The sequence below is a fragment of the Eleutherodactylus coqui genome, chromosome 2, assembly GCF_035609145.1.
Source record: "Eleutherodactylus coqui strain aEleCoq1 chromosome 2, aEleCoq1.hap1, whole genome shotgun sequence".
NCBI classification, from domain to species: domain Eukaryota; kingdom Metazoa; phylum Chordata; class Amphibia; order Anura; family Eleutherodactylidae; genus Eleutherodactylus; species Eleutherodactylus coqui.
In genome coordinates, this window is record NC_089838.1 from 8,032,573 (window position 1) to 8,091,297 (window position 58,725).

At 46.3% G+C, this 58,725-nt stretch overlaps 3 protein-coding genes across 8 annotated transcripts; 2 read left to right on the plus strand and 1 right to left on the minus strand.

Moving 5' to 3' along the window:
* Positions 1-530: 530 nt before the first annotated feature.
* Positions 531-3,972, plus strand: LOC136611025 (E3 ubiquitin/ISG15 ligase TRIM25-like). Its single transcript, XM_066590269.1, has one exon. It carries the CDS (start codon positions 683-685, stop codon positions 2,285-2,287), a length of 1,605 nt encoding a protein of 534 aa, XP_066446366.1. The 5' UTR covers positions 531-682; the 3' UTR covers positions 2,288-3,972.
* Positions 3,973-13,123: 9,151 nt separating this feature from the next.
* On the minus strand, positions 13,124-39,805 carry LOC136611024 (uncharacterized). 6 transcript variants are annotated; one of them, XM_066590266.1, is made up of 13 exons: positions 39,765-39,794; positions 36,420-36,507; positions 36,076-36,274; positions 35,516-35,842; positions 30,307-30,404; positions 28,825-28,990; positions 28,487-28,715; positions 25,276-25,742; positions 23,036-23,120; positions 19,181-19,344; positions 17,365-17,525; positions 14,389-14,638; positions 13,124-13,765 (listed from the first exon to the last, which is right to left on the minus strand). In XM_066590266.1, exons 3-13 carry the CDS (start codon positions 36,256-36,258, stop codon positions 13,541-13,543), a joined length of 2,355 nt encoding a protein of 784 aa, XP_066446363.1. In that variant the 5' UTR covers positions 36,259-36,274; positions 36,420-36,507; positions 39,765-39,794; the 3' UTR covers positions 13,124-13,540. The 6 variants fall into 6 exon arrangements, with proteins under 6 accessions (XP_066446363.1, XP_066446361.1, XP_066446365.1 ...); XM_066590264.1 differs by having other exon boundaries at positions 36,076-36,510; positions 39,765-39,805; XM_066590268.1 differs by having other exon boundaries at positions 23,036-23,117; positions 36,076-36,507.
* Positions 39,806-40,186: 381 nt separating this feature from the next.
* Positions 40,187-48,072, plus strand: NDUFB2 (NADH:ubiquinone oxidoreductase subunit B2). The gene is made up of 4 exons (XM_066590271.1): positions 40,187-40,340; positions 41,241-41,385; positions 46,491-46,578; positions 48,012-48,072. Exons 1-3 carry the CDS (start codon positions 40,252-40,254, stop codon positions 46,563-46,565), a joined length of 309 nt encoding a protein of 102 aa, XP_066446368.1. The 5' UTR covers positions 40,187-40,251; the 3' UTR covers positions 46,566-46,578; positions 48,012-48,072.
* Positions 48,073-58,725: the final 10,653 nt, after the last annotated feature.

The following is a 58,725-nucleotide window of genomic DNA, read 5'->3' on the forward strand; positions in this document are numbered from 1 at the left end:
TGTAAGCTGCTCCGGTGAAGTTCGACCGGATCAGGTCGGGACGGCCTGATAACTGGACTATTATCTATTTGCCTGAAAGCTAAGGTTGGACTGTCTATGTTTTGCCTGAAGCAAAGGTTGGACTTTGTTTTGCTGTCATAAGAATAAACGCAGGTGAAGCCTTCTTTTGGACTGTATCCATTGGTTTCCGCCTTTGACTGCCGCCGACCCGCACGCTACCGACCTATTTCCCCACAAGGGTTAGATGAGATTTCCAAATCACTGCATTCTTTCTTTTCTTTACATTTATTTACATTTTAGACAGCGTCCCAACTTTTTTGGAATTGGGATTGTAGATGCGTTGAACAAACTCCGAGGGCATGTGGTCGGAAAGTGTAGATTGGGTGGATATAAGTATGCCCGGACGAGCATCTAAGGACCAGATGGACCGTGTGCTCTTGGTCTACCATCAAACTTTCATATGTGCTATTAAAAACCTGTTACAGCTTGTCCTACAAAAGCCAAGCTGCCATGAGCTACATTGATTAAAGAAGTCAATACGCTATGGCTATTGGAATGTGGGGATGTGACGACAAAGAACTTGCTGCGTCCATAAAGGGTTATAAATGAATGGGTGTGACTATAACGTTGCAGTTTATCCAGCGTCTTACACAATCCATTTTATTTCCTCCTTCTGTCAGCCATGGCGTCTGCTGATCTGAGAGACGAGCTGCTCTGCTCCATCTGTTTATGTATTTTAAAGGATCCGATAATGCTGAGATGTGGACACAACTTCTGCCGGGTCTGTATTGATCGTATGCTGGATACACAGGAGGAGTCTGGAGTTTATTCCTGCCCTGAGTGCAGAGAAAAGTTTCAGGAGCGGCCGGCACTGATGAGGAACATAAGGCTTCATAATGTAGCAGAACGTTTCCTGTTTATGCAGCCAGATTCTGAAGAGGTCACCGGGATCTTCTGCACTTACTGTGTGGACTCTCCTGTACCGGCTGCTAAATCCTGTCTGCTGTGTGAAGCTTCTCTGTGTAGTAATCATCTGAGAGTTCATAGTAAGTCAGCAGAACACGTCTTATGTGAGCCCAGAGCCAACCTGGAGAACAGGAAATGTTCTGTCCATAAGAAGATCCTAGAATATTTCTGCACTGAGGACTCCGCGGGTATCTGTGTGACCTGCAGTTTGGTCGGAGAACATCGGGGTCATCAGGTGGAGATGCTGGATGAGGCCTCTGAGAAGAAAAAGAAGAAACTGAGAAATGTTCTTCAAAAATTGACCACAAGGAGCAGAGAAACTCAGAAAATAGTCCAGAATCTGGAAGCACGTAAGAAAAAAGCTCAAGAAAATGCAGTTGAAAAATCTGAGAGAGTCACTGCCCTGTGTAGAGACATCAGGAGACGGCTGGACGACCTGGAGAAGAGGGTCCTGAGCGAGATCTCCAGGCAGGAGAAGGAAGAGTCACTCTTAACCTCTACTCTGATCCAGAAGCTGGAAATACAGAAGGACGAGCTGTCCAGGAAGATGAGACACATGGAGGAGCTGTGTAACATGACTGATTCACTGACTGTCTTACAGGAACCAGACACCGGGGACTTGTGTGATCCCGAGGAGGAGGAAGGTGATGGGGACACGGGGGGACACGATGAACTGCTCCAAGATGTAGATGGTCTGGATGTGGCTGTGATCTCAGACACGTTACACACATTATGGGATATCATAAGAGGTATAAGGAGGGGGATCTATGTGGAGGGTCCTGCAGACATATTATTGGATGTAAGCACGGCTGCTAATAATATCTATATAGTAAATGACCTGAAAACTGCAGCTTATTCACAACAGAATCAGAATCGTCCAGAAACAGAAGAGAGATTCCAGGAGTATCAGGTGATGAGCAGTAGCAGATTCTCCGCAGGACGACATTACTGGGATGTGGAGATCAGTAGGTCTGGGAATTGGATGGTGGGGATGTGTTACCCCAGTATAGACAGGAGGGGGATCCAGTCATACATTGGATATAATAACAAGTCCTGGAGTTACTTTAGGTATAATAATCAGTACTCAGTGATACATGACAGTAAAGAGATCCGGTTACCGGACAATATCACGAGTGATAGAGTCAGGATCTGTCTGGATTATGAGGCCGGGCGGCTGTCCTTTTTTGAGCTGTGTCACCCCATCAGACACTTACACACCTTCACGGCCACCTTCACCGAGCCTCTTCATGCTGCTTTATGTATATTTAGGAGAAAGGTTGAAGGATGCCATGTAGGTAACTGGTTGAGGATTAAAAGTTAATTAATAACACCTTATAAGGATGGCTCAATTGACCTTCGAGAGGGTAAAAAAAACCCCATTTCCTAACCCAATCAGACCACCTTAATATTTACCAAAATCTTTTATACATTTATGTATCTCTTCATGTTCTTTTCCTTCAAGAATGTATCTAGGCTGATTGCTGCTTTCTGCCTCTGTGATCCTAGCAGTTGATTGTGAAGCCTCCTGCTACCACAACTTTGGTTATGGCATGTCTGTCTGACTTCCCTCAACATTAAAAACCTGCGTTACTACATTCTCGTAGCATTTAGTACCTTGCTCAGGGGTTCCGTCCCAAGACTCCGTCTGGATAGCTGTAAGCAACATCCAAGCAGAACCCTGAACGTCTCTATAGGCTGTTATTAGTAAGTAAGCTGTAAGCTTTGGGCACCGCGTTAACATTTTGGCCAGGAATAATAGTGTGGTTGACCTGACTATTCTGTCGAGCCAAAATGCTTCAACCGGGCAAAGACTCTAATTTAGTAGTAGCAGTCTATGGAGCCATTCAGGCTTTTGTATAGATGCCATTTTTAGCCATCTGGATGGAACCCTGAGATGAAACCCCCACATAGGGGCGAAGACACCATGTGAATGTGACCTTAGAGAAGCCAGACTCACGGTGATCAGCTGTTTGCTTCAGTGACTTTGACTCTGAAAGCTTGAAAATGTGTTTTTTCGAGACTGGCAACTAGCTTGAAGGACGGTTTACATGAATCGATTATTGTCATCAGTGTGAGGGTGGTTTCACATCTGCACCCAGGGTTCTGATTTCCTGCTCTATTCAAGGAGCAGGAAAGGTGAATTCCTTGGCCGATTGGATTTGTCTTATGACGGAACGAACTGCGCAGAATGGACCTCAGCTGCCTGGCCTTCTGCCAGAGGAAAAAGCTCTACATCCAGCACATTTTCTTCTGGTATTTTGTGCCGAATCGGCGACGGAATCTTCGACCGGAGGTTCCAACGCAGATGGGAAACCACCCTTAGGGCTTATTCAGACGTCTGTATATCGGCCTGGTTTTCACGCCCGGCTGACATATGCTGTCCCTCTCTGCAGGGGGAGGAGGTGGGACAGACCGGGAGCAGTGCAACGAGCTACCGCCATCTCTCTGCCCCTCGCCATTGTTTACAATGAGAAGGGCGCCCCCCTCCCACCTTGCTCCCTGCCATTGCAAATAGTGGCGAGGGGCAGAGAGGGACAGCGTACATAGGCCGGGCGTGAAAACCCGGCCGATATACGGACGTCTGAATAAGCCTTTACTATAACATTCATAGACGTTTGTATTATTATTTGCTATTATGCTATTATACTTAATACTGCTGACAGACCTCACTATTTTTGCTGTATGTAGTTACTACTTTGACTCTGCATGTTATTGACTCCCTACTCCAGGATGTTTACGCATCAGTATCTGAATAACAGGTGGCAGACACTAAACTACTTTTCGAAATTTCATATAAGTTTCATTGAAGCCTCTTTCAATAAACACTCAATGCCTGCAGATTTATGCAGCTCTCATTGAGTTCTTTATGCATTTAGCGCCCATAGTGATTACTAAGACTGAAAAGCTATAAACTCCTATACAGATATATTGTGAAATTAATGCAAACAGAATTTGGGGCCTAATAATTGAATAATGGTGAATTTTAATAAAGGTATGATACATTTGGTGGAGCTCTGTGTGTGTGCAGGTGGGGGTGGGGAGACTTATTATATCTTTGATACCCTTTGTGATAAAAACAGAGGTGTAGTAGTGGGGGGAGGTATACTTCCCCTATGTATCTGCTCCATGTAGAGCAACAGGCTGATTAGGTATTAGTGTATCTTGACGCCACCGGAAGCTAGGGGTTTGCCAGGAGGAGCGCCCCTGTCACACCCCTAGCTCCCAATTGGCGGAATTCTCAAGGGTGGTAGCAGCAGAGTCGGCATGAATATCTGCCGGGCGGTTTAGCATGAGGGTTACTTGTCCTGTTAGGTTTACATGTTATGTAAGCCTAATAGGAAAATAATCCCTCACCCTTACCCTCAAGGCCTATCCAAATTAAATGCAACATTATATGTAGACGCTGCAGCTAATGCCTCTCCAGCTGCGTGCTGCTGATGCCACTTGCTGCAGCTCCCTCCCTTTCCCACCGCGGCTGCCTGTCCTAGTGGTGCTGCCGCTCCTTCCAGTTCCCTCCGTGTCCTCACACCACCGCTGCTGGCTGTCGTACTTCCTCTGGCGCTCCCTCCAGCACCTGCTGGCAGCAGCTGTGGTCCTGCCGGTTGCGCTCCGGGTCCCGGTGCCACTCCCTGTCCGGTGCTGCCATTGTTGCTCCGTGTGCTGCTGCTGGCGCCGCTCCCTGTCCGGTGCTGCCAGCGGCGCTCAGTGTGCTGGTGTCTCCCTGTCCTTGTGGCGCCGGCACTGCATGTCTTTTTGCCTAGGCCACTCTTCTTGGCCCGCCAACGCTCCCTCTGCTGCGGACCCAGCCTGTTCTGATGCCGCTGACGCTGGCTCTGCTCAGCCCACACACGCCCCCAGCCAATCACAAGCTGGGGGCATTACTCAATGTCAAACTCCTCTATTATGTTGCCACCCCTAACTTCCGGTGGCAACATAATACAAGAATACTGGCTGATTAATCATGTAAGCGAGTAGATAGATATTCAATGACATAGCCCATTTTTTCCCCCATTTTCAGTTTTTCCTCCCCCTTTTTAAAAAATCGTAACTCCTTCATTTATCTATCGACATAAATAACTGTATGAGGGTTGTATTTTACCAGGCGAGTTGTATTTTTCAATGGTACCATTTATTGTACCATAAAATGTACTGAAAAACTTTGTAAAAGTTCTAAGTGGAGTAAAATGAAAAATAAAACAACGAAATTTTGCCATCTTTCAGTGCGTCTTGTTACTACGGCGCACAAACTGCAACAAAAATGACCAGATAACTTTATTCTATGGGTCGGTGCGATTACTACAATAACAAACTTCTTTAGTGTCTTTTTGCTGCACTACTTTTTTTTTTCAAAGATATTTAATTTTTTACAATTATTTTCTGGGCTCCACTTACAATTTTGTAGACCGTGTGAAACCACCCTGAGGCTTCATTCACACGGGGCACATTCGCACGATTTTCTCATGTTGCGACAATACTACAAATCACATATATGTGAAGCCCATACTTTCCTAAGGGTTCCTTCACATTTGCAATGTTTTGTAGCATTCGACATTGCGAGACAAAAACCTCGTGGGTTTCGCGATATGCACTCGACTTGTTTCCTTATGGAGCCTTCCTCTCTGTTGCATCGCATAAAAACACGGTTTTCGTGCAGTGCGATGCAACTTTTACAGTAAAAAATCCTTCTGCCAAAGCCCTAAAATAAGCCCTGGCTGCAGAATAAAAAACAAAAAAACCCACATACATTACCTAAGAAGCGCTGTCAGCTCTGCCGTATCTTCTCCCCGATCCTAGCACCAGTCTTCAGCATCTCTTCTGGTGAGGCATTTGAAAATCCCTGTCTCCAGGGAACGCTGCCTGTGATTGGGTAAGTGCCGGGGCTCAGCCAATCAGAGCCAGTGTTCGATGAACCAATCACAGCCATTCATTTTCCAATCCCCAGCCTGAAGACCAGTGCCGGAGATGGGGAGAAGAAGCAGCGGAGCCGGACAGCACTTCTGAGGTGATGTATTATTATTTTTTGTTATTTTCCTGCAGCTAGGGCTTATTTTCAGGGTAGGGCTTATATTTCAAGCAACCCTCACCACCGAAAAACCTTGCAAGTGGTGCTACAAAGTTGCGCAACTTAGCAGCACCACTTGTGACTTTGTAGCGCCACGGCATTGCGGTATTGCCGGGAGAAAACGCAGCAATACCGCATGTATCACCGATGCGACTGTCCAGGAAGATGAGACACATGGAGGATCTGTGTAACATGACTGATCCACTGACTGTCTTACAGGAACCAGGCTAGTAAAAGCCGTTCAGGATGGCAATGTATATATCTATCCTCAGGACTGCTGACATCTCCGGCTAGTTTCACATTTGCCGTGAGAAAATCACAGCAAAGTCTCGTCTTTGTCCCCGTGTTTTTTATGCGTTACTGATGGTTTTTTTGGAATAATCTCACATTGCGTCGCTGCCGCCCGTGAGAAAAGCGTGATTTTTTTAATTGTGAAAATCAATTGGACTTTCTCATGATAAAACTGCTTCGCATTGCAGCTCATGCTTGTTGCGTTGCGATAAAACGCTCCATAGGGATACATGGGAGATAAAAGAATTCACACGGCAGAAAGATAGAGCGTGCTACGATAATGTATCCCCTCAACAGCGCAGCTTTCATGTTACCTCAACATTATAATATATAACAACCAATCACAGCGCAGCTTTCATGTTACCTCAGCAGTATAATATATAACAACCAATCACAGTGCAGCTTTCATGTTACCTCAACATTATATTATATAACAACCAATCACAGCGCAGCTTTCATGTTACCTCAGCAGTATAATATATAACAACCAATCACAGCGCAGCTTTCATGTTACCTCAGCGGTATAATATATAACAACCAATCACAGCACAGCTTTCATGTTACCTCAGCGGTATAATATATAACAACCAATCACAGCGCAGCTTTCATGTTACCTCAGCAGTATAATATATAACAACCAATCACAGCGCAGCTTTCATGTTACCTCAGCAGTATAATATATAACAACCAATCACAGCGCAGCTTTCATGTTACCTCCGTATAATATATAACAACCAATCACAGCGCAGCTTTCATGTTACCTCAGCAGTATAATATATAACAACCAATCACAGCGCAGCTTTCATGTTACCTCAGCAGTATAATATATATCAACCAATCACAGCGCAGCTTTCATGTTACCTCAGCAGTATAATATATAACAACCAATCACAGCCCAGCTTTCATGTTATGTCAGTAATATTAGTGACCCTACAAACCCCCAGTAGTAATAGTGACCCTCAATAGTAATAGCGTCCCCCCCAGTAGTCCTCAGTAGTTATTGTGACCCCCAGTAGTAAAAGTGACCCTCAGTAGTAATAGTGTCCCCCTCAGTCGCCTTCAGTAATAATAGTGACCCAAAACTAGCCCCCAGTAGTAATAGTGGCCCTCAGTAGTAATAGTGAACCCCCAGTAGCCCTCAGTAATAATAGTGTCCCAACTGTCACCCCCAGAAGTAATAGTGACACCCATAGTGACCCTCAATAGTAATAGTGTCCCCCACAGTAGCCCTCAGTAGTAATAGTGGCACCCACAATGGGCCTCAGTAATAATAGTGACCCAACAGTAGCCCCCAGTAGTAATAGTGGCCCTCAGTAGTAATAGTGAACCCCCAGTAGCCCTCAGTAGTAATAGTGACCCCACAGTGGCCTTCAGTAATAACAGTGTCCCAACTGTCACCCCCAGTAGTAATAGTGATACCCACAGTGACCCTCAGTAGTAACAGTGACCCCCACAGTACTAGCAAAGCCCCCATGAAACTGATCTACTTACCCTCTTCCTGGTCTTCAGAAAGCCTCTACTACTCCTCCTCTCTGCACTGCTGCGGTAGGAAGTGTGTGTGCCCAGCGGAAGCTCTTTCTCCCTTCTCCTCTCCTCTTGTGGAACTAGAGGAGAGGTCAGGGAAGGGGGAGGAAGATCCCGGATGCACACACTGCCATCAGCGCAGGGGACCAGTCGCCATTGTGAACCCTGAGGTCCACCAGTGGGTGAATGTTCAGATGGATCCTTGAGTCTAGGCTAGGATTTTCCAACCTGTGGTAACACCACCACTTAGGTCGCAGGATGTCAGTGCTGTATTTTTGAAGAGCCATATTTTGCAGACCACTGATAGAGGTCATATTTGGTTGGAGAGCACTTCTATAGATATTACTAATGTCATAAGCTGGGAGTTGTATTTGTTTTACAGGGAAGATCAGTGTCCCACCTAGGGTAATTATGTCCAGTGATTGGATAAATGGCTGTGGAACTACTGTATAATGTCTTTAATCAATGCCTAATCTCTAGATGGTTGCATGGGTTCCAAGGATACATTTTAGATGACCAGGTTGCAAGAAGGGAATCAGCATAGTATATGTACAGTGTCCCGGAACCAGAGTCCCTGTTACACCCCAGTGCAAAGTTGTCGTGACTTTGCATAAGGCATATTTTTCACATGCATAATAATATATTGTTTGTACCTTCGATTGCCCTGTTTTATATTTGCAAAACTTTGCATAAACTCAGACTATGCAGAATATAAGAGTTAAGTTGTACAGATGAGATGTAATGTTGGTTATAAGACACGTCCTTCAGCAAATTTTGCAGAGTTGCATCAGTGTTTGACAAAAACAAATAGTATCAGTTTTGCAGGGCAATCCCCGGGAATGTGAGAGGAGCCAGACAGTCAGAGTTCAGTTTTTGGGATGTAGAGTGAGAGAGGAGTGCAGCCTGTCAACTCAATGAAAAACCATTAGAAAGAGTCCCTGGAGTCTTCACCCACCCTGCCATTTGTGTAATGCTGATTTTTGTGCCAGTCCATACTGTCAAGGGAATTACTGTGTCATGAGCTCTGAGGAAAAGGGACAGAGCTGAAGCTATAGACAGAGAGGATAAGTTGTACAAGGACCCTCTGCGTACGATGTGTTTGCTAACCTCCAGTGGAAACCATGCTAGTCAGCTACCACACTGATGAATCGTCCCCGCATGCATCCTTCCAGGTACTGCGTGACGGAACTGAATTGTAACAAGTAGATATTGCGATGCAAATTTGAGTGGAGCCCCACAGCAGAGGGTAATCTAAATTGGACTGTGCATGTTGAGAACTGAATCAATAACTCTATTGATATAGCTAGCCTGCTATATTAACCCCCAGTGCCTTACAAATATAAGATACTGGGCTGTGACAGAAAGTCCCAAGGATAGGCTATCACCTGGCCAGCAATGTTATATATATATATATATATATATATATATATATATATATATATATATATATATATATATATATATATATATATATGCACACACATACATACACACTAGGTATTAGTATTATTTATAGCACCAGGGTTTCTGGTGGCGCAATGCACCACTTATATTATAGTATAGTGAATGACATCATCACATATAACTCACTGAAGGACCAGTGCTGACAGTTGGAGTTGGTCACAATATTTAAGGACCTGTGATGACATTACCGTCATGCGATCAGGGGATTCAGCCGCTTGCTAAGGTGAAATTGTGGCTTTATTTTATTTGGCCGTTGTGGAATTGGATCCAGAGCCAGGATCCTTTACATGGGCATGTGTTTACCAATTCAGTGCATTGCAGTGCTAGGCTAGTGCTGCTAACTACATACAAAATTTGTAGACCTAGAATAGGTCATGTCACTAAGTGGTTAACTCCTTAGTGACCACCCCATTGCCTTTTTACGTACTAGCTTGCTGGGCTTTAATCCCCAGGGACGTAAAAACATGCTCCCTGCGGGGATTAAAACCCTGCAAGCTCTGGACATGACAGCTACATGCTGCTGGTTACCAGACGTCGCAGGCAACCTGGAGCTGTCATCCCCCCCCTCCCTCCAGGGACATGATCGCTGGCATTTACCGAATGCCAGCGATCATATGAAAGTCAATTAAAAGTTAAAAGATTCAGCTGCCCTGATGGATCGGATCTATCAGGGCAGCTGAAAGTACTCACCCCGTCTTCCGCGATGTCCTGCGGCGTTCTTGCCTCCCAGTCCCGACAGCGCTTTCTGCGTATGCATAGAAGAATGCGCGGCCCGGGAAGTTCAAAAATCTCTCTGGCTCTTGGTTAACATGTGTAGCCCAGAGCAAAAAGACGTCACCGGAAGCCGCTGTATGTGGTTCCAGGTCATATGATCGCTGCTATCCAATGGTAAAGAAAGAGTTTGGATCATATCCGTTAGAGGAGATTAAATTACGTACCTAAGGCCACCGCATTTATCCGCAGACCTCACCACGGCTTTTGTGCACATGCTTGCTGCCAGAATAGCAGACGCATGTGCAAAAGCCGCAGATTGCCAAGGTAATTTAAAGTCTCCCTGCTCCTAGCTACCAAACGTAGCCAGCCAAGAGCCTGGAGATTTGACCAGGGGGGTCTGTGGTATGCGGTCCCTGGTCACGTGATCACCGTTTTCTAATAAAAAGCGGCCATCATGTAAAAGTAAAATAAAGTTAAAGGGGTTGTCCCGCAGCCAAAATGAAAATTTTTTCACAGCTCAGTCCCCCATGTTCAGCAAACATCACAAACTAACCATGTAAATCGTTTGTATAGAGCGTTTCTGCTCACCAGAAGCAGTTTTATGAAGTTATAAAATTCTTCTTCCAAGATGGCTGCCGTCATTTCCCAAGGTGCACCGCTGGTCTTCTCCCATGGTGCACCATGGATGTTCTTCTCCAGTCTGAGCTCCACTGCCGATTACAGCCACCTCATTGGCTGATCGGCACCACGTGACGGGGGCGGAGCTACGCGATGCCGCTGAGAAGGGGGAGGAGCCAGGACGCAGCTCGTGAGCCCGGACCATCTAGGAGAAGAATCCTCTGTGCGCAAGTGCGACTGTTCCTGCGACCTGAGAAGAAGTTTGGTCGTCGCCATGGAGACGGGGACACCAACACTGGGAGGGGGTAAGTATATAACTTCTGTATGGCCAATATTTAATGCACAATGTATATTACAAAGTGCATTAATATGGCCATACAAAAGTGTATAGACCCACTTGCTGTTGCGGGACAACCCCTTTAATGTTTCACCTACTATCACGGATCCCAACTGCAAGGGGAGGAGAAATTACTTACTTAAGGCCTCTGGTTATAAATAAATCTTGGTATTTGTATAGCTCCAACTTATTCCGCAGCGCTTTCAGGTAATTATTACATATTACCCCCCACCAAGTTGGAGAGGTGATGTCCCTCGATGGGATCTTTATGGACCTTTCCCCAACTTCGGCGCATGCGCCCATCGGTATAGTGGTGGACCCCAGTGCAAAGGCTGGGGAGGGCCCGGGAAAATTAAAGTCTGCTTGATACGATAGGTAGCTGAGAGCCTGAACCAATCACCGGGGGCCGCAGTGAGCGGTCCACAGTCAGGTGATCGCCGTTATCCAATGGATAATGGCGATTACGTAAAAGTTAAAACACAATTGAGGTTTAATGCTCCTTTCTTTTTGAACCCCGTTGTGCATACGGACAAAATATTAGGGCTACAATGTGTATGTTTCTGAACATGGGATAAACGGGGGTATCTATTTTGGGGTGAAAGTCTTCAATTACTTGTGTTTTACAAAAAAACGGTTTTTAAAATGACACGATTGCCAAAAAAATGAAAATTGTAATTTTTCCTTCTGCTTTGCTTAGATTCATTCAAAAACTGTGGGGTAAAAATACACAGAACACCCCTAGATGAATGCGTTAGGGGGTCAAGTTTTTAAAATGGGGCCATTTGTGGAGTTCTCCATGGTTTTGGCCGCTTCAGGGGTCTACATGTGGGCAATGGGGCCTAAATCACCTTCAAGCAAAGTGTCTGTTCTGAAAGCCACCGGCTGCTCCTTTCAGTTTGGGCCCCCGTTGTGCATACAGACATAAAATTAGGGCCACAATGGGTATGTCTCTGAACACGAGAGAAACAGGGGGATCCATTTTGGGGTGTAAATCCTCATTTTCATGTGCACTAAAAAAAAAATACTGTCTTTTAAACAACATATTTGTAAAAATATGAAATTTTATTATTTCTCCTGCCCCCTCAGTGAATACATTACGGAGTGCATTTTTTAAACTGGGGTCATTTGTGGGGGTATCTATCATTCTGACACCCATGAGCCTTTGCCATTTTGGTTTGGTGCAGGAAAACATAATGTTCCTCAAAATGTTATCAATGTTAAATTTGTATGGCTCCTAAATGGTTAAAAAAAACTGAAGTTTTTCAAATATGCATCCAGAATAAAGTAAACAGATGGAAATATATATCTTATCAAAATGTGTCCAGTATGTTTGCACATATTTGAGATATTACAGTGAAAAATGTGAAAAAATGACAGTTTTTTCAATATGTACCCAATTTTGCCGGTTTTAATAAATATGCACAAATTCTATTGGTGTATTTTTACCCCCCCCCCCCCCCTAAATGAAGTACAACATGTGGAGAAAAAACATGTCAGAATCACTTGGATCTGCAAAACCTTTACAGAGTTATTCTATGTTAAAGTGACATTTCTAAATTTGGCTCCGTCACTAAGGTGCAAACAGGCTTGGTCACTAAGGGGTTAAAGGAAGGGGGGAAAAAAGCGGAGCCTTCTTTCCGATCCCAGACAACCCTTTAAGGCCTGTTACATTATCATACTGAGAGCAGGCGCTGCTTACAGATTTGTATGAATGAAGTATCTATATATATAAAGACAAAAGCCCTCACTGACTCACTGATTCACTGACTGACTGACTGACTCGCCACTAATTCTCCAACTTCCCGATGTCGTAGAAACATGAAATTTGGCACAAGCATAGATTATGTCCAAAATAGGAAAAGTTAATGGGTTCCAACTAGAGATGAGCGAACATGTCCGTTACGGACACATCCGCACCCGGACACCGGCTTTGCCGAACACTGCAGTGTTCGCGCGTAAAGGTCCGGGTGCCGCCGGGGGGCGGGGAGATGCGCGGCGGCGCGGGCGGCAGTAGCGGGGAACAGGGGGGAGCCCTCTCTCTCTCCCTCTCCCCCCCACTCCCCGCCGCACCCCCCCGCGCTGCCACGGCGGCCCCCGAATTTTTTCGCCCGAACACTGAAGTGTTCGCAAAGTTCAGTGTTCGGGCGAAAAAGGGGCGGGGCCGAACGTGTTCGCTCATCTCTAGTTCCAACTCGATTATTCAATTCTAAGTGCAAAAGAATTAGCGTCCAAATTTTACGTACGTAATCTAATTCTCTCACTTCCTGATGTCATTTTATATAAAGGAAACGTCGCATAATTACCTCCACGTGGTGTTTCCTGGGTAATGCAGAGAACTATGCAAAATGGTGAACATATGTTTTTCCTCGGTATCTCTAAAGTAACCACGACTTCATAAGATTTTCCGTGTGAACACCAGATACATACCAGTACTAAATTAACTCGGGCGAAGCCGGGTATATCAGCTAGTAAAGTATACAACAGCGTTTTGCATTCGAAATAACTTCATATTTAATGTGTTCCCCTTTAAGAAATTGCAAGCAGATGTCCCCATACTGCGGCTCTCAATAAAGCATGGCTGATCGTAGAGCCTGCAGATTGTGCTCTCTAAGATGTTGCTGTAAACCCTCGTCCTTCAGGGCCTCCCGCTCAGCCTGCTGATAGAATTGCTCCACTCGCTTGGAGACTCTTTGCTTGGACGCCTTCTGCAGTTGCTGCTGCCTTCTCCGCTCCTGGAGATCGGACTCATGCTGCCTTTCTCCTGTAATCATCTGATTGTGGACGATCTCCTGTAACCCAAATGATGCTGATGATACACATTCATATAATAGGGGCCTATTCGATAATCACTCAAAATATATCCCATCAGTTCTCTCTGCCATCTTTCAATAGGCATCAAGTAGTCTGTGGAAGAGTAGTCAGTGCAACTGAGGGGAAACTGAACTCACCTCCATATTTAAAAATGTAAATTTAAAGGGGTTGTCCTGCTGTAAATTATCCCTGGGATAGGCCATCAATAGTAGGTCAGTGGGGATCCGCCACTTGGGATCCCTGTTGATCAGTTTCACCGCGTTGGTGCGCTGATTCTGCAGGTAGCAGCCAGCTCTGTTTCCTCTGCAGTGGCCAGGCTTGGAATTTCAGGCAGTTCACTTCAATGAGAACTTTCATTATAATACCAAGTCTGGCCACTGCAGTGGGAACGGCACTGTTTGTTTCCTGTAGAAATCAGCTCAGTGTATGAGCGCATCGGCCCAGAGTACATCTGGTCGTCAGGGGTCCCTGCTGAGGCCTACTATTAATGACCTATCCTAAGAACAGACCATCAATAGTTTGCAACTGGACAACCTCTTTAATTTATCAGTTGGGCAACTGTCTAACGACGAATAGCCCCGCAGTCACAATATGTGGTCACCTTTTGCCTCTCTTCTTTCTCCTGCTCTTTATGGATTTTCTCTCGATCTAGATTCTCTCGCTGCTGCCGAAGGTCACCCCAGAATCGTACTTTCTGGTCCTCTTTCCTCCACTCCTTCCTCAAGTCTTCCTCTTTCTTATGGCTCCTATCTTCAGCTGCAGCTCTGCGGGATTCTGCTTGCTGAGCCTCCAGTCCCTCCAGATCTTGTCTCCTCTCCAACTCAAGCACGATTCTTTGCTGTGAACGCAGCCTGAAATAATAATGTGACCAATTATACGAGTTCTGGGGGGGGGGGGGGGGGGCAGTATTATAGTAGTTATATTCTTATACATAGGGGGCAGTATTATAGTAGTTATATTCTTGTACATAGGGGGCAGTATTATAGTAGTTATATTCTTGTACATAGGGGGCAGTATTATAGTAGTTATATTCTTGTACATAGGGGGCAGTATTATAGTAGTTATATTCTGGTACATAGGAGGCAGTATTATAGTAGTTATATTCTTGTACATAGGGGCAGTATTATAGTAGTTATATTCTTGTACATAGGGGCAGTATTAAAGTAGTTATATTCTTGTACATAGGGGGCAGTATTATAGTAGTTATATTCTTGTATATGGGGGGCAGTATTATAGTAGTTATATTCTTGTACATAGGGGACAGTATTATAGTAGTTATATTCTTGTACATAGGGGGCAGTATTATAGTAGTTATATTCTTGTACATAGGGGGCAGTATTATAGTAGTTATATTCTTGTACATAGGGGCAGTATTATAGTAGTTATATTCTTGTACATAGGGGGCAATATTATAGTAGTTATATTCTTGTACATAGGAGGCAGTATTATAGTTGTTATATTCTTGTACATAGGGGGCAGTATTATAGTAGTTATATTCTTATACATAGGGGGCAGTATTATAGTAGTTATATTCTTATACATAGGGGGCAGTATTATAGTAGTTATATTCTTGTACATAGGGGCAGTATTATAGTAGTTATATTCTTATACATAGGGGGCAGTATTATAGTAGTTATATTCTTGTACATAGGGGGCAGTATTATAGTAGTTATATTCTTGTACATAGGGGCAGTATTATAGTAGTTATATTCTTGTACATAGGGGGCAATATTATAGTAGTTATATTCTTGTACATAGGAGGCAGTATTATAGTTGTTATATTCTTGTACATAGGGGGCAGTATTATAGTAGTTATATTCTTGTACATAGGAGCAGTATTATAGTAGTTATATTCTTGTACATAGGGGGCAGTATTATACTAGTTATATTCTTGTACATAGGGGGCAGTATTATAGTAGTTATATTCTTGTACATAGGAGCAGTATTATAGTAGTTATATTCTTGTACATAGGGGCAGTATTATAGTAGTTATATTCTTGTACATAGGGGGCAGTATTATAGTAGTTATATTCTTGTACATAGGAGCAGTATTATACTAGTTATATTCTTGTACATAGGGGACAGTATTATAGTAGTTATATTCTTGTACATAGGGGGCAGTATTATAGTAGTTATATTCTTGTACATAGGAGCCAGTATTACAGTAGTTATATTCTTGTACATAGGGGACAGTATTATAGTAGTTATATTCTTGTACATAGGGGGCAGTATTATAGTAGTTATATTCTTGTACATAGGGGACTGTATTATAGTAGTTACGGTATATTCTGGTACAATGGGGGGCAGTATTATAATAGTAGAAAATTTGCACCAAATGAAGTCGTGTGGATTTATATGTGGAAAAATTCTGTGTACACATACCTTTGCAGAATTGGATAGTAGCCAATTACCCATCGCACCTACGATAGAATTTAAATAAAGGATGCGCTACCCTGGAACATCAAAGTTAGCGACATTGACCCCTCCTCTTTCTCAGAGCACCAGGAAAGTTTTAGTAAGTATTACTGTGTTTCCCCTGAAAATAAGACACTGTCTTATATTAATTTTTATTCTTACCCAGCTGCCGGCGTATGTGTCCCTTATGCTGCTGCAGTCCTCAGCGCTGACAGGATTCTCCTCTCCTGGTATCGAGGCTTTGAATACCCAGCCACCGGTAAGCACTGTGATTGGTTCATTGAGCGCTGGCTCTGACTGGCTGGTGCTCGATCCAATCACAGTGCTTACCGAAGGTGGGATATTCAAAGCCTAGTTACCAGGAGAAGAGAATCTTGTCAGCGCTGAGAACTGAAGCCTGCAGCAGCGTGGGGACCAGCACGAGTGATACAGACACCGGCACCTTGGTGTGTATAAGCAATAAGGTTAAAAAAGCAATAATCACCTAGCTGCTGACGTCTGTGTCCCTCGCGCTGGTCCCCACACTGTTTCAGGTCTCAGCGCTGACAAGATTCTCTTCTGGTAATGGGGCTTTGAATACCCCACCATCGGTAAGTGCTCTGATTGGATCAAGCACCAGCCAATCAGAGCCGGCGCTTCATGAACCAATCACAGCCATTTAGTGATGTAATTCACTGAATGGCAGTGAATGATCGAGCACCGGCTTTGATTGGCTGGCACTCGATCCATTCACAGCGCTCTCTTACCGGAGGTGGGGTATTCAAATGCTTGTCACCAGAAGAGAATCCTGTGAGTGCTGAGGACCGCACCCAGCCACAGCACCAGATACCAATGCGAGGGACACCGACGCCGTCGACTAGGTAAAAATTGCTTTTTTTTTTTAACCTTGTGTAGCTAGGGCTTATTTTTGGAAGATGGCTTATATTTCAAGCCCCCAAAGTAGGAGTAGGGCTTATTTTCAGGGGTGAAATAGTAGATGTATTTTTCCTACATTTTATCGTCTAAACTTGGGCATGTCTTAAAGTCAGGTGTGTCTTATAGTCCAAAAAATATGGTATATTCTTGTATATGATGACATTATTATAGCAGTTGTATAGTGAACTTAGGTTTCAGTTTCAAAGTCCAGAAAAATCGTAAAGTCCTTTCCATACAAGTGCCATACCGTCTGCTATCTTGAAGCATCAGTTCCTTTTGTTGCAGGTCCTGGATCTTCTCCTCCCTCTTCCTCTGTCTCTCCTCCATTCGCATCCTCTGCAGTTCTGCTGCTTCCTGTTTCCTTTCTTCTCTCAGCTCCTGATTCCTTTTGACTTTCGCTTCATAGTTCTGTTGAGATGAAAGCTACTCAGTGCTGAAACCGAAACGATTGCCTAGAACTCTAACATGAACCCCCCCCCCCCCCCCATTTCATTTTCCATGCAATTAACCACCCGCTAACTTTAAGCTCAGCCTTCTGATGCTATCTGCAACTCCCTTGTATTGAAGTACTGAGTTGCATTTTTTGAGATACAGAAATAGCAAGAAGGACCGTGTAGACACTAGTGATAGAGCAAAAAAAAACAAGCCTCTACAAGGAGTTGGCACCTTAATGCAAAACTTGGCATGCAGTTCCATCTCAGGCAGATCTGCAAATGATGTGAGTTGTGCTGATTGGATGAACGGTCTTGCCACCTGAGGCCCTAAAAGTGGTTCCCCCCCTTGGTCTATAAGAGGCTCTCGGAGGCTCCTTGCGTGTAGTGGGCTCTTCTTCCGCTTGTGTAGAGCTTGTTGACCACTAGACGCAGAGATTTCACCCCGTTACCAGAGTCTGAGAGGGGCGCATTATTGGGATGTTGTTTGCCCACAGAGATAGGTGGCACCATGGCTACAAGCCCTTGTATTCAGGAACTTGGCTGAAGGACAGTTGGTCTCATGGCGTCATTACCGTGTACTGCCTTTGATACTCGCCAACCATCACCTCTGTTTGCAGTTATGTCGTGAATGACTAAGCTCGAAGGCTGTGGAGCAGAACCTGGTTGTCTTCCGTGACAAATTCAGGTTCTGTTTGGAAGCCAGTGATGTGTATGTTCAAGCATGGAGGCCCCATGGTGAGAGCTTCATCCCTGCCTTTGCTATAGAGAGGCCAATGGCCCCTGCTGGTGTAATGTCTGGTGGGGCCATCACATATGACAGTCGGTCCTCCTAGTAGTGGTAGAAGGGACAATGACAGCTCAGCGATATGTTCAGGACATCCGGCAGCCACATGTGTTCCTCTCATGGCGGCTTCCAGCAGGATAATGCTCGGCCGCACACACAGGGGGGTCACAGGAGCCCCGACAACATTATCACACTTCCGTGGCTGCCCGGTCATCGGATTTACAATCACACATATAAAGTTTTGTTCAATTATGACAACTCTTTCTAGATGCTTGTTTTCTTTTTTGGCAATGAGTGTATTTAATCTTCAAGGGTTTGTCCATCTTTGTGACCATGTTTCATTGCATCTATAATAAAAGTATCTTTACAAATAGCCTTGATTAAAAATCTCCTTCCGTTTTGTGTCTGCAGTTCCTATGCAGACCTTTGTGTCGCTATAGTTACAGACTACAAACAAACCTTGTGTAGTCTGATCCTGCAGTAGATAATCAAGAAGTGGAAAATGGAGAGGGAGGCGTATAAATACAGTGTATGACTACGTATGATTTGTTTCTAGTGTGTAACCATGGAGACACGTAGATCTGCATAGGAGCTGTATACAGCAAACTCCAGCCGGTGACTGGTCATCACAGTCACATGACGGGCAATTTCTGGGGCATACATGTAATCATACACAATAGAATGCAAGAAGCGACTTAGACTCAGGACATCGGTGGAGAGGGAGCTGAAAAGAATGTGGCCCTGTATGGATATAAATTGAGGGTGTTGAAGGTGAACGCGGATGACGAACCGTTTTTGGCATCCCGTTGATGTCATCCTTCAGTGCATCCATCCCTTTAACTTACTAGTTTTAGAGGAGCAAAGCGCGATCGGCTTTCAAGAATCACAGACTCCATAGCCATGCGATCTTCTTTCATTGCCTTTTCAATGCACTGCAACGTTTCTTGAAGATGAGCCATGTTGCCAAGTCTTGAAGCTGAGGGTTTATATACTGAACCCACTGTACCACCTTATATGAGATAGAATGAGAAAAACTTTATATACTGGATAATAATTCATATTTTCGCTCTATTAGGATATTCTTAGTCCAGATGAGAGCTCCTCATTTAAGGTCTCCATGAATTAGCCCAGAGGACCCAAAAGTCCATGTATTAAAAGGGTTTTCCAATTGTAAACTATTGAGGGCCTATCCCTAGAAAAGCCCATCAATAGTAGATTGGCAGCGATCCACCATCCCGAACCCCTGACAATCAGCTGTTCACCAGATCGATACACTCATGTACTAAGCCGATTTCTGCAGGAAGCAGACAGCTCTGCTCCGACTGCAGTGGTCAGGCTTGGTAGTACAGCAAGTTCCCATTCACTTTCATTTGCGACTTGCCCTACAATACCAAACCAAGACACTGCAGTGGGAATGGATCTGTCTGCTTACTGCAGGAAATAGCTCAGTACACAAGCAAACCGACCGAGAGAACAGGTGACTGACAAGGGTCCTGGGCAGCAGACCCCTTCTGATTTACAATAGATGGCCTATGCTATGGATAAGGCCATCACTAGTTTACAAATGGAGAACCCCTCTAAACAGACAACCCATCGACTTGTATAGGCACCATCTAATGCTGCATTTCGTCTGTGGTGGCGCTACAGGAAAATTGAACACTTATTGCTAAGAGGCATCCGACAACAGCAGATCTTTATGGATCCCAGCAGCAGAGACCCTGTGATCAACGTATTTTCCAACAAAAAGCAGAGAACCTCTTTAACCACTTGAAGACAAAAAACAATCCCTTCATTAGAAGAAGTTGTGGGAGCCGAATGAAACTTCCTGTGTGTGATTGCATCATTTATTGTGGAAGACTGACTCCTTGTAGGGAGGCTCTAGTACCCTGTTGTACCGCCTCTAGCTTGGATACAAGATGTGATACGGGGGCATGGAGGCTCTAGTACCCTGTTGTACCGCCTCTAGCTTGGATACAAGATGTGATACGGGGGCATGGAGGCTCTAGTACCCTGTTGTACCGCCTCTAGCTTGGATACAAGATGAGATACGAGTGGCCATGGAGGCTTTAGTACCCTGTTGTACTGCCTCTAGCTTGGATATAGGATGTGATACAGGAAGGCATGGAGGCTCTAGTACCCTGTTGTACTGCCTCTAGCTTGGATACAAGATGTGATACAGGGGCATGGGGGCTCTAGTACCCTGTTGTACTGCCTCTAGCTTGGATATAGGATGTGATACAGGAAGGCATGGAGGCTCTAGTACCCTGTTGGACCTCCTATAGCTTGTATACAAGATGTGATATGGGTGGGTATGGAGGCTCTAGTACCCTGTTGTACCGCCTCTAGCTTGGATACAGGATGTGATACAGGAGGGCATGGAGGCTCTAGTACCCTGTTGTACCGCCTCTAGCTTGGATACAAGATGTGATATGGAGGCTCTAGTACCTTGTTGCACCACCTCTAGCTTGGATACAAGATGTGATACTGGTGGGCATGGAGGCTCTAGTAAACTGTTGTACCACCTCTAGCTTGGATACAAGATGTGATAGAGGAGGTCATGGAGGCTCTAGTACCTTGTTGCACCACCTCTAGCTTGGATACAAGATGTGATATGGGCGGACCTAGAGGCTCTAGTACCCTGCTGCACCGCCTCTAGCTTGGATACAAGATGTGATACTGGCGGACATAGTGGCATACAGGTGCTATATGATATCCTGCGGAATATTGGTTCACATTTGCTGTAACTGAGTCTCTAGATCGTGCAAACACAAAGGCTGATGAAGTTGGCGTTCCAAATGGTCTCATACATGTTCTACTGGCGATAGACTTTATGACTGGGCAGACAACAGAGGTGTGACAATGTTGTGGGGGCTCCTGTGACCCCCTTGTGTGTGCGGCCGAGCATTATCCTGCTGGAAGCCGCCATGAAAGCAACACATGTGGCTGTAGGATGTCCTAAACATATCGCTGAGCTGTCTATGTCGCTCGTACCACCACTAGGGGGGACCGACTGTTGTATATGATGGCCCCCCAGACTATCACACCAGCAGGGGGCAGTGTGCCGCTCTGTCGGTGCCCAAAGTAAACCTGGATTTATCACTTAAGACAACCCGGTTTCGCTCCATAGCAGTCCTGTTTTTTCGTTCACCAACACTGCAAACGGAGGCGGCCGTGGGTGGGTGGGTGTCAAAGGCACAAGACCAAATGTCCTTCAGCCAAGCTGCTAGAGATGGTTCTGATAGAAACAGATGGAGCTGCTCGTTATACGATCCTCTGTACTGGTGGTCTGCGGGGGTCCTGAGCCCGGTCGTTTTGTGTGCCCTCATGCACCCACTTGTCCCAACACCTCCTAACAGTCTGGTCAGAACAGCCCAAGTGGCAGGAAATTTTTCGATACGGCCATCTAGCCTTCTGCTTTCCAATAATGCGCCCCTCTCAGACTCTGGTAACGGGGTGATATCTCTTCTCTGCGTCGTAGAGGCGTCTACTAGTCAACAAGCTCTATGAAAGCGGAAGAAGAGGTCACTACACACAAGGAGCCTCCGAGAGCCTCTTCTAGGCTAATGCTGAAACCACTTTCAAGGGCCTCCGGTGGCAAGACCGTTCATCTAATTTCGCCACAACTTTGATCATTTCCACATCTGCATGAAATTTAACTGCATGTTGAGTTTTACAGCAAAATGACAACTCTTTCAAGGGGCGGTTTTGTTTTTTTTTACAAAGAGTGTAAATTCATATTTTGGCAAAAATGTAAAAAAATATTTTTTTAACACCATACATCGATCATCATAGATTATGCTATATATGTATCGTACAGGTGGTTACTGTCATGGCGATATCAAAGAAATCTATATTGTTTTGTGTCTCGGGTTTAATATGTAATACAGTTTATTTATAAAAATAGATGCTTTTGGTTTCCTTATTTAATCCCGTAGAGGATTTTTAATTGCACTTGCATATATCTGAATTCGGCTATTAGAGCAGGACATCAGCTACTGTCATCAGTCCTCAGCTCCTTGAGGTCTTGTTATAGGATACAATCAGCTGTTCTAGCTGTCTATCTCTGCAGCCCAGGCCTTAACGACTCTATCCCTATCTTCTTTCATACCTCCCTTTGCCTGGATGGGCTTTTCTTATGTCTAGATCCCATTTCTGTCAATGTGTCAAGTGGGCAGTCCCCACTAGTCACTCTTAGTGAGTGATGTCAGACTTGATTGAGGTTTGAAATTACCTATTCATACTCAGTGGTGGGGGACAAAAAAGAAGGGGGGGGGGGATAGAGTCAGCCATACTGCCAGCCCAACTGAATTTATGAATTTATCCAGTGACAGGTCTTCTTTAACCCTTTCCAATCCACTGTCTGACGTCTAAAGACATTCTGATTGAAGGCTGTACAGCTCCGGTGTCAGAAGACGTCCGGCAGGGTATTCTTACTGTAGATTACTGGCCGCTCTGTCGTTGGGGGCCTCTGCAGCATGTCCCACACTGCAGTACTGGCTCTAGCCAGCAGATGGCGCCATTGTATAATGGCAGAAAGAGAAAACCCCCTAGGAAACTCTGAATCCAAAATTGGATTGCAAAGGGTTAAAAGATGTCAGCTTTTTGTTCCAGTAGTGGCTTATGCTGACGGATCTAAACCAATATGAACTCTTGACACTTCTCAATGACTAAAGATAAGTAAAGGAGACATTTAGCATTACCTTCTCTTACTTTACTATGTGATGTGTCTGGAGGGCTGGTGAGATTTTCAGTCTGAGTATCTCTACTACAGACCAGAGGTTCCTTCTGAAACAAAGTCAAGGAGAGACCGTTCTTACAACCAAAGCAGAAGGCTGCACTGCCTTCCCTCTGTACCAAAGTCTGTAGACTGTTCTTGATTCCCAGACCCACCAATATGATAGGGTAACAATTCCCTGAGAACTGATCTGGGGGTACTTTGTATTAACCCTTTCCAATCCACTGTCTGACGTCTGAAGACATTATGATTTAAGGCTGTACAGCTCTGATGTTTGAAGACGTCCGTCTGGGTTCTCTTACTGTATATTGCCAGCCTCTCTGCTGTCGGAGACTATCCAATGTGTCACCTCATGCAGTACTGGCTTTAGCCAGCAGATAGCGCCATTGTATAATGGCAGAAAAAGAGTAAGCCCCTAGGAAAACCAGGATACAAATTGGATTGGAAAGAGTTAATTACAAGCAAGATTGTCCTGGGGGTTGCTTTAAAGTGCCAAATTACCCCTCTTCCTCGATAATATTTTCTACATTCACCACATCACACATTTTCTAAGTAGCACTGATACTCCTTTGTTTTGCTTCCAGCAATCATACATTGATGGCCTTTGCAATGGATTGGTCCTCAATTGCAAGCGCCCTTGAAGGGAACCTATCGGTGTGATACAACATGTAACAGTGTTACTAATGAGATTTCCTGATTGCTATTTGGTTTTCTAATACGTTACCCAGAACCTTTACAATCGGCTACTGAGGTTTTCCCACGCTGAACTGAAAAGAGTCAGATTTTGCAGAAAAGAGTGAGCTTTTTCTCTCAGCGCTGCGCCAAGCACGCCCATGTTCTTGATTGGCATGCATACTGGTTTCCCTTCTTGTAATCCCATGCAAACCCTGCCTGCACCCCTCAGTAGGCCGCTGAAGTCCCAGCAAGTAAGGGAAGGCTGAGGTGCAGGGAAAGGGTTACAGGGGAGAAAAGAATTCAGTATGCACGCCAATCAAGAACAGGGGCGGCCCGGCCCGGCGCGGCGCTGATTGAAAAATCTGGTTCTCTTCTACTTATTTTAATACAGCACAGGAAAACTGCCAAGGCAGATTGTAAAGGTACCGGGGCAGGGATTGCACAACTAATTAGCGATAAGGAAATCTCGTTAGCAGCTGTTAAAGGTTTATCGTAGATTGCATTGTAAAAACTTGACGACAAGTTCCCTTTAGATTTATTGTCCTTTTGATACCTGACCGCTCGTCCCGATGATGCTTGCTCATGTGCTGTTACGCAGCAGCGAGTATCATTGGCATCGATCAGAGCACTGCCAGAATGGAGACGGAGCGGGCCGAGGAGCGCTCTTCCGCCACCCGACTCGCAGTAAGCAGATAGTCATTAAAAAGTGAACGACTGCATGCATTTACACGGGACAATTATAGTTCAATCTGAACTACCGTATATTCCGGCGTATAAGGCGACCCCCCAACTATCACCTTATACGCCAGGAATACAGTGGAGCAAAAAAAAAAAAATCATTACTCACCTCCCCCGGCATTCTGCAGGCTGTCGCTCCCTCCTGGTCCCCGGTAGAGCATTGCTTTCTGAATGCGGGGCTTGAAATCCCCACCTCCAGAAAGCTAATACTGTGATTGGCTAACACACGCCGTCAGCCAATCACAGCCATTCAATGACACCACTGAATGGCTGTGATTGGCTGACGTCGTGTGTTAGCCAATCACAGTATTAGCTTTCTGGAGGTGGGGATTTCAAGCCTCGCATTCAGAAAGCAATGCTCTGCCGGGGACCAGGAGGGAGCGACAGCCTGCAGCAGCGCCGCAGAACGCCGGGGAAGGTGAGTAACGATTTTTTTTTTTGACACTTTCTTTTATTGTATTACCAGCGTATAAGACGACCCCCGACTTCAGAGCAGATTTTTGGGGGTTCAAAAGTCGTCTTATACGCCAGTATATACGGTATTCTGAACCATAATCGTCCCGTGTAAAAGGGTGATTAGTTTATTTACAGCCCCCTCTGTAGACAGACCGGACCCCTGGGCCCTATTCCAAACTGTGGTGTGATGCACCCTCCTCATCCCACCACTCCCTAGTTATAGACATTAATCTGATACATGATTGGATAAGAGCTAGACCTATAGTAATCACCTTGCATCGTTGACTACACCCTCCATAATTTTGAATATATTTCATTAACTGAGCCTAAACATACATGTCTACTTATCTGGCGGCCTCCCTGGTCTTGTATGCTCCTCTTCTGAGGTTTGGGTTTCTCCTTGGCAGGTTCTACATCTTTTCTTATGGCTTTGTCCACCTTTTTGGAAGATTTTTCTCTAGTTGATGTGATTCGACTAATGTGTTTCAGTGAATTCCTAAGGGCCACCCATAGCTCCTCGGGCACATGACATTTTTGGCAAACACCATTATTGGGTCCACAATACAGGCACATATGAGACTCCGGGCCACCAAGTTTCTCTTCCAACTGATGACTATCAATAGTACCCATAAAGGGGAAACTGGTGCAGGATTCTATCAGCTTCTTCCGGGTTTCGAAAGGAATATAGAGCTCCAAGGTGATGCGGTCGCTTAAGCTCTGAGGGATCCATATGGCTAGTCCGGGAGGAACTTGCTTAGTCTTACCATTCCATAAAGTCACCAGGACACCGGCGCTGTCAAAAGCTAAAATAGAAGAGCAATTAACCTTTTATATATCGATTGGTAAACCAGGAATATTTTTCCTTAATAGGCAACTAATGGCTAGTCTGATCAGATGCTACATTTATCAGACCACAGGATGTGTCCTACAAATCTCCAATGGGAATGAATGCCCCTTTTATGTACACAGCTCAAAAAATTAGGAGAACGCATAAATCAGTAGATCTCATTGATGAATAAATTAGTAGATCTCATTTATGAATAAATCAGTAGATCTCCTTGATGAATAAATCAGTAGATCTCATTGATGAATAAATTAGTAGATCTCCTTGATGAATAAATCAGTAGATCTCATTTATGAATAAGGGTGCATTCCCACAAACGTATATCGGCTCGGTTTTCACGCCGAGCCGATATACGTCCCCCTCGTGTGCAGAGGGGGGGAGGATGGAAGAGCCAGGAGCAGGAACTGAGCTCCTGCCCCCTCTCCGCCCCTCTGCACTATTTGCAATGAAAGGAGGCGGGATGGGGGTGGGGCTAAGTTCCGAGACTTAGCCCCGCCTCTCCCCATTGCAACTAGTGCAGAGGGGCGGAGAAGAGGCAGAGAGGGGACAGGAGCTCAGTTCCTGCTCCTGGCTCTTCCATTCTCCCCCCCCCCTGCACACGAGGACGACGTATATCGTCTCGGCGTGAAAACCGAGCCGATATACGTTCGTGGGAATGCACCCTCAATCAGTAGATCTCATTGATGAATAAATCAGTAGATCTCATTGATGAATAAATCAGTAGATCTCATTGATGAATAAATCAGTAGATCTCGTTGATGAATAAATCAGTAGATCTCGTTGATGAATAAATCAGTAGATCTCGTTGATGAATAAGTCAGTAGATCTCATTGATGAATAAATCAGTAGATCTCGTTGATGAATAAATCAGTAGATCTCGTTGATGAATAAATCAGTAGATCTCGTTGATGAATAAGTCAGTAGATCTCATTGATGAATAAATCAGTAGATCTCGTTGATGAATAAATCAGTAGATCTCGTTGATGAATAAATCAGTAGATCCCGTTGATGAATAAATCAGTAGATCCCGTTGATGAATAAATCAGTAGATCTCGTTGATAAATAAATCAGTAGATCTCGTTGATGTATAAATCAGTAGATCTCGTTGATGAATAAATCAGTAGATCCCGTTGATGAATAAATCAGTAGATCTCGTTGATGAATAAATCAGTAGATCTCATTGATGAATAAATCAGTAGATCTCGTTTATGAATAAATCAGTAGATCTCGTTGATGAATAAATCAGTAGATCTCATTGATGAATAAATCAGTAGATCTCGTTTATGAATAAATCAGTAGATCTCGTTGATGAATAAATCAGTAGATCTCATTGATGAATAAATCAGTAGATCTCGTTTATGAATAAGGGCTCCCACACACTTGCGATTGCGTTTTTTGTTAACGCGATTGTCAATGGGACTTTCTATTGTAAAAAACGCAATGCACGCAACTGCGATTTTGGTGCATTGTGTTGCGTTTTTAACATTGGAAAGTCCCATTGACAATCGCGTTAACAAAAAACGCAAACGCAAGTGTGTGGGAGCCCTAAGGGTGCATTCTCACGAACATATATCGGCTCGGTTTTCAGGCCGAGCCGATATATGTCCCCCTCGTGTGCAGGGGAAGGGGGAGGATGGAAGAGCCAGGAGCAGGAACTGAGCTCCCGCCCCCTCTCTGCCTCCTCTCCGCCCCTCTGCACTATTTGCAATGAAAGGAGGCGGGGTGAGGGTGGGGCTAAGTTCCGAGAATTAGCCCCGCCTCTCCCCATTACAAATAGTGCAGAGGGGCGGAGAAGAGGCAGAGAGGGGGTGGGAGCTCAGTTCCTGCTCCTGGCTCTTCCATCCTCCCCCCCCTGCACACGAGGACGACGTATATCGGCTCGTTGTGAAAACCGAGCCGATATACGTTCGTGGGAATGCAACCTCAATCAGTAGATCTCATTGATGAATAAACCAGTAGATCTTGATGAATAAATCAGTAGATCTTATTGCTCATTTGGTCGTGTAAATAGAATGCGTATTTACATGATCCAAAATGGAATTTGCCGGCCTATCTTGGCTGTTGCTGCAGGTTTTTGTGCATGTAAATACACTTCATATTTGCACATGCAAAAAGGTACGCAGAGAGGCCCATGTTGGTGTAAAAAGACCCAAACACTGGTGTATATTACATACACACAGACGTGTCTTTATATAATATGTGCGCACACAAGCATATATATATATATATATATATTAGTTCTCCAGCCACCAGCAGGCTATCTCTAGTACTGCATTGGAGCTGGTAACCCTTTAAATGCCACAGTCAAATTCTGACAGTGGCATTTAAATGCTTCAACCAATGTCCGGGGGTCCCGCACTGACCCCCGCGATGAGATCGTGGGTTGCCGTGCGGGTGTTATGGTGGCTGGGGGCCTTCTGAAAAGTCAAAGGGCTGTCATTGCAAATTGCCTATCAAGCCACTGCTACCCTTGCTCATATAACAGGTTTATGAGTCGACATCAGGCTGTCACGTGACCCACCGAACGGCGCATCTAGGGCACAGTAAGCTGATTAAACATTTCATGGAGGCATGCAGAGGGATAGATGGGCCAAATAAAAAAATACCCTTTTAGGCATTCTTGCAATTTTTTGAGCAGTGTATTCTAAAGACAATAGGTAATTATTAGATCCAAGATGATGATATTGTCCGATGAGATAATACCTGAGCCACGCGTTCGGGTTTCTGCTCCTTGCAGAACAGTACCAGGACCATAGTGCTCCATTTTTACATCTACTGGTGCGAGAACATGGTCTCCGGGAACGAGGGGTCTCCACCTCGCATCCTCATAGTGAATGATGTCACAAACGGGTGTTTCCTGCATACGGAACTGACTTCTGCCCTTCAGGGAGCGGCATTTCTCAAACTCCACAAGAAACCGGTCACTGGAGCCCTGATGTAATAATAAAGGAAGTCAGTCACCAGTTTAGCAGATTGTAAATTGTGCATCGTCTTGAAGATGCAAGGTATAGCAGAAAGACCTCTACATTACTGCTACTTACCTCCACCCCATGGGCAATGTGACCCATGTAGTAAAGTCCATCAGTGTCTCTGCGGGCAAGTACCCTGGCACCTCTCAACAGATTCAATGCCTCTGGTGCCAACTGCACTGAGCTTGCACTCAGTGGAGATTCTTTTGGATGAGCACCACAGTTGATTGTTTCCAACCTGGTAAGTAGAAGATCAAAGGGAAATCTGAAGGTGATCAAACTACACTTGGCCACACAGGGCATATCAGGCCCAAATCCAACATAGCTTCCATCATTTTATTGTATGGCATTACATGAATAGACATGGAGAACCATGGGAAATGACCGTATGATATAATCATTGGTGGGTTGGTTTGTTAGGCATCATCTTTAAAGGGCCACTTGGGCAAAAACACATTTTTCCCATTCCTGCCCCCCTCACCTGATTCCCTGCAAGACTCTGGAGGTCTCCTCTATGTATTTCAGACACTTCCATGCAGTGTAGCCCCTTGTCTGATGCTTATCAGGTACCACCTCGAGGCTAAGCTATTTTACTTTCAGTTTCACAACTAGCTAATGATGCATCAGAACATTTTTAGCTGAGACTATATCATTTCTGCCTGCAGGGGGGACAGTTTAATTATCAGCACCTTTTATTTTTACCTAAAAAAGCTACAGACCATATGTATACAGTCAGGAGGCGGAGCTGTGATTTCCTCTACTATAGCTGTGTGATAGGAGCTGTTTGATCATCATTAGTATCTGTGATAGTAGAGCCTGTTTCCTCCTCTAGGCAGTTGCTGTGGTAGATCCATGTAACAGCATCATACACACTGAGAAATTGGCTACAAAATGAATACATTACCCCAAACAGATCTGAGCTGGTCAGAATTTAGATCACATGACCATCTGAGGAAAAAGAGGCTGGAAGTTTCAGACAAAAATAAATATTTAACCAAGCTAACACCAGCTCACTCATACTGGGGAGGGGGTGGGATGAAGCTGCATAATGAATCATTTTTTAAATATCACCGGGGTGGCCCTTTAAATGTACCTTCAGATTGGAGCTTCCTCATCTTCCAGCAGCCTGTAAATGCCCTTTCTCTGCCTGCAGGCTCTCAGCCAATATTCACAAATATCCCAGTCTTCCCCATAAAATCCATTTAGACTAATACAATAAATAGTGAGGGAGGAGGGAAATGCAGCTGCAGGTTCTGTGACAGAATGCTGTGAGAGGGAAGAGGAAGCAGATGTGGAGAGACTTCTGATTGGCTCAGAATTATACACAGCACTAACAAAAGTATAAAAGTATGAAAAAATAAAAGGTCTAGAGAAGCCAAGCAAAGGCGTGGAAATGGCCAAGTAGACAATTTCAGGCATACTAGGCATAGCCGTTGGTAATCTGTGATCACTGCTGCTGCTACTTTAGATGGAAGCATGGTGATATGACATTTGGTACATATATATCGGGAACAATGCTTTTAGGGTATAAATGCCACAGGGAGTGAGACTTACTGAGGTTCAGAGGAGACAACCGTAGAGAAGGTGCAGCATGAGGATGAGGATGATGATGGACAGTAATGACTGGTATCTCGGTAATCATGAATTCTAGTCTAAAAAACAAACAATATATAGAATTCAATTTTGCAGATCACAGAGCAGCTGTCGGCTATCTTGTGTGGTGTAGTATATAGAGGAGCTGTCCTGTGCGGTGTAGTATATAGAGGAGCTGTCCTGTGCGGTGTAGTATATAGAGGAGCTTTCCTGTGTGGTGTAGTATATAGAGGAGCTGTCCTGTGTGGTGCAGTATATAGAGGAGCTGTCCTGTGTGGTGTAGTATATAGAGCAGCCGTTGGCTCTCCTGTGTGGTGTAGTATATAGAGGAGCTGTCCTGTGCGGTGTAGTATACAGAGCTGTCCTGTGCGGTGTAGTATATAGAGGAGCTTTCCTGTGTGGTGTAGTATATAGAGGAGCTGTCCTGTGTGGTGCAGTATATAAAGGAGCTGTCGGCTCTCCTGTGTGGTGTAGTATATAGAGGAGCTGTCCTGTGCGGTGTAGTATATAGAGGAGCTGTCCTGTGCGGTGTAGTATATAGAGGAGCTTTCCTGTGTGGTGTAGTATATAGAGGAGCTGTCCTGTGCGGTGTAGTATATAGAGGAGCTTTCCTGTGTGGTGCAGTATATAGAGGAGCTGTCGGCTCTCCTGTGTGGTGTAGTATATAGAGCAGCCGTTGGCTCTCCTGTGTGGTGTAGTATATAGAGGAGCTCTCCTGTGTGATGTAGTATATAGAGGAGCTGTGTGCTTTCCTGTGTGGTGTAGTATATAGAGGAGCTGTCCTGTGCGGTGTAGTATATAGAGGAGCTTTCCTGTGTGGTGCAGTATATAGAGGAGCTGTCGGCTCTCCTGTGTGGTGTAGTATATAGAGGAGCCGTTGGCTCTCCTGTGTGGTGTAGTATATAGAGGAGCTGTCGGCTCTCCTGGGTGGTGTAGTATATAGAGGAGCTGTCGGCTCTCCTGTCTGGTGTAGTATATAGAGCAGCTGTCGGCTCTCTTGTGTGGTGTAGTATATAGAGGAGCTGTCGGCTCTCCTGGGTGATTAGTATATAGAGGAGCTGTCGGCTCTCCTGTGTGGTGTAGTATATAGAGGAGCTGTCGGCTCTCCTGTGTGCTGGAGTATATAGAGGAGATGTCGGCTCTCCTGTGTGGTGTAGTATATAGAGGAGCTGTCGGCTCTCCCGTGTAGTGTAGTATATAGAGCAGCTGTCGGCTCTCCTCTGTGGTGTAGTATATAGAGGAGCTGTCGGCTCTCCCGTGTAGTGTAGTATATAGAGGAGCTGTCGGCTCTTCTGTGTGTTGTAGTATATAGAGGAGCTCTCCTGTGTGGTGTAGTATATAAAGGACCTGTTGGCTCTCCTGTGTGGTGTAGTATATAGAGGAGCTGTCGGCTCTCCTGTGTGGTGTAGTATATAGAGGAGTTGTTGGCTCTCCTGTGTGGTGTAGTATATAGAGAAGCTGTCGGCTCTCCCGTGTGGTGTAGTATATAGAGGAGCTGTCGGCTCTCCTGTGTGGTGTAGTATATAGAGGAGCTCTCCTGTGAAGTGTAGTATATAGAGGAGCTGTTGGCTCTCCTGTGTGGTGTAGTATATAGAGGAGCTGTCGGCTCTCCTGTGTGGTGTAGTATATAGAGGAGCTGTCGGCTCTCCTGTACGGTGTAGTATATAGAGGAGCTGTCGACTCTCCTGTGTGGTGTAGTATATAGAGGAGCTGTAGGCTCTCCTGTCTGGTGTAGTATATAGAGGAGCTGTCGGCTCTCTTGTACAGTGTAGTATATAGAGGAGCTGTCCTGTGTGGTGTATTATATAGAGAAGCTGTCCTGTGCGGTGTAGTATATAGAGGAGCTCTCCTGTGCGGTGTAGTATATAGAAGAGCTGTCAGCTCTGCTGTGAGGTGCAGTATATAGAGGAGCTGTCGGCTCTCCTGCGTGGTGTAGAATATGGAGGAGCTGTCCTGTGCGGTGTAGTATATAAAGGAGCTGTCAGCTCTCCTGTGTGGTGTAGTATATAGAGGAGCTGTCGGCTCTCCTGTGAGGTGTAGTACATAGAGGAGCTGTCGGCTCTCCTGCGTGGTGTAGAATATGGAGGAGCTGTCCTGTGCGGTGTAGTATATAGAGGAGCTGTCGGCTCTCCTGTCTGGTGTAGTATATAGAGAAGCTGTCCTGTGCGGTGTAGTATATAGAGGAGCTGTCGGCTCTCCTGTGTGGTGTAGTATATAGAGGAGCTGTCGGCTCTCCTGTGTGGTGTAGTATATAGAGGAGCTGTCGGCTCTCCTGTCTGATGTAGTATATAGAGAAGCTGTCCTGTGCGGTGTAGTATATAGAGGAGCTGTCGGCTCTCCTGTCTGGTGTAGTATATAGAGGAGCTGTCCTGTGTGGTGTAGTATATAGAAGAGTTGTTGGCTCTGCTGTGAGGTGTAGTATATAGAGGAGTTGTTGGCTCTGCTGTGAGGTGTAGTATATAGTGGAGTTGTCGGCTCTCCTGTGTGGTGTAGTATATAGAAGACCTGTCCTGTGTGGTGTAGTATATAGAGGAGCTGTCGACTCTCCTGTCTGGTGTAGTATATAGAAGAGCTGTCCTGTGTGGTGTAGTATATAGAGGAGCAGTCGGCTCTCCTGTGAGGTGTAGTATATAGTGGAGCTGTCGGCTCTCCTGTGTGGTGTAGTATATAGAGGAGCTGTTCTGTGTGGTGTAGTATATAGAGGAGATGTCGGCTCTCCTGTGTGGTGTAATATATAGAGATGTCGGCTCTCCTGCGTGGTGTAGTATATAGAGGAGCTGTCGGCTCTCCGGTGCGGTGTAGTATATAGAGGAGATGTCGGCTCTCCTGTGTGGTATAGTATATAGAGGAGATGTCGGCTCTCCTGCATGGTGTAGTATATAGAGGAGCTGTCGGCTCCTGTGTGGTGTAGTATATAGAGGAGATGTCGGCTCTCCTGTGTGGTGTAGTATATAGAGGAGATGTCGGCTCTCCTGTCTGGTGTAGTATATAGAAGAGCTGTCCTGTGTGGTGTAGTATATAGAGGAGCTGTCGGCTCTCCTGTGAGGTGTAGTATATAGAGGAGCTGTCGGCTCTCCTGTGTGGTGTAGTATATAGAGGAGCTGTCGGCTCTCCGGTGCGGTGTAGTATATAGAGGAGATGTCGGCTCTCCTGTGTGGTGTAGTATATAGAGGAGATGTCGGCTCTCCTGTGTGGTGTAGTATATAGAGGAGCTGTCGGCTCTCCTGTGTGGTGTAGTATATAGAGGAGCTGTAGGCTCTCCTGTCTGGTGTAGTATATAGAGGAGCTGTCGGCTCTCCTGTGTGGTGTAGTATATAGAAGAGCTGTCCTGTGTGGTGTAGTATATAGAGGAGCTGTCGGCTCTCCTGTGTGGTGTAGTATATAGAAGAGCTGTCCTGTGTGGTGTAGTATATAGAGGAGCTGTCGGCTCTCCTGTGTGGTGTAGTATATAGAGGAGTTGTTGGCTCCCCTGTGTGGTGTAGTATATAGAGAAGCTGTCGGCTCTCCTGTGTGATGTAGTATATAGAGGAGTTGTCGGCTCTCCTGTGTGGTGTAGTATATAGAGGAGCTGTCGGCTCTCCTGTGTGGTGTAGTATATAGAGGAGTTGTTGGCTCTCCTGTGTGGTGTAGTATATAAAGGAGCTGTCGGCTCTCCTGTGTGGTGTAGTATATAGAGGAGCTGTCGGCTCTCCTGTGTGGTGTAGTATATAGAGGAGCTGTCGGCTCTCCTGTGTGGTGTAGTATATAGAGGAGATGTCGGCTCTCCTGTGTGGTGTAGTATATAGAGGAGTTGTTGGCTCTCCTGTGTGGTGTAGTATATAAAGGAGCTGTCGGCTCTCCTGTGTGGTGTAGTATATAGAAGAGCTGTTCTGTGTGGTGTAGTATATAGAGGAGCTGTCGGCTCTCCTGTGTGGTGTAGTATATAGAGGAGCTGTCGGCTCTCCTGTGTGGTGTAGTATATAGAGGAGCTGTCGGCTCTCCTGTACGGTGTAGTATATAGAGGAGCTGTCGGCTCTCCTGTGTGGTGTAGTATATAGAGGAGTTGTTGGCTCTCCTGTGTGGTGTAGTATATAAAGGAGCTGTCGGCTCTCCTGTGTGGTGTAGTATATAGAGGAGCTGTCGGCTCTCCTGTGTGGTGTAGTATATAGAGGAGATGTCGGCTCTCCTGTGTGGTGTAGTATATAGAAGAGCTGTCCTGTGTGGTGTAGTATATAGAGGAGCTGTCGGCTCTCCTGTGTGGTGTGTAGTATATAGAAGAGCTGTCCTGTGTGGTGTAGTATATAGAAGAGCTGTCGGCTCTCCTGTGTGGTGTAGTATAAAGAGGAGTTGTTGGCTCTCCTGTGTGGTGTAGTATATAGAGAAGCTGTTGGCTCTCCTGTGTGGTGTAGTATATAGAGGAGCTGTCGGCTCTCCTGTGTGGTGTAGTATATAGAGGAGTTGTTGGCTATCCTGTGTGGTGTAGTATATAGAGGAGCTGTCGGCTCTCCTGTGTGGTGTAGTATACAGAGGAGTTGTTGGCTCTCCTGTGTGGTGTAGTATATAAAGGAGCTGTCGGCTCTCCTGTGTGGTGTAGTATATAGAGAAGCTGTCGGCTCTCCTGTGTGGTGTAGTATATAGAGGAGCTGTCGGCTCTCCTGTACGGTGTAGTATATAGAGGAGCTGTCGTCTCTCCTGTGCGGTGTAGTATATAGAGGAGCTGTCCTGTGCAGTGTAGTATATAGAGGAGCTGTCGGCTCTCCTGTGTGGTGTAGTATATAGAGGAGCTGTCGGCTCTCCTGTGTGGTGTAGTATATAGAGGAGCTGTCGGCTCTCCTGCATGGTGTAGTATATAGAGGAGCTGTCGGCTCTCCTGTGTGGTGTAGTATATAGAGGAGCTGTCCTGTGTGGTGTAGTATATAGAGGAGCTGTCGGCTCTCCTGTGTGGTGTATTATATAGAGGAGCTGTCCTGTGTGGTGTAGTATATAGCGGAGCTGTCGGCTCTCCTGTGTGGTGTAGTATATAGAGGAGCTGTCGGCTCTCCTGTGTGGTGTAGTATATAGAGAAGCTGTCGGCTCTCCTGTGTGGTGTATTATATAGAGGAGCTGTCCTGTGTGGTGTAGTATATAGAGGAGCTGTCGGCTCTCCTGTGTGGTGTAGTATATAGAGGAGCTGTCGGCTTCTTTTACTTACTTTATTTGAAGTTCCAAGGGGCTTTAGATTAATCATGCGGAAAGCACCTTCCCTCTTGCCATCACTCGGCTCTTCCAGTAGGTACACCACATTTACAGAGCAGGTATTCTCATCTCTGCCAAGAAAGCTGTAGATATTCTGTAGGATACGGGGTGGTAGGGCGTCCATCACCAAATACACCGTCCGACATGACGGGTCCTCCAATGCTGCGGCCAAGGCTTCAGTGGGGTCGGCACCAGAATCACAGCCAAGTGTCCGGATCCATAAAACGGCTTGATTGACGGTCTGCGGGGTCCATATCACCGCACGGTCACACCACTTTTTGATCTAACAGTAAATAGTTCAGGTAAGTTGAAGTACCTACCTGCACACAGTCGCACTGACATTGAGACTCGTGTACCAGGGCTCTGGATTCACCATGTCAGTGCTTGTGTCGGGCATTATGGCATATTCCTGATAACCGTTATTCTTCACTATTGCAATTATGTATTAGTTCTGATCAAAACCAATTGAGACGACACAAGACACTATATTTACCCGTCATGTCTGAAGCCACTTACCTCCTCCGAGAAGTAGATGACGTTGATCGACGACGCTCTCACGCTGTTGACCAGAGCTTCGGAAACATAATCCTTCAGGAGGTTTAACTTCAAGGGGTCTCCATCCAACGTACCCACCACAAACGTCACCGCGCCGGGACAGCGAGAGCAGAAGCAGCTTGGGTGGTGGTGAAGCCCGGACATGTTTCATACGTGACTCCTGAGCAGATCAGAGCGCGTCAAGTATCTGCCGGCACAGCCAAGAATACCACATCGTCCAAACTTGTTTCTAAGAGCATCAGGAAAACAGCAACGCAACAACAAGCCAAGGATCCACTTCTTTGGTAAATAGAGGTAAGCCTCACATGAGGCAATGCTACTTGTCAGTGCTGATACTTGGCGATGGTATCCTAGACACGTCACACGGGACCGGTGTGTTTGTACATTGGCCGCCTACTGGTGGAAGAGAGAATCATTGACTATCATGATGGTGGATCTTCTACCATCCTTCTAAATTATTTTTTAACCCCGGCCTATTTTGGCGTTGAGGACCAAACGATTTTTGGTATTTTTTAATCTCCATTTTTTAAAAGCCATAACTTTTTTATTTTTCTGTCGACGCGGCCGTATGAGGGCTTGTTTTTTGCGTGCCGAACTGTAGTTTTTATTGGTACCATTTTTGCGTACATTGACTACATTGTAAAACTTTTATTATTTTTTTTATGATCGCAGGAAGAGAAAACGCATCGATTCTGCCATAGATTTTTTTGTTTTTTTTTAGAGCATTAATTATGCAGCATAAATGACACACTACATTTTTTTCTGTGGGTCGGTACGGTTACAACGATACCAAAATTCTTATATATTTTTTTTTTAGTTTTTTCCCCTCTTCCACAATTAAAACCCTTTTTTTTGGCAATTATTATTTTTTTCTAAACTGCATTCAAAGTCCTATAACTTTTTTATTTTTGCACGGACGGAGCTCTATGAGGGCTTATTTTTTGCGAGACGAGCTGTAGTTTTTGTTGGTACCATTTTGGGGTACACACGTTTTTTTAAATCACTTTTATTACGTTTTTTGGGAGGCAAAATGATAAAAAAATTCGCATTTTGCCTCAGTTTTTTAGCGTTTTTTTTAACGCTTTTTGCTGTGCAGGATAAAAAGCGTGTTTAATTTATTGTATGCGTCGTTACAGACGCGTTGATACCAAATATGTGGGATTTTTAATTTTTTAAAAATTTTTTATGCTAATATGAGAAAAAGCATTTTTTTTACATTTTTATTTTTTGTACTTTATTTTTCTCTTTTTTTTTACACCACTTGTGTCCCTCTAAGGGACTTTCACAGCAGGACTGAAGATCGCTACGATAAGGCATGGCAGGACTTCTCTCCTGCCATGCCTTATCGCTTACTATAGCGATTACAGGCCATGGCAATACAGGAGGCCAGTATCTGGCGTCCTGTTGCCATAGCAACCAGTCAGGCTCTCGCGATGTTATCGCGAGAGCCGGCTGGAGTCACAGAGGGAGCGTGCTCCCTCTGTGAACCCTTTCCCTCCCGTGATCTACTTAGATCGCGGCAGAGAAGGGGTTAACAGTGGGGGGGGGGGGAAGGGGCGCATCTCCGATACACCCCCACCGTCGCAGCGGGACGCCGGCTACTAGTGACAGCTGGCTCCCACTGTGGGATAGCGCGAGATCTGCTATGATCTCGCACTATCCCCATGACGTAAGAGTACGTCATTTTGTGGGAAGTGCCCCGCTCCCATGACGTACGCTTACGTCATGGGGCGGGAAGGGGTTAAAGAGCACCCCTTTTATTTTCAGTTTTTCCTCTCCACTAAAGAAAAAAATAACACTTTTATTTACCCATGACGTAACTGTCTGAGGGCTTGCTTTTTTTCGGGACGAGTTGTATTTTTCAGTGATACTCTGTAATTTACCATGTATTCTACTGAAAAACTTTTTAAAAATTCAAAGTGCCGTGAAATGGAAAAAATCTAAACTCTGCCATCTTTGGGGGGGGGGGTCTTGTTTCTACAGCGGATGCACTGTGGCAAAAATGACATGATAGCGTTATGCTGTGGGTCGGTGCGATTACGACGATGCGACATTCATATCGCTTTTGTGCTGTAACCTTTAAAAACTAAAACATCAATCGAAAAAAAACGTAATTATTTCCTGCTGTCATTTTCTGGCAGCCATAACTTTTTTATTTTTCCGTTGACAGTTGTGTAAGGGCTTTTTTTTTTTTTCCAGACCTTTTGTAGTTCCTACTGGTACCAACAGTGGTTCGCTTTTCATTAAATTGTTTCTTGGAGACGGGTGACCAGATAAAGCGCAATTCTTGAGTTGTCCATTTTTTTCTCACCACGATCAGCATACGGGAAAAGTGATTTATTCTGAACTTATGATGGTTTGATCACTCCTGCAGTACAATGTAATACCGTGGTATTTCATTATACTGCTGTCTGACAGGCACCCCACAGCATGGCTTCATAGGCAAGCTGCAATGGCAGCCTGGGAGCCTCAGAAGGTGTCCGGATGCAATGGCCACCAATTGGCACCCTGCGGTCTCAGGTAGGCCGCTCGTGACCCCTGAACTCTGATCAGGGCATTTAAATGCCACTGTCAGAATTACAGCTAAGGCTGATCATGGTTTCTATAGTAAGGGCTTATTCACAGAAGCGTATATCGGCCACCGTTTTCACGGCCGGCCGATATACACTACCATCTGAGCTGTCTATCCTCTTCCCTCCCCCTCGCCGACTCTCTGCCTCTCTCCTCCCCTCCGGTTGTTTGCAATGGGAGGGGGGCGGGGAGGAGCTAAGCTCTGCCCCACCCCTCTCACTGCTGGCTGCGGACAAGGGGAGGGTACGGGAGCTTAGCTCCCCCCCCTGTCCTGCCCCCTCCCATTGCAAACAGCCAGAGGGGAAGAGAGAGTCAGAGAGCCGGCGAGGGGGAGGGAAGAGGATAGACAGCTCAGATGGTAGCGTATATATATGAAACGCTCCTGTGAATAAGCCCTAGGGCCGCAGTAACACGGGCGAGTGCGAGAAATACTCCGAGAAATTACCTCGCCCAGGAATCTGCGATTCCTCTGCGTTTATGATGCATCCTGCATGAAGAACGCCTCGCATCGCCGCAACTTGTGATTATCGTGAGCGGGAAAATCGCATGTTATAATAGTAAAAATAGAAAAATGGCATCACACGTCACATGACATATAAGTGCGACGCGAGGGCGGCCGCTGACATCCATCGACGCCTGCTGAACGCTAGGGAAGTCCAAGCAGTGGATGCAGCGCAGCGAGGCGGTGGGCGGCGCGGGTCAACGAGAGTCAGTTGATGCTAATTTTTCCATATGGAGGGATTCGCTCCCGCGCCGTCGCTTCAAGGTGATGCCTCACTCAGTGCCCTGCTGGCAGGCCGCATGCTACCAGGGTCTATGGTGATTGGGCCGCCCTGCAGCCTATCAGACGGGCGCTCTCGGCTCCCTTTACTGTCAGTTATGTGCAGGTTTAAAGCCCATTAGTGAGATTGGTACAAAAGTGTATTGGCCGTCACTAAAGGGTTAAAACCTATTGTAACCAACCAAACCAAGCTCAGTGACCCTCTGATGACACCCTGAACCCGGAGACCCTAGAAATAAAGGGCAGGTCCCACCTCTGTAGCCTCCACATAGTATAACACAATGCAGCCTTCACTCACCGCTTCAGGACTACAGCCCGTCGGGCGCTAGGACCCTGGATAACTGTGTACTAAGCTATGTTTACAGAGACACCATGGCAACTGCATCTACCATTCATATATACAGGGGTGTACTATAATCTGACACCACCGTCTAATATATCATTCGGGGGTATAATCCTATCACAGCACAGATTATGTCTCCACCGGTCCTCCATCACTCGGAGCTTTAGTCGTTATACTCATCAATTGTTGAATTCGGTATTTTTGTTGTATAGTTTTAACGCACACGGGACAGCCATGACCGATCTCAAAGTCTATTATACGAGTAACGGGGACTGTAGAAAATAAAGGGAGTACCTGCGGAGGGCGATTTTGATGAGGGAAATATTAGAAACCCCCCTACCGATCTGTAGTGGACGCGTCCGGTCCCGTAAATTCTCGCGAGAGTTTTTATCCCTTCAGCAAATCAGCGGCGGCCGGAAGGTGACATTGCTCTGCTGCTGTCATGGCGTCGCTGGTGCGGCTCGGGGGAGCGCTGAGGGCTGGAAGTCGTCTGTTTGGTGGGGTAGCGCGGAGGAAAACCGGAGTCCGCAAGTAAGTGATGCCCGGGGGCTGTCTGTGATGAAGAGAGGAGGGTGGGGGGAGTAAATGTTTATAATAGCTGGGTAGGCGCTAAGAATTCTGGGTAGTGATAGAATTAAAGGGGGCCCTCCTATAATGAAACGTTCTGTGTCCTTTTGGCTTTCCATGACTTCTGCTTGCTGTCAGTGAATGGAAACCGGTCCCGCAGTACGGATCTTGTAATATTTGGTGATAACGGGGCATTTTGGGTTACATTTGTAGCGCATTTTTCAGCCGTTTACAAAGTCGTGGTCTATGGCGGATGTGTGCATGAGCGGCTGCTGTCTGGGATATACAGTGGGAGGAGTTTACTGTTCACTGATGGCAAGCGGAGGGGATGTGCAGCGCGGGGGGCGGGGTTGAGGCAGGCCATTCCTGACTGCCCCTGAGCCCCCATGGGGGTGTTCACACGGAGCAGAAATGCGGCAAAATGGGGCCTGCGGTTTTCTTCCATGTGTGTGACACGCCGGCCCGACTGTAGGTCTGCACCTTCTGCTTCTACGAGTCGCCCTTAAAGGGGTTTTGTCACCACAACAAAGGTCTGTAACAGTTGGGTCCGGCGTAAAAGAAATACGGAAATGGCATTTCTGATGCCGGGCTAGAACTGTGTGTCTCCATGGCAACAGACTACAAACTGCAGTCATGTTACTCCTCCTGCCCCCTACACTGCAGGTGGAAGATGAGGCTACACAGTCACTGTAGGCTGTTTCCATGGAGACGCATTGTCCTACATAGGAGCTGTGTGCACAGAGCAGCAGAATGTTTTATGAAGACTTCGCAAAGTTACTTTTTTTATTTATTTTTGTATTGCTGCAATATTCTTACACTTTTTATTCCCCCCCCCCCCCCCCCCCTCCCCTTTTTGCCTTCTAGTTCCGGTGGAGACGTTCACATTGAGCCGCGTTACAGAGAGATGGTGGAAGTGACCAAGCCTCAGACCCGTTTGGCCGAGGCGCTCCAGGGCCTCATGTGGTTCTGGATTCTGTGGCACTTTTGGCACAGTCCCAGCGACGTTCTAGTGAGTGTCCGCTGTTACCTGCAAGAGTTTGTCTCTTCTTGGGGTTAAACGGCCACGTAAAATGTAACTGGGCATGGAGGCTCTAGTACCCTGTTGTACCGCCTCTAGCTTGGATACAAGATGTGATACGGGGAGCATGGAGGCTCTAGTACCCCGTTGTATCACCTCTAGCTTGGATACAAGATGTGATACGGGCGGGCATGGAGGCTCTAGTACCCTGTTGTACCGCCTCTAGCTTGGATACAAGATGTGATACGGGTTGGCATGGAGGCTCTAGTACCCTGTTGTACCGCCTCTAGCTTGGATACAAGATGTGATACAGGTGGGCATGGAGGATCTAGTACCCTGTTGTATCACCTCTAGCTTAGATACAAGATGTGATACGGGGAGCATGGAGGCTCTAGTACCCCGTTGTATCACCTCTAGCTTGGATACAAGATGTGATACGGGCGGGCATGGAGGCTCTAGTACCCTGTTGTACTACCTCTAGCTTAGATACAAGATGTGATACGGGGGGCATGGAGGCTCTAGTACCCTGTTGTATCACCTCTAGCTTGGATACAAGATGTGATACGGGAGGCATGGAGGCTCTAGTACCCTGTTGTACCGCCTCTAGCTTGGATACAAGATGTGATACGGGGAGCATGGAGGCTCTAGTACCCCGTTGTATCACCTCTAGCTTGGATACAAGATGTGATACGGGCGGGCATGGAGGCTCTAGTACCCTGTTGTACCGCCTCTAGCTTGGATACAAGATGTGATACGGGTTGGCATGGAGGCTCTAGTACCCTGTTGTACCGCCTCTAGCTTGGATACAAGATGTGATACAGGTGGGCATGGAGGATCTAGTACCCTGTTGTATCACCTCTAGCTTAGATACAAGATGTGATACGGGGAGCATGGAGGCTCTAGTACCCCGTTGTATCACCTCTAGCTTGGATACAAGATGTGATACGGGCGGGCATGGAGGCTCTAGTACCCTGTTGTACTACCTCTAGCTTAGATACAAGATGTGATACGGGGGGCATGGAGGCTCTAGTACCCTGTTGTATCACCTCTAGCTTGGATACAAGATGTGATACGGGAGGCATGGAGGCTCTAGTACCCTGTTGTACCGCCTCTAGCTTGGATACAAGATGTGATACGGGTTGGCATGGAGGCTCTAGTACCCTGTTGTACCGCCTCTAGCTTGGATACAAGATGTGATACAGGTGGGCATGGAGGCTCCAGTACCCTGTTGTACCGCCTCTAGCTTGGATACAAGATGTGATACGGGAGGCATGGAGGCTCTCGTACCCTGTTGTACCGCCTCTAGCTTGGATACAAGATGTGATACGGGCGGGCATGGAGGCTCTAGTACTCTGTTGTACCGCCTCTAGCTTGGATACAAGATGTGATACGGGAGGCATGGAAGCTCTAGGACCCTGTTGTACCCCCTCTAGCTTGGATACAAGATGTGATACGGAAGGCATGGAGGCTCTAGTACCCTGTTGTACCGCCTCTAGCTTGGATACAAGATGTGATACGGGAGGCATGGAGGCTCTAGTACCCTGTTGTACCGCCTCTAGCTTGGATACAAGATGTGATACGGGTTGGCATGGAGGCTCTAGTACCCTGTTGTACCGCCTCTAGCTTGGATACAAGATGTGATACAGGCAGGCATGGAGGCTCTAGTACCCTGTTGTACCGCCTCTAGCTTGGATACAAGATGTGATACAGGTGGGCATGGAGGATCTAGTACCCTGTTGTATCACCTCTAGCTTAGATACAAGATGTGATACGGGGAGCATGGAGGCTCTAGTACCCCGTTGTATCACCTCTAGCTTGGATACAAGATGTGATACGGGCAGGCATGGAGGCTCTAGTACCCTGTTGTACTACCTCTAGCTTAGATACAAGATGTGATACGGGGGGCATGGAGGCTCTAGTACCCTGTTGTATCACCTCTAGCTTGGATACAAGATGTGATACGGGAGGCATGGAGGCTCTAGTACCCTGTTGTACCGCCTCTAGCTTGGATACAAGATGTGATACGGGTTGGCATGGAGGCTCTAGTACCCTGTTGTACCGCCTCTAGCTTGGATACAAGATGTGATACAGGTGGGCATGGAGGCTCCAGTACCCTGTTGTACCGCCTCTAGCTTGGATACAAGATGTGATACGGGAGGCATGGAGGCTCTCGTACCCTGTTGTACCGCCTCTAGCTTGGATACAAGATGTGATACGAGCGGGCATGGAGGCTTTAGTACCCTGTTGTACCACCTCTAGCTTGGATACAAGATGTGATATGGGGGGCATGGAGGCTCTAGTACCCTGTTGTACCACCTCTAGCTTGGATACAAGATGTGATACGGGCACCCATGGTGGCATGGTATCCTGCGGCATATTGCTCCACATTTGCTGTAACTGAGCCTCTAGATGGTTCTGACTGGGTGTAACGATGGCGCCCCCTGTCTGTGCATAGTTGAGAACAAAACAGTTGGAGCTGCTGGTGTTTGTCAGATGATCAGACACGTGAGTGTTATACATTCTAGTAACTAAGGCTACATTCACACGGGCGAGCGTGATTTCGGGGCGAGAAGCTCGGCCCAATATTGCGCTGCCAGTGTGCGTCTTACACAGGAGGTGGCTTTCTCTTCAAAAAAGCCTCGCATCACGTTTGTGAAATTGCAATCCTCACGTGTTTCGCGCGCCAAAGGATCGCAAGTGTTTCCCATTGATTTCAATACGAAACATCGCACTCGCATGCGAATACCATGCAATGTCTTTAACCCCTTAAGGACACGGCCTATTTTGGGCTTAAGGACGCAGCTTTTTTTTGTTGTTTTTTTTTGCGGCTTTTCTTCTCCATTTTTCAAAAGCCATAACTTTTTTATTTTTCCGCCGCCGCGGCCGTATGAGGGCTTGTTTTTTGCGTGGCGAACTGTAGTGTTTATCGGTGCCACTTTTGGGTACATAAACTATATTGTAAAAATTTTTTTTTTCGTTTTTATGATAGCAGGGAGAGAATGCATCAATTCTGCCATTTATTATAATTTTTTTTTTTTTTTTTTTTACAGCATTAATCACGCAGCATAAATGACACAATCCATTTTTTTTCTGCAGGTCAATACAGTTACAATGATACCAAAATTTTTTTTATTTTTTTTAGGTTTTTCCACTTTTCTGCAATAAACCCTTTTTTGGAAATCTTTTAATTTTTTTTTTTTCTAAATCGCTGCATTGTAAGTCCTATAACTTTTTTTTTTTTTTTTTTTATGTACGGAGCTCTGAGCTTATTTTTTACAAGATGAGCTGTAGTTTTTATTGGTACTATTTTGGGGTACGGCTTTTTTGATTACTTTTATTGTGTTTTTAGGGGGGGCAAAATGTTAAAAATTAGCATTTTGCCTGTTTTTATTTTTTAACGCTTTTTTCCGTGCGCAGTCAAAAGCATAAAAGGTTTTTTTTGTTTGTTTTTTTTTCTTTTACTTTGACATTTTTATTTTGTATTCATTTTTTTAAATTTTTTTTATTACACCATTTGGGACTTACAGCATAGCACTGATGATCGCTGTGATAAGGCATGGCAGGGCTACTGCCCTGCCATTGCCTTATCGCTTATACAGCGATCATAAGCTATGGCACTACAGGGCGCCGCTGTCTGGCGTCCTGTTGCCATGGCAACCGGCCGGGCTCTCGCGATGCTATTGCGAGAGACGGCTGCAGTCACAGAGGGAGACGGCTGGAGTCTACATAGATCGCGGCAGGGAAGGGGTTAACACCGGGGGGGGGGGGGGCATATCTCCGATGCACCCCTGCTGTTGCAGCGGGAGGCTGGCTGTCACTGACAGTCGGCCCCAGCTGCGGGATACCGCGAGATCATAAGTGATCTCACGTTATCCCCAGGATGTAATTTTGTGCCCTGTTGCGGGAAGTACCCCACTGCCAGGACGTAAAATTGCACCATGGAGTAGGAAGGGGTTAAAGGTCCCAATGAGAACAATGGCAGATGCGTTCCGAGTGAACACCAAGCGACTTGAGGGACAAAAATCGCTCATATAAATAACTTAATTTAAATGTAGTTTATATTCAGTTTTGTGCATCTCCCAGCACTCCAAACTGGGGTGAGATTCTCGCTGGTGCGTGTAATTTAACAAACGGGCCAAGCTGTGTAAATATCAGATGGTTGGGTGTCACCGCTTGGATGATTTGTCCTGGATTGACCCATGATGAAGCGCTGTACGGAGCCGGCCTGTGGCGTGCGCGCTGTACGGAGCCGGCCTGTGGCGTGCGCGCTGTACGGAGCCGGCCTGTGGCGTGCGCGCTGTACGGAGCCGGCCTGTGGCGTGCGCGCTGTACGGAGCCGGCCTGTGGCGTGCGCGCTGTACGGAGCCGGCCTGTGGCGTGCGCGCTGTACGGAGCCGGCCTGTGGCGTGCGCGCTGTACGGAGCCGGCCTGTGGCGTGCGCGCTGTACGGAGCCGGCCTGTGGCGTGCGCGCTGTACGGAGCCGGCCTGTGGCGTGCGCGCTGTACGGAGCCGGCCTGTGGCGTGCGCGCTGTACGGAGCCGGCCTGTGGCGTGCGCGCTGTACGGAGCCGGCCTGTGGCGTGCGCGCTGTACGGAGCCGGCCTGTGGCGTGCGCGCTGTACGGAGCCGGCCTGTGGCGTGCGCGCTGTACGGAGCCGGCCTGTGGCGTGCGCGCTGTACGGAGCCGGCCTGTGGCGTGCGCCCTGTACGGAGCCGGCCTGTGGCGTGCGCCCTGTACGGAGCCGGCCTGTGGCGTGCGCCCTGTACGGAGCCGGCCTGTGGCGTGCGCCCTGTACGGAGCCGGCCTGTGGCGTGCGCCCTGTACGGAGCCGGCCTGTGGCCTGCAGCCTTTCTCCTGGACCTGTTCCTGTATGGTCTTTAATCATCTTTAAATAAAACTTGTAGTTTTCCGACTCTTCCGCTGCTGATCTCCTGTGTTTCCTTGGTACATCTTTGGATCCTTGCTATGCAGAGGCTCACCAGCGTTCTACCCCAATTTTGTTATTCGAGATACTGCAGAAAATTCAGATATTACAGCTGAGAATGGGAAACCATGTATTTTGTATGGAGGCCCCCATAATGTTTTTCTCTTCTAGGGTCACTTCCCCTATCCAGACCCCTCAGAGTGGACCGATGAGGAGCTGGGAATACTCGCTGAAGGTGAAGAGTGACGTCCTTTATACAGTAAGAGAATGTTCAGTTCGTAGAAACACGCGGCGCTGCGCTTGTAACTGGCAGCCAGGATCAGAAATAGTAGAGACTATCTGACGCCCCTGGATGCCACAATGCCCACTGATGTGCTGAGTCATCCAGCGCTGGATGCTAGTCGCAGTAGAAGGGAGGAAGCCCCATGACCCCACCGCATCCATATACAGAGGCCATATGGTCAAAGGATGTGTAAAGCCAAGTTTAATAAGGTGGGATAAAGTTAACGGGCCCGACTATATGGTGACATGAAAATGACCTCTGGCCCTGCTAACTATTCCACCCCCTTCCATACACTCCTCCCTTAACCCCTTAGTGACCACCCTATTGTGTTTTTACATCCTGCCGCTGCAGGACGTGTATGGAGGGAGATGGTGCTGCTATCTCCCTCCGTACATCGCAGGTGTCAGCTGTTTATTACAGACCTCTTGTGTCTGGATGGAAGGCACATTTCAGGTTTTATGTATTTAAGTATGCTGACTTCAAAAGTCAAGACGAAAAAAATCTCAAACTGGAACACCTCCGTATTTACAGATGAAAAACGAAAAAATCATATTTGTGTCAAAATGTTTATATTTTTAGTTATTTTGTGCCTAAAATAAAAGAAAACATTTATTTGTTTATTAATTAACCAAATACACGAATCCTAACCATATTATGTGTTTATATTTCTGTATGTGCAAACAGTCATCTACTCATTCGCCGCCTCAGTTTACTCATCTACGAAGGATAGTTAGTCTTTTTTTTGTGTGTGTTGAAGCATGGCAGTGAGTTTTTCCGGTCATTTAGGGCGGTGTTCTGGTTTTTGGAGAATTTAAAAAAAAAATTTTTTCATCTTGGTTTTTGAAATCTGCATACTCTGACCTAAAACCTGAAATGTGCCTTCCATTCAGAGAAAAAAGGTTTCCGACACTACAGGCTAATGTACATATAGACCCAGAAGCATTAATGTCGCTTTAAAGAGCTTCCACACCCCGCTTCTGACTGTAGGGTCTCCATAGTATAAGCTTGAAGCCCCCCTGATTAGCCGGTATCCAGAATCGGAGCCAAAGTGCATTTCCTTATGTCCTGGCATTGGACATTACGGTTGTCTTTCAGCTCTTGGGGGTGACGCTCTGAACAGTTCTAAGAGCCCGGTGTGGCAGCATACTGCAGGCCTAAGCTCTCGCTCACGACCTGAAGGTTGCGAGTTCAATCCCCGCAATGTTCAGGTAGCGTCTCAAGGCTGACTCGGCCTTCCATCCTTCTGAGGTCGGTAAAATGAGCACCCAGCCTGGTGGGGGTAATAAATACATAAATTACCTAAAAGGGATGCAGAATAAGCTGGCACTATACAAATAAGATTTCTTTTCTTTCAGATGACCCCCCCTGGATGTACCTGTATGGTAATGCTGTTCTTTTCCTCTCTGCAGGTGTCTTGGGTCCTCCCTATGATGCGCTTGTCAAGATACTTGTAAATAAACCTGAACTCTATTTATGGATCTTGTGGGTTTTTTCATCTCCATAATAAATTGTTCTGAGATTTGTGAAGTGGACTATTGTCATCTGAACCGGCTTCCCTGGTTCAAAGCTATTGCTGACCTCCTCGGGATCGGTAGGGGGCACTGTGCTAATGAGCTGTGAAGGAGCTTGTGGCTGACTAGATGCCTCGCAGCGCTGTCCGTTCTGCAGTGGCCTGGTATGGTAGTGCAGCTCTCTACCATTAGGGATAAGTAGTAATGTCTGCGCTCCAAGGAGGGATATCATAAATATGCAAAGGTAAAAATAATGTAGTGGTGGACTCGCCTGCTGTGGGGGCTGTAGGATGACCGGTCTCTATACCCATGGTCCAGGTTAGCCTTCAATAGTCGTCACAAGCACAGGATTTTGTCAGATGTTAGATAGCAGGGAGAGCGGCAATGGAAATACCCGGGGTTAGAAGACCTTGGTAACAGAAAATGTAAAAATCGCAAAGTGGAAGAAAAATGTCCTGCTCTGTTAGAAGTGCTTGGAGGAAGAGCTGAAAGACGGGACTTACTTCACAGAGGGGACTTGTATTGTCACCTAATGTATTTATCCAAGGATCTCTCCATGATCTGCTTATACCCAGGACTGCGGCGGTAACAAGAGGACATCCGCTGCGTCTAGAAGAAAGCGGGTTTCATCACCAACACAGAAGGGGGTTCTTTACTGTAAGAGCAGTGAGACTGTGGAACTCTCTGCCTGAGGACGTGGTGATGGCAAAATCCATAGAGGAGTTTAAGAGGGACTAGATGTCTTTCTAGAGCGGTATGATATTACAGGATATAGACATTAGGTGACCAGCGGGGTTGTTGGTTCAGGGATTACTCTGGCTGCCAAATGGAGGCAGGAAGGAACATTTTTACTCCATAGAAGCTAATTGGCTTCCAGGTTTTGTTTTTTTTTGCCTTCTGGACCAGCAAGGGGGAGGTTAAAACAGGCTGGACTAGATGGACATTGTGTTCATTCAGCCTAACATACTATGTTACCACCTGATTTCTCCCCCCCCCCAACCTCGGTTCACAGATTAAAGTCCTCTTTAAAAGTAAGCTCCCTCTTAACTATTTTAAGCTTGATAAAGGGGTCTTCTGTACCCTGAAACGTGTTGCCACGCTACCCTTAGGAATTCCGCCTCCGGCTTCTGCAGCAAATCTAGCCCAGAGCATGCTTTTGAGAATGTGACTTTCTTCCCCCTCCTCTCTTCTCCATTCATGGGGTAGCAATCGATTTTGTGCCGGCTATACAGTCGGCTTCCATTGAAATCAATAGAAGCCGTCCGTCCCACGGCCATTCGGCAACCTTCTCAACTAAGCATGTGGCGGCCAGCACATTTGCAGCAGAAGAGGCTGCGTCACCGTGTAATCCTCTGTACTGCGCATGTGCCGGCTGGTGCTTTTACAGCAGAGGAGAAGACGCCGGACAGGTAAGCTGGGGTCACCGGACGGGCATCGGGTTGAACTCCACCGCATGCGCGGTCCGACCCGCCCGTGTGTAGTCGGCCTTAGGGTACATGCACAGGGGCTAGCGCGATATTGCTCAGAGAGACTCGGACTGATATCACACTCTTAAACTTGTGATTCTGGAGGTGAGCATGATAAATTTTTGCTTTAAGACAAAAAACATCCCGTTGCATCTGTGGACTTTTTTTCACACACGTGAAAATTGCAACTTCTTACAATAGTCTCAGTGGAGCGAGTCCCGGGGCGTTCAAGGGTCATTTTTTTAAAAAAAGATCCCATAGGAAATGATGAGCGATTTCCTTGCTTAGAGCGCATTCACAGGGGCAAAAAAATTGTGCGAGTTTTGTTTGTTGCGAGACGCACAAAATGCGCAGTGGAATGGACTCCATTGTTTTCAATGTGTCTATTTCCATCTGCACTCTTCCTCTCGCAGCGATGCTACACGATGGCGATATCGCAGCATGTTCCATTGCTCTGAGTCCGCAGTAATCTCCACATCACCCTTACATGAGGATGTGATGCGATTGACGTTTGTTACTATTAAAAATACATGCGATTCTCACGCACATGAAACACCCGCGTGTTCAGCAATATGCGTGTTCTCATAAATCCCAGCACACGCAGTGAACAGCGCAACTTTACAAACGCAATATCGTATCAAGTTTACTTCCTGAGAACCCAAAGTGCGTGTGCTTATGTATCTCCGGAAGGGTATCATCACTCCTTACGGAGAGCACGGGCTTAAGCTGTCTGCCCGGCAAACAGCTTGCTGCTGTCATTCTATCCCTGATTGGTAGAGGGGGAAGGGGGGGGGGATTAAAGAGCCCGCAAATAAGCAGGCCAAGGCAGGATGTAAGGTTTAAAGAAAAAGTGCTGGAGTTAGGACAGGAAGTGAAGGAGTTAGAGAGAGGAGTGAGGAGGATGTGAGGGGAGGTGTGCTGCACTGCTGCAGAGGATTAGCGTTGTCCAGAGTAGTAAGCAAGCGTTTACAAGCTCCAAAACATGCGCAGTGTGGACGAGAAAGATTGGGACCCATCTACACAACAATGAGTTGCATGAGCCCTTGTTAAAAGTAAAACCAGGGAAAGTGAAAGAGGCCGACTTCTAAGATAACTTCAACTGCATAGTAATCTTCTGGAAATCAGCCCTCAGATAACCAGGACTGTGGGAATTTTACTAAGTAACCCTTAAATGGAAAGAGCGAGGGCGTTTAAGTTCCAACTGTACTGTGTTAAACTGAAACTTGGAGCAACGTTCTTTTCAATGTAAAGCAATACCTCTGCATTACTGATGAACTGTGCGTGTTGTTTTTGAGCGATACACAAAGCTGAAGTAAACTGTGTACCTCCGGTTTCCAAGCAAAGCTAAAAGGACCCAAGTCATTTTGTTTCTTACTTAACGACTGGCGTCCATTAAGGAAGAAGTACTGGTGTCATGTGACGAAAGCACCGTTGCTAATTGCTACAGTTAGCAAACCCCTTGCTACTGCATGCGACCGAGCCAGTCCTTTGCTGCCATTGTAGGGAGAGATCGCAGAGCTACCTGTGACATCCATCTTGTTTTCCTGTGATCTCCCTCACCTTGCCTCGCCTCCGCTCGGCCACTACAAAACCAAACCGGAATCCATACACAGATGTCTATTTCAGGGTTTTTGCCCCTCATCGGTTTGCAGCAGGATCCTGGCTTGGCTAATGAGAGGCCTTTAATGTGAGTCAGGAGGGGTATCCTCTATACTTAACACCTTAGTTACCAGCCCATAGTGTTTTTACATCCTGCCCAAGTGGGCTTTAATCCTTGAGGACATAAAAACATGCTTCCTGCAGGGTTTAAAGCCACGTGGGCTATGGACGTGACCGCTCCATGCTGTCAATGCACCGAGGTAGCTGACAGCATTGAGCTGTCATCCCGGGCGGTGGGGAGTACTCCCCCCCCCCCCCACCCCACCCCACCCCCCCCCCCCCGGCAAAGACAGCCGAGTGCAGGGAGATATCACCTTGGGCCACTGTATGCGGTTCCTGGTCACATGATCACCATTCTTCTCCATCGGACAACGGTGATCATCGAAGGTTAAAAAGTTTTTAGATTTTTTTTAAACTTCGTTTTATCTCCCCTTACGGAACGTATCCGTGAGTGGAGACGAAACTACATAGCTTAGGTCCCCAGATTCGTTCCCTGACGGGATCTCTATCCGCAGACCTTACCCTGGCTTTAGTGCATGCGCCCGTCAGCATAATGGCAGACACATTCGCAAAAGTCCAGCATTGCCCGGGAAATTCAAAATCCCCCTGCTCCTAGCTACCAAAGATAGCCGAGAGCCTGGAGATGTCACGGGGAGGGGGGTGCGGTATGTGGTTACTGGTCTCGTGATCGCCGATCACGTAAAAGGTTAAAAAAAAGTTGAAGTTTCATCTCCCCTCAGCGATGTGATCGGTTAGAGGAGATGAAGCATCTTGCCGGAGGCCTCCACTTTTGAACCGCAATGCGATTCTCCTCCACGGACCTTTCACGGCTTCTGTGCATGCGCCAGACACATGCGCAGAAACCGGGGAGCCTGGGAAATTTTAAATCTCCTTGCTCCCAGCGACCAACATTCGCAGAGTGCCTGGAGCAGTGACCAGTGGCCTCGTTGTGCGGTCCCCGGTCACATGATAAAAAAGGTAGCGATCTGCCTTAGGCCCCCCAAAAAAGCATGAGAGGAGGAGGGATACCCGATTTTATTTCCCAATGTACCCATCTCGACCAGCCTCCATAATTACCCCTGTCTTTGGACATACCACACAGTTTACATTATTACTTTTATCGAAGATTTGGGGATTGCAAAAAAGTGGGGATGGGGGAGATTATTTTTAGGGAGTCTATTCCCCCCCCCCCCCCACAAGTGTACAGCGGGGCCTGGAATTTATTCAGTTGTGCCCTGAAATCCAATGGGTGTTCCTTCCATTATGGGCCTAACCATGCCTAACGTGCCAGCCGCTCTAACGTGCGTGCAAGCCAGAACTCATAACTAGTCAGCCAGCCGCCCTAAACTGCTTGGCAGCCGCAATCCCCAGCCACCCACCCAGTGTAATCCTGCCTGTGCAGGCACTGGAGGAGGTGAGCTGGGACTATTGTGAATGTTGGCTGCTGTGTTATTTGTACATTAGACTTGTCACTGGGTGTGGGGGTGCTGTCACATAGACTTGTCGTGGGGAATGGGGGTGCTGTCACATAGACTTGGTACCGGGGGTGGGGGTGCTGTCACATAGACTTGTTGCCGGTGTGGGGGTGCTGTCACATAGACTTGTAGCCGGGGAAGAGGGGGGGGGGTGTTGTCACAATAATTTGTTGAGTGGGGTGGGAGGGGGGCTGTGACAGTAATTTATCACACGGTGTAATCCTGCCTGTGCAGGGAGGGAAGGAGGTGTGCTGTGTCTATTGTGTCACACTGTGTGAACGGTGGGTCCTGTGTTATCTATATATAGGTGTCACTGTACTTGTGGGGGGGAGGGGCGGGGGGGTGCTGTCAGTGTACTTGTGTGTGGGCATTGTGGGAGGGGGACACGGGGGGGGCGCACTGTGTGCGGCTGCTGGCTCTATTCAAAGCAGTGAAGGGATTCGCAGAGGTGGAGAGCTATATCGGGCTGTCACTCACAGCCCGATATCGCTCTCCCCATGACAGCGAGCATCTCTATAATGACGCCGGTCCTCCAGTCATGTGACTGGCGTCATCGGGAGTGCCCACGCTGAGAAGGAGAGATACAGCAGTGAATCATGGGAACTACCCAGCGGCGCCATCTTTGAAAAATTCTTCAGGCCGGCTTCATAAGGGGAAGAAAAGGAATAAAAAGGTGAGCAGAGTATGGATTTTTATGCGTAAAACTGTAGTGTGTGATGCTTTTACTCCACAGGGCATTAATGGGGGGGGGGAAAAATTCAGTGTGGGACAACCCCTTTAACCCTTTAATGACATGGCCTATTTTGGCGTTGAGGACCAAGCGATTTTTTTTTTTTGGTATTTTTCCATCTCCATTTTTCAAAAGCCATAACTTTTTTATTTTTCCGTCGACGCGGCCGTATAAGGGCTTGTCTTTTGCGTGGCGAGCTGTAGTTTTTATCGGTGCCACTTTTGGGTACATAGACTATATCGTAAAATTTTTTGGATTGGATCCATCAGGGCAGCTGGAAATAGTCACCCGGCTTGTCGGCGGTGTCCCCAGGAGATCTGGTCCTCCCGGACCAGCCGCCGGCCTTCTGCGCATGCGCGCCAGACGATGACGTCACGCGTGCGCAGAAGCCCGGGAGCCCCCGGCAAATTTCAAATCTCCTGGCTCCCGGCTCCTGAAGGTAGCCGGGAACCAGGAGGTGTTACCGGGGACCGCCGCTATCCAAAAAAAGTTTAAAAAGTTAAAAAAAAGTAAAGTTTCACCTCCCCTCGTGGATCGGATCCATGAGGGAAGGTGTAAAATACTCACCCCCGATCCTCAGCGGTGTCCTGGTCTTCTGGGACCAGAGTCTCCTGCGCATGCGCGCCCGATGATTGACATCGAGCCCCGGGAAATTTAAAATCCCTCTGCTCCTGGCTGCCATGTGTAGCCCAGAGCAGAGGAATATCACTGGAGACATGATCACTGTCATCCAATGGATAGCAGTGATCATGTAAAGTTAAAAAAAAAAAGTGTAAAAAGTTAAAAAAAAAGGTTAAAAAACTTGCGTTTCATCTCCCCCCACGGATCATATCCGTGAGGGAGGATGAAATAACGTATCTAAGAGCCGCGGACCTTACCCCAGCTTCTGCGCATGCGCATGTCGCCAGAATGGCAGGCGCATGCGCAAAAGCTGTGGTAATTTAAAATCTCCCTGCTCCTGGCTACAAAACTTAACCAAGAGCCTGGAGATTTCACGGGGGGCCGCGGTGAGCGGTTCCTGATCACGTGTTCGCCGTTATCCAATGGATAATGGCGTTCACGTAAAAGTAAAAAAAAGGGTGAAGGTTCATCTCCCCTCACCGATGCGGTAATACGCAGATCAATCGCATTGGATTACACAATTCCGCTCACATTAGCAGGTTAGAATTGTGTAATCCACTCGCAGAAAAGAGAACACAGCAGGTTCTATTTTACAGCGGATATCCGCAGCATAGAGCCCATTGTGCTCCATTGTCGTGGATAGACCCGCTGCCCATACGCAACTACATTGTATACGGGCTGCGGGTACCCGCGTCATCGCTAAGCGACGGTGCAGGAAATACAAACAAAAATATATATATATATACTGCGCATGACCGCCTGTGTGAGTACACAGAGCAATATAGATCAGAAGCGGCGCTCCAATGGTGTATAGAAATATATGAGAAAACAGGGTTGGTATAAAAGGCGACACCGCAACTGAGCCGCTCCTACATTTTAGGAAGCGGTCAGTTCGTTGATCCACGTGAGCCTCTCAAGCCAAAATTTAATGAGGTAGAAGTTGGCGGTCCTAGGACATCCCAGAGGGAGAGCAGCAGTGAGCAACTCCAAACAAGTGTGTTTAGGAGGAAAAGATATACGGTCAAAATAAGGAAAAAACTCACTTTTGCGCTCCGTCAAACTTTATCAATATATGTAGGAATCTTACTTGTTGGGGGGTGCCTGGACTCCTGGCACCCCTAACATCCAAGAGAGCAGAAACTCCAATAGAGAGGCGTGTTCCTTGTAGGTCAATTTATTACATATAAAACAGATTAGTGGTGCTGCGACGCGTTTCGGCTTGTACTAAGCCTTTTTCAAGCATAAGGGACAGATGACAAACAGCCTCTATTTATAGTAGACATACACTTAGAAAGGAGAGGAAGGGGAGGGGGGAAGGAGGGGAAACGATCGGCTCTGTCACTCCCCTCCAAAAGACGTGGCTTTCAAATAATTCAAATATTGTGTTAAATATAGTATCTTATCCCTATAATGATGGTGTTCTCTTACTAGTGTTACAAAATGCAGGCAAATCAAACCGTATTAAACGGTGTCCGCATGGTAGCGCGGCGCCGTTCAGTGACGTCCATAAGATCATATAGAACCCAGGGTAAAGAGTCATGACGCCTGAGAAAAGGGGCGTTCCTTAGGACGTGCATATAAACGCTTTGTAACCTTAGTTATGAGTAGGGGGCGTGGTGACATTACGTCACTACTGGGAGGTCGCTTCCAGCGGTACGAACAAAGTCACGTGGTACCGCATAGAGCGTGCCGACGTCCGAACGTGAGGGTGTCACGTCACATGACCGCACAATCAAGATCACGTGAGAAGAAGGGGAAGTCGCTTCCAGCGGTACGAACAAAGTCACGTGGTACCGCATCGAGCGTGCTGACGTCCGAACGTGAGGGTGTCACGTCACATGACCGCACAATCAAGATCACGTGAGAAGAAGGGGAGGGGGGGGGGAGGTATACATGAACTGAAATACATCGGCAGTGTATCATGTGACAATCTATGGTAACCCCATCGGGTCAAACGCACAAAGGAGCCTAAAAAACAAAACGGCATTGTATCATGTGACTACCTAATGGAAGCCCGGTAGGGTCAGGTGCACGAAAAAAAAGGGGGGAAGCCCCAGATGTGCAACCACATCCAAATGTAGATAGACTTTGCATCACATGACTACACAATTCAGATTATACAAGAGGGGGAGGAAGGGGGGGGGGGGGAGAAGGATGGGTACCAAAAGATATTTTATATTCTAATTACACCATGGGTAAAAAATAAACAGATATAACCAAAATATACATACATATGTACATAAAGTATATCAGGATACATTCAATAGTCACTAGTGAGTAAGAATAGAACCATATTGCATAAATTATATACTATACATTATACAGTTAAAATCTGATTACTAATTGAATAAAATATCGTAATCCTATAATAAATACAATAATAAATAAATGTCCTCATAACATTTCCTATAAAAATAACAGAATAACATTTTGGTCCTTAGTACACTTTCTCTAAAGTTTCATTTAAGCCTATAGGGTGTAATGTATTGAATTTATATATATAAAACATCTCTAAAGATGAAAAACTTTTCCTCTCCCCATACCACCCGGCAACAGCTTATTTTTACTTTCTCCCCAAAATACATAAATCACTAAATAACCCACCCGGCAGACCAATTATCTTTGGCATTGGTTCCCTCACTAGCCACCTGTCTCAATATATTGACCATCAATTACAACGAATAGTTCAAAATCTACCAGCGTATTTGAAAGAAACATCCCATCTCTTGACTCTATTGGATTCCATTCAGTGGCAACCCACATACATCTGGGTAACCCTGGATGTATGTGCCCTCTATTCCAATATTCCCCATCAGAAAGGTATACAGGCAGTTGCCCATTTTTTACAACCAGAAACAGTTTATATTGGATGGTCTATCATTTATCCTACGCAATAATTATTTTAAACATGGAAGACAGTACTACATGCAGACCCGAGGCACAGCAATGGGCACAAAGTGTGCCCCTTGCTTTGCCAATCTATACATGGGGGCGTTTGAGGAAACTATCCAAGATCCACATATTCGTTTCTACAGACGATTCATCGACGATGTGATTTTAATATGGGATGGGACAATTGATGAAGTGAATGACTTCATCTACCAACTCAATTCAAATAATTGGAACCTTAAATTTACAGGAACATCCAGTCCCGTTAAAGTTACATTCTTAGATTTAGATATCAGCATCAAGGAGGGTATGATTGAGACCCAAACGCACTTCAAGGAGGTGGATGCTAACAGTCTATTGGACTTTCGGAGCTACCATTTCAAAACATGGAAAATGAATGTCCCATACGGACAACTGAAGAGGATCAGACGTAATTGCACCTCCAGCGTAACTTTCGAGAAACAAGCTAAATTATTATGTGATAGATTTAGAGATAAAAAATATCCAATAACTCTCATTCATGACTCTTACAAGAAAGCTAGGGACGAGGATCGTGTATTGAGAAAGAATAAAACACAATTGGAATCAGAAGAAAAGGGAGTATTACGTTTCATCACAAAATACAATAACAAACACAAAGAACTCAAACAAATTATATCAAAACATTGGAACATACTTAAAGGAGGCAGCAAGTGGGTCTATACACTTCTGTATGGCCATAATAATGCACTTTGTAATGTACATTGTGCATTAATTATGAGCCATACAGAAGTTATAAAAAGTTTTATACTTACCTGCTCCGTTGCTGGCGTCCTCGTCTCCATGGTGCCGACTAATTTTCGCCCTCCGATGGCCAAATTAGCCGCGCTTGCGCAGTCCAGGTCTTCTCATCTTCTCTATGGGGCTCCGTGTAGCTCCGCCCCGTCACGTGCCGATTCCAGCCAATCAGGAGGCTGGAATCGGCAATGGACCGCACAGAAGCCCTGCGGTCCATGAAGACAGAGGATCCCGGCGGCCATCTTCAGCAGGTGAGTATGAAGACACCGGACCGCCGGGATTCAGGTAAGCGCTGTGCGGGTGGTTTTTTTTAACCCCTGCATCGGGGTTGTCTCGCGCCGAACGGGGGGGGGGTTTAAAAAAAAAAAACCCGTTTCGGCGCGGGACATCTCCTTTAAAGCTGACCCCTATTTATTGTCAGAACTCCCACCAAAACCAAACTTGACGTACCGTAAAAATAAAACTTTCGGTAACATCTTAGCACCCTCTTGTCCCCGAACAATGAACTCCAAACCAACTAAAAACACATTTCTTCAAATTTCAGGATCTTATAAGTGTGGAAAAGCCGGATGCAAATGCTGCAATAACATTTGTAACAAAACAAAAGTCGGTAGATCTAGGCCCAACTAACCCACCCCACTTAATTAAACAGTTCTTAACATGTACCGTAGTACGGAAAATATTATATATTTAATTGAATGCCCCTGCTCCCTACGATATATAGGGCGCACTTCAAACACACTACGTTGCAGGCTAAACCAACATCGTTACAACATCAAAAGACAATATTTATTGCACAGTGTTTCCAAACATTTTTCAATACATCATAATGCAGATCCCTCAGGACTATCTATCACTCCACTTGAACAAATCACATCAGGCGAACATTCCAGGTTAATAAGAAAAGAGATGTTTTATATATATAAATTCAATACATTACACCCTATAGGCTTAAATGAAACTTTAGAGAAAGTGTACTAAGGACCAAAATGTTA

Bases quoted from the DNA above. Each gene is read 5' to 3' on its own strand.
- LOC136611024 (XM_066590264.1), bottom strand. From the start codon at position 36,258: ATGTCCGGGCTTCACCACCACCCAAGCTGCTTCTGCTCTCGCTGTCCC. The intron at 35,843-36,075 runs GTAAGTGGCTTC...ATTTACTGTTAG, and splicing joins TCATCTACTTCTCGGAGGAG to ATCAAAAAGTGGTGTGACCG. The intron at 13,766-14,388 runs GTGACCACATAT...TTTGGGTTACAG, and splicing joins AGAAAGAAGAGAGGCAAAAG to GAGATCGTCCACAATCAGAT.
- LOC136611025 (XM_066590269.1), top strand. From the start codon at position 683: ATGGCGTCTGCTGATCTGAGAGACGAGCTGCTCTGCTCCATCTGTTTA.
- NDUFB2 (XM_066590271.1), top strand. From the start codon at position 40,252: ATGGCGTCGCTGGTGCGGCTCGGGGGAGCGCTGAGGGCTGGAAGTCGT. The intron at 40,341-41,240 runs GTAAGTGATGCC...TTTGCCTTCTAG, and splicing joins AGGAAAACCGGAGTCCGCAA to TTCCGGTGGAGACGTTCACA. The intron at 41,386-46,490 runs GTGAGTGTCCGC...TTTCTCTTCTAG, and splicing joins ACAGTCCCAGCGACGTTCTA to GGTCACTTCCCCTATCCAGA.